The sequence below is a fragment of the Grampus griseus genome (assembly GCF_964374135.1).
Source record: "Grampus griseus genome assembly, chromosome: 16".
Classification (NCBI taxonomy): Eukaryota; Metazoa; Chordata; class Mammalia; order Artiodactyla; family Delphinidae; genus Grampus; species Grampus griseus.
In genome coordinates, this window is record NC_139010.1 from 85269019 (window position 1) to 85338735 (window position 69717).

The window sequence follows — 69717 nt, forward strand, 5'->3', positions numbered from 1 at the left end:
GTCTTCAGGAAGGAGGACAAAGGAGGCTGCTTTGGTCCATCATTCTGTCTGTCTGTCTGCTCACTCACTCACTCTATCTATCCGTCTCTCATCTATCTATCCTTCCCATCTATCTATCTATCTATCTATCACTTATTTAGATTAGCTGTTTTCCATTCATCTCAGCCACGCATGTGAGCAGAAACGACCCTGTATGTCAGCAGTCCCCAGGGCTGTGTCTATGAGTGAGGCTCTGCCCTGCCTGGGTCATTCCAGTCCTGGTCTCAAGCCGGGACGCAGGCTCAGAGGCCGGGTCCCATCCTCAGCCCAGGCTTCCTGGGGGGTCCCGAGCTGAGCGGCAGCCCCAGACCCAGCCACTCCTCTCAACTGGGCCCAGGCATTAGCACGCTTGCGGAAACACACCCCAGATACCACACTTTGAACCCTGCGTCTCGGTTCAGTGGCTGGCAGGTTTCAGAGCCAAAGAAGCTGTACGTGAGTACAAAGATGGAAAGAATGAAAGGGTTTCATTTAAACCCTTTCTGTATTTGAGGCAATGAGTGCAGTGAGACAGTGCGGTGAGAACCAGATGGCACTGTGCCAGCGGGAGGTGATGTCCCCCGGCCCGAGTTTCCGGGTGAGCCGGACTTGGGGGGGAATGCGAGGTTCAGGCCGCGAGGTGCAGCGAGAGTCTCTGGGGTGCCTTCTGTCTCGCCGGCTGCCCCCCAGGCCCACCAGGCCCTCCAGGAGTGGACATCATTCACCAGTGTGCCCCTGCCCTCTCCAAGGCCAGTTCTCCCATCCGTCATGTGCACTCCTGGTGCCAGGAGGGATTCTGCAGAGGCTTCCCGAGAACCTCCTTTGCTTCCTTGCAGCCCTGACACCCCTTGCGGGGACCTGGCCTTCCCCTCGTGTGCAGCCCGTCCTGGGCTTTCAGAAACTCCTGGGACCTTTTCTGGGACTGTCCAGGATCAGCCCCCAGGGCGGTGTGAGAACGTGAGGCACCAGGCAGGCCCCGAGCGCCTGGATCCTGGGCCTTTTGTGCAGCACCTGGGATGCACAAAGGCCCGTTGGTTTGGTTGTGCGGTGGTGGGGACAGTGGTCTTCAAGCAGCAAGACGCGCACCCACTGTGCACACTTAGAGGGCTTTCCGAGGGGGAGTGTGGGCTGCCCGCAGCTCCCTCTTCATCTCCCCCCGCCCCCCACCGGCTCTACAAAGCCAGGCAGACCCTCCCCTCCCCAGGTGGACAGCTCTTGGGCACCAAACACAGGGAGAAAGGAAAGCTTTAACTAAAGTACTGAGACCACCAGCCCCCTCCAGCTTACTCAGAGATGTGTTTCTAATACAATTTTACTTCTTACATTTAATAATTTATCAGAATTTGTAATTGTGCTATTTGAACCAGTTATACAGCCGTAATAATTGCAATGATAACTCAACCTGAAAGATAAGTTTGTATAACCTCAGTGCTAAAGGTCACAGTAAAGAATCTAAATTTCCATTTATATGCATTTTCTTGTGCTGTAAAGATGTGATAGGGTGATCAATGAAAGTCCTTCAATCAAAAAAAGGTATCCCATTGGGGGCCATATATAACCTTACTCTGTGTGGTTGGTAGAATTTCAAAAAGAAGAGGAATAATGTAAAGATTCTACTAAAGAAGAGGTTGTTGACATTTTTTAAATCGATGACAGTAGGTTTCCAATCACTGTTCTGGTTTAGACAACTTTCATTGCTCTCTTTCAAGTTCACGAGCCCTTTCTTCTGCGATGTATAATTCTGATGTTAACACCATCCAGCGTATTTCTCGTCTCAGACGGTGTTTTATCTCCGTGTTATTGAGTTGGATCCTTCAGCATTTACTCCATGTGTCTTCTTCACCTGCTGCTGTTTCCTCTACCTTCTGGAGCTGTGGTTTTATCAGTACTGGCTGTTTTAACATCCTGGTCTACTAATGCTCACATCTGCCTCACATCTGCATTTCTTTCTATTAGTTGTTTTTTTCTCCCCCTCTCATTAGGTCCTATTTCCCTCCTTCTTTGCATGCCTGGTCATTTTTGATTGAATGCCGGACATTGTGATTTTATATTGTCGGGGCTGAATTCTTTGTGTTCCTTTAAATGTCTGAGCATTGTTCTGGGCGCAGGTGAGCCACTTGGGAAGAGTGTGTTGCTTTTGAGGCTTTTCCTTTCAGCTTTTCTGAGTCAGAAGCGGAGCAGCCTTCAGCCTCGGCTAATGTGGCTCACTCTTGAGGTCACCCTGCTGGGCTCTGTCTCCGCTGCCTCAGGACCACAAGCCTTGAGGGGAATCCACCAGGCCACGCTGTGCCATGTGTTGTGGGGACAGCAGGCCTGGACCAGGCGCTCCTTGGGGGACGTGCTCCCTCTGAACCCCAGTTTCCTCATCTGAAGAACCAGGTTTTGGCTGGTGATCCTGAGAGTCTTTCCTGGACATCTGGTGGTTACACGTCTCCATTTTTATTTTATTTTTTTAATTTAATTTTATTTTTAAAATTTATTTTATTTATTTATTATTTTTGGCTGTGTTGGGTCCTCGTTGCTGCGCACAGGCTTTCTCTAGTTGCGGCGAGCGGGGGCTACTCTTTGTTGCGGTGCGCAGGCTTCTCATTGTGGTGGTTTCTCTTGTTGCGGAGCACGGGCTCTAGGCGCGCGGGCTCAGTAGTTGTGGCTCGCAGGCTCTAGAGCACAAGCTCAGTAGTTGCAGCACACTGGCTCAGTAGTTGTGGCTCGTGGGCTCTAGAGCGCAGGCCCAGTAGTTGTGGCGCACGGGCTTAGTTGCTCTGCAGCATGTGGGATCTTCCCGGACCAGGGCTCAAACCCGTGTCCCCTGCACTGGCCGGAGGATTCTTAACCACTGCGCCACCAGGGAAGCCCACACGCCTCCATTTTTAAACGTGATTGGGCAGGTGATGGGTAGAAGCAAAGCTGTGTATAAACCCGGTTCTGTTGTTTTCAAAACTCTTGCGCTGCCACCTGGAAGACGTTTACAGCGCTCAGTGGTTCACTTTATAAAGTCATAGCTGCTGCCAGTTCTTGTGTCTCAGGAGGGACATCCAGGGGTTAATGTCAGGTAAGCCTTCCTCCCTGGACCAAATTAAAGCGCCTTATACAGCACGTGTTTTCCCCCAAGAGCCGTTCACTCAAGTGCGGGGGTGATGACCCTTTCCTCAAACAGGTGGGTGGTTTCTACAATCATTTAATATCATGTCTGTCTTCGATCCTGAGACTTGAGCTGGAAAATTTCAAATCGTGCTTGTGATTTAAATTATAACTGAAATAGTCGTAAATACAAGTCCAAGATTTCCTTCTTTGCTCACAAAGTTGTGGCAGGCCTTCTGCCTCCAGAAAGACGGAGCAGACATGCTTCTCCTGTTCCTCCTGTCAAGACAAGAAAAACTCTGCACATTGGGTCTAAAGCAAACATAAGGAGACTCTGAAAGGGGGCATGAAGGAGGCATCCGGCTAGGGTCCTCGAGACCCGAGAAGATACAGCGCAGAGAGCTCCCTGGGTTTCCCTGGCCTCGTACATTCCGGCGTTGGGAGTTGAAGAAGCCAAGTCAGACATACCAACAGGCACAAACAGAAACAGCCCCAAGAAAAGCCTGCTCTCTCTGGCCAAAGGGCCAGCAGCAGAACAGCCGAGAACAGCCTAGCAACAGACGTCTTACTGAAGAGGATGTACAGATGGCAGATGAGAACATGAAAAGACGTTACCAATCGTGGTTAGGGAAATGCCAGTGAAAACCACCGTAAGACATAAATCGTACCAATGTTTTCTTAGGTCAATCTCCCAAGGCAGTAGAAATAAAAACAAAAATAAGCAAATGGGACCTGATCAAACTTACAGACTTGTGCACAGGAAGGGAAACCATAAGCAAAAGGAAAAGACAACCTATGGAATGGGAGAAAATGTTTGCAAATGACGTGAGCGACAGGGGCTTAGTTTCCAGAATATACAAACGGCACGTACAACTCAATAGCAAAAAAACAAACAACCCAATTGGAAAATGGGCAAAACGCATCTCCCCATACCTGGCAAACACATGCAGTATTGCCTCACGAACTGATTGCTTCTCTGAGGTACCTACCAGTGTATTTGGGGAGAAGCTTCGAGAACAAGTTGAGGAGCGGCCGTCCTTCTATGAGACTGGAGAGATTCCACGAAATAATCTGGATGTCATGAAGAAGGCAATGGTTCAGGCAGAGGAAGCAGCTGCTGAGATTACTAGGAAGCTGGAGGAACAGGAGAAGAAACGCTTGAAGAAGGAAAATAAAAGGCTGGCTGCGGTTGCCCCGGCGTCTTCAGAAAACAGCAGTAGGACCCCGGAGGAATGTAAGGGGACAATGAAAGACCCAAAAGGAAGCAAAAGCAAAAGCCCCAGGAAGCGCCTCAGGAGAATGGAATGGAAGCTTCCCAGAATGGAATGGAATGGAAGACCCTCTGTCTCCTCCAAACCCAGAAAAGAGAAATCTTTTCCCAAGGAGAAGTTGGTTAGTAGTGATCCTGAAGAGACAGCTGGAGTGGAAGTCTCACCAACAGGAAGAAATCTTTCCCCAAAGAGGAACCAGAGAGGGACCCTGAAGAGTCAGGACACCAGAGGGTCCCCGAGAAAAGAGGGAATTCCCTTCCGAGGGGAAGCCCCGCAGCAGTGACCCCGAGGAGGCTGCTGCCAGCAAGAGCCGCAGCTCCAGGACAAAGAGAAAAGCTCTGAAGCTCCTCCAGGGAGAGGAGATGGACGCTCCCCAGTGGGGCACAGCTGGCAGGGGCATTTCCCGACCGTCCCCTGTAGCCCAATGAAAACAAAAACAACAACAGCAACAAACGGGCAGAAGACCTGAATAGACATTCCTCCAAAGAAGACACACAGGTGGCCGACAGGCACATGAAAAGATGCTCAACGTCGCTAATTATTAGAGAAATGCAGATCAAAACTACAGTGAGGCATCACCTCACACGGGTCAGAATGGCCGTAATTAAAAAGTCTACAGATGACAAATGCTGGAGAGGGTGTGGAGAGAAAAGGAACCCTCCCACACTGTTGGTGGGAATGTAAATTAGTGTAGCCACTATGGAAGACAGTACGGAGGTTCCTCAGAAAACTAAAAACAGAACTACCATATGATCCAGCAATCCCACTCCTGGGCATATATCCGGACAAAACTATAATTCAAAAAGATACCTGCACCTCTGTGTTCATAGCAGCACTATTCACAATAGCCAAGACATGGAAACAACCTAAATGTCCATCAACAGATAATGGATAAAGAAGATGGGGTACATATATACAGTGGAATCCTACTCAGCCATAAAAAAGAATGAAATAATGCCATTTGCAGCAACATGGATGCAACTAGAGATTATCATACTAAGTGAAGTAAGTCAGAAAGAGAAAGACAAATACCATATGATATTACTTATATGTGGAATCTAAAATATGACACAAGTGAACCTATCTACAAAACAGAAACAGACTCACTGACATAGAAAACAGACTTGTGGTTGCCAAGGGGGAAGTGGGTGGGGGAGGGATGGATTGGGAGTTAGGGATTAGCAGATGCAAACTCTTATATATAGAATGGATAAACAGAAAAGTCCTACTATATAGCACAGGGAACTATATTCAATATCTTTAGATAAACCATAATGAAAAAGAATATAAAAAAAGAATGTATATATATATATATATGTATAACTGATTCACTTTGCTGTACAGCAGAAACTCATTGTAAATCAACTATACCTCATTAAAAAAATAAAACCACAATGAGATGCCACCTATCGGGATGGCTAAAATCAAAAATAGCAACCCCAAATGCTGACGAGGATGCAGACAGACCAGATCCCTCACGTGCTGGGGGCAGGGGTGTCAGGTGGTGCGGCCCCTCTGGAAAGCAGTTTGCAGTTTCTTAAGTGACTAAACATTCAACTGTGTACGATCCAGCAGTTGTACGTCTAGGCATTTGTATCAGAGAAATGAAGACTTATGTTCACACAACAGTCTGCCCATGAATGTTTATGGCATCCTTGTCCGTAATAACCTAAAACTGGAAGCAGCCCAGGTGTCCTTCAGTGGGTGAGTGGATAACGTGACCACACTACGAGTGCTACGTACACAGCAGTAAACACGAACGAACATGAACTCTACACACACAACTTGGATGGATCTCCAGAATTACGCTGAGTGAAAAAAGGTGATTCCAAAAGGTCACATACTATACGATTTCGTTTCTATAACCTTCTTGAAATGACAAAATTATAGAAATGGAGAGCAGATTTGTGGTTGCCAGGGGCTAAGGAGGGGATAAAGGTTGGGTTTAAAAGGCAGCAGGAGGGATCCTCGTGGAGAGAGGGTGTTCCGTAACCTGACATTTCCAAAATCAGTGTCCTGGTCATGATTCTTAGTTTCTCAAGATGCTTCCGTGGTGGGAACTGCACCGAGGGTACGTGGGATCTCTCTGTATTCGTTCACGTGGCTGCACCTGAATCTACAATCATCTCCAAGTTTATTTAAGAATAAGCCGTGGTACCTCTAGGGAAGTTCAGTGTTCTAACTCATTCACGGTGAGTCAAAACTGCAGCCTCGAATCACACACATCTCCTTCCAACAAAGAGGGAAATGCATTGGATTCAGTCCTGTAAACCAGAAATGATGACTCACCATCAAATTTATAGATAAAAATACGAGTGTGTTGAGGTCACGGCAAAGATCTTGCGGCTGAACCACGGGCCTTGTGAGAAGAACCGGCATCTTCTCCACTGGAGGATCTTATCGTCTGTTGTGATGGGCACCGTGGTGGGAGCACAGATGTCCCCCAGGCCCTGTAGAAGCACCCCCCCCCCACCGATGCATCCAGTAGGGTGCATGTCAGGTGGGTCGGCCATCTCACCAGGCACGGGTGGCTGCCCGCCTGGAGCCCCGTCTGGCTCTTCCTCTCCTATGGCCTGTCTTCACAGTAACCTCCTGCCAGGTGAGGGGCGCTTGGGCTGAGGAGGGGACTCCTTACCCAGACGCTTCTCTCCCGGAGCTGGATTTCCTACACCTGATGATGACCAAGAACAGGGTCTCTGCCTACCACATGGACTCCTGGGCACTTCCTCCTCCTGGAGAGCCTGGACCATATTGAATAGGCTTTCTTGGGAGAGTCTCGTGCTTTTGGGGGCTTGAGAATCATTTTCTAAAATATCTCTGGGAGGTCGCGTGCCTGGTAGCAGGACAGAGTGGGCAGGGAAAGGGGACCACCCTGGTCCGTTCAGCCGTAACTTCCCGGCCAGGTGGGCCATGCCTGGTTCCTAGCGTTCTTCACAGCAGTTCCCACCAGAACCCGGAGGGAGGGTATGGGAAAGTCTCCTTTCCTTCCCTTCTTCCTTTTATCAAACACCACCACCCTATTTTCTGCAAACTCCATTTCCAGTCAGGGTTTATGCAAGATCAACACACATTTGACTTCTTGGAGAATGTTGCAGTTAGAAATAACAGTTATAACCCAAACCCCCAGTAATTCTAATCTCTCTTAGGAGATACATTAAAAACACCGTGCGTGTTCCTAAGGGTCGCTGTCGGTTTAGCACGAGACGAGCCCTTTCTTCACACGTCTGATTTGATTAGCAACAAAAGTCTTGCTGTTACATGTGAAGGGCATTGCGGCAGAAGTCCACCAATACCTGACGATTTCCGGGCCGTGTCCAGTAGGATGCATGTCATTCCTGGGAGGAAATGAAGCCAGTCAGATGCTCCTTCCTGTGAATTCGCAGAAAGCCGTCCCCAAACTGGGATGTGTCTGAAGTCGGTGCAGGAAGGGGAGTTGTTTCTGAGCGCAGCGCTGGGCGCACGCCGTGTGGGGTGTGACACCCAGCCTTCCAGGTCAGAGAAGCACACCCGGCGCACCCCTCAGCTGCCCCCGGGCCTGCCGCCGGGCTCGGCCGTTTTTCTCCTCCTTGTACCCTCGGACGGGACGCCTCTGCCTAGGGGACCCAGTGGCCTGACTTGAAGTTTTGCCAGAAAAGTCCCTTTGATGGGGTGCTGTGCGCGGCCGCCTCTCTGGGCCTTTTGCTGAGCCGAGAAAACCCTGTGCTGGGCAGCCGTGTCCTCCTTGGGGTCAGAGCAGGATGGCAGAGGCCTCCTTGCTGGGCGGGGGAGGAGAGGGGCTGCTGCCCCGTTTGCTCAGAGCTGTTCCGACCTCAGGACGAGAGAGAGCGCGTGGGTAGGGGCTCAGGGTGCAGGAACTCGGGCGCTCGACCGAAGGCTGACGTGACTCGGCTCCCCGGGTCGTGTCCTGCAGGCACAGGCGCTATGGCTGGCGTGGCTGCACCGGGGCTGCTCCGGTCCCTGGTCCCCATGAGGCTTCACGCTGTAGTCTCGTGCGCGCCCCTCGGACTCCTGAGCTCTGCCTCTGGCCCCTAGAAAAGTCGATTCAGCCTCAGCCTCTTTGCCCCGCTAGCCCTTCGGAGGACCGTCTCCCGCCCTTCATCTGCGGGAGGCCCCAGGACGCTCAGGGGCCCGCTGTTCCCAGGGTCGGCGATGGGGGGGCCAGGGGTGGAGGCCCTCCGGGCTTCTTGTCTGGGCAGCCCTCTGCCGCCGCCTGCGCCCCTGCGCCACGCCGCAGCCCCCGGAGCCCGTGCTACTCCCCAGCCCCACCTCCTGGAGGCCGGGCCCTGCTGGGGGCTTCCCCGCCTGCCCCATGCTCTCCCTGTTCCGCCCAAGCAAAACTCCTCTTTCTGGAGGTCTCCAGGCGTGGGCCAGAGTCTTCGATCAACACTTGCATCCAGCCTTGCATGACCAGTTGATTTCCCTCTCTGGGGGATGTTGATGTTTTCCAAGAAAAATGAATTTTAATGGGAAAGGGGTCTCTTCAGGGCTCCTCCGGGACCCATGGCTGGCCTGTTCCAGGGAGTAAAATGTGTCCGCTCTGAGCCACAGACCCTCGCCAGCCCCGCTGCCAGGCTCGCGGTGAGGTGAGGGTCCTGCCTGGGGAGGAAGGCGCCTGGAACCCGCACCCCAGCCCGGTCTGAGGGCCCCACAGCCTACGCCCTGTGTGTCCGCCCCGCTGCCACCGGGACCTGGACCTGTGCCCCCTCCTCCGGCCATTGGTCCCGTGGCCTGTACTTTGGAGGTCGCTGTGGGATATGACAGGTGCCTCTGACCCTCCCGCACCTTGGATTTCCATGGAATTGACAAGATCAGAAGCATCAGGTCATCCTTTCTTCTCCGTAGATAAACCGCTTAACCCAGAAAGAGTCCATGTAAATACGACCAGCTTTGCAAGGTCAAAACCCCGTTATGACCCTGGCCGCTCACCCGTCGCTGGGGCGTCACCCCGGCTGCGGTCTGCCTGTTGGCGGTTTCCTTCTTCCCGCACGTCGGGGGCGGCGCACCAGCCCGGAGTCTCCACGTGGAGAAACGCTGCATGGAGGCCGGCAGGACAGGTGGGGGCCAAGCATACGGACCGGCTTCCCGTGGCGACTGTTGCATGGTACAGACATGCTCGTGGACCGCGAGCTTTGTCTCCTCTCTCAACCCTCCCAACACAAAATGACTTCTTCAGAGAGATCAGAACAGACCTCTTCTGCTTGTTTTATTACCTCCTTGGAGACCCCAAGACAGAGGCGGACAGACTGCGCTGTGGATCCGATAATTTAACAACTTCTGACCAAAGCGCGGCAAACGCGGTTGGTCTGGGTCTCAAGTGGGAGCTGGGTTGGTGCAGGGAGCACGAGAGGACTTGGTGAAATCCCCCACCCCCTCTCCTGCACCCCTGGGTCTCCCATGTAGGCACACGACACTCGTATTTGGGAGGATCTGATTCAACGGCAAAGATTTAAGGTGCCCGGCACCGCGACGCAGACTCCAATTACGGGAGCAGAGTGACTTGAGGGTGCTTAAGTGAGTATCAGGCGGGCTGCAGCCTGGTCACCACCCCACGCATGGCCGGTCGGACATCGCCCCTCCCCTTCCCACCAGCACCGCAGCTCCCAACCATGAACTGAGCGGGCGGGAGGCCCAAGGCCTGACCCTGAGTCTGGGGGCGGTTCCACATCTGAGGCTCAGACAGCGTGGTCTGTGGCTCCACGTGGAGGGGCGGCTCCGGCCCACCCGAGACCTGGTGGTAGGGCTGGCACAGCACTGCTCCGACCCCTCCAGAGGGCAGTGACGCTTCCTGGCAGGAGTGCCCACCCGGCGGCCAGAGCATACAGGAGAGCCCGAGGCCTTCCATGCGCTGGGCCCCGAGGCCACAGAGGGCTCCGTGGACGTTCGTGAGTGGCCATGCGGAGCTGTCAGAGCTGGGGCGGCGTGTGCAGGGCTGCCTGCGGCTCAGGGGTGGGGCTGCCTGGCGGGAAAGGAGAGCAGGTGCTGGGAGGGTGGGTCCTAGCGTGGGCGCCCCATCATGGGAGGTGGCCGAGAGAAAGGGGGGCAGGCAGTGGAGCCCCCGCGGATGTGTCTGCGTTTAGCGAGCTGCTCCAGTTTCCCCGAGGGAGGGACAGGCACGCCCCCCCATCCCCACCCTGACCACCCAGCATCCAGTCTCCGTGCAGGCGGCCCCGCCTGCTGCGACCTGTGACCGCCATCCCTGCAGGATCCGTGCTCGGCCCTTGGCCCGTCAGCTGCCGTGAGGGCCCCACCCTGGGTGGGCAGCTTGGGCTTCACGGGCCCGAGGGTCTCAGCCAGGGAGGGAGAGCCCTTGACGGAGAGCGGTGGGGCTGAGCCCTGGTGAATGCAGCCCCCGTGCGGATCCAGGCCCACGCTGGGCAGACAGGGTGGCCACAAGGGCCCTGTCCAGTGGGTGCCCGTGGTGTCCTTCTCAGACGGCCCCACCGCAGCCCCTCAGGCCTGTGCTCCCACTGGCTAATCACGGGCCTCCTCGGACGAGAGCACAGCCCTGGCACGAGCCAGCTGAAGCCCCCGGCATCCCCGAGGTGGAGGGCTTCGCAGCGCTGGCCGAGACCTCACCACTCCCAAAGCCTCTGTCTCCCCTCCGTCCGCCCTTTCTTTCTCCCGGGGTGGCAGGAAGGACATGGAAGTATGTGTTACGTACGTAGCATCCGTGAGACTATGTGCTTTGTGGGTGTGGGTGTGTGTGCGGCGAAGCCACAGGGTGCAGAGAAGCACGTAACAGGGACCAGGGGACCCTGAAGCTGCCCAGGCACACGTGGCCTCCATGTCACGGGAGCCCCGTTTCCCTCTGACGTGGGCAGCGGTGCCCGTGGGGAAGTGTGGTGACCCCGTCTACCGAAGCGCCGACTCCCCAAAGGCCCAAAGCGGATGCGCTCAGTACAGATAGGATGCGGGGCAGAGGGGGCGACCCCCGTGCTGCTCCCCGGGAGTCGCCCTGAAGAGTGCCCCCGGAGGACGAGCGTGGCCCGGGCAGAAGGAGAGGCCCTGGATGCCCTGCCTCGGGTGTGGGCGAGTGGGACCCCCACGTGCTCCCAGCGGGCTCTGGGGAGATTTACTTTGTCCACACTCATTTCCATAAATAACGAGGTCAAGACACTTACCGTATTTGTGCCTAAATGGATGTTGGAGAAAACTGTGAACTTGCCTTTAGGGAGACGCCAGGCTGGGGCTGAAGATCCGTTACTGCGTCGAAAGCTCTCGGTGCTGGGAGGCCGGGGCCAGGGTGGAGGCCGCTCAGCCCCTGGGGGTCTGAGCCAGCCAGAGCTGACGCCGTCTGCATCGAGCCCTCCGGAGGAAATAAAGGTGGACTGTGTTCTGGACCAGCCCCAGGCCGGGTGGGCGGGGCCTGGCTGGGGGCGGGGCGCGGAGGGCCCCTCTGCTGCCGTCCAGTGGGGCGCCCCACCTCCGGCGTCTCCTTCAATATTACCCTACCCTTGGTTACCTGTTAGACGGCTGGTGATGCTGCTCTCTATCCAGGAACGGCCTGCAGAGTTTCATTTAAAAATAAGTAAAGAATAACAAGACCATTTTCAGAAAACTAGCAGTTGGGGAGGAGCTCAGCCAGTGAATTGCACAAGCGCTGGGAATTCACTGCGATGGCAGGACACGGGGAGGCGGGAGGGTAGGGCCGGGGGGCTGGGTCCTGGCACAGTTGCTCGTGAGACGGCGTGGAGAACAGGCTGGAGAGGGTGACGGGGGCGAGGGGGGGGGGAAGTAGGGAGGGTGGGGCTTGGTCCAGGGGAGTCGCTGTGAGACCGGGCCTGGGGACACTGCAGGGCAGCCATGGGGCCAGGTCCCTACTCACAGAAGGCTGAGTGCTGGCTGACGGCACGGCCCCCCACCCAGAACTCCTGGCCAGTGGGTCCCAGTGGTCCCCCAGGACCTCCCAGACCAGGCCTTGAAGAGCCTCACCAGGTGGACGGGACCCGCTGTGCACCTCAGCACGGGTGTCCAAAGCACAGGATGGAGGCCTTGGGGGACACTGGGGGCACTCTCGTATCTCTCTGTGCGGGTGAGGAAACTGAGGCACGGGGTGTCGCGGGGAATGAGTGCAGAGCAGGGCTCAGCCTGCCTCTGCTTTCTCATCCAGGCGAAGTTGGTGTATGCACCCAGTTCCCACACTTGCGCCGGAGCGAGGACACAGGAGGGGGGAGGGGCAGCCCCAGGCCTGGGGGCAGCAGGTTCGGGCACGGGGCTGGGTGCTGGATGAGCCGGCCTGGGGCGGGGCGCTGGCACCCAGGGGGGCCCAGGGCACGTGCTCACCCGCTGAGCTGGCTGGGCACCTGGGCTGAGGGTGTGACCCCTTCCGAGGTGAAGTTTGTAGGCCCCGTGGAGGGGCCCAGGGGTCCCAGCCGCCACTCCCTTTGGTGTTTCTAACCCACTGTTCCCATCAGGCTGCCACACACCCTTGTATGAAAGGCGGGCCTTAACTTTGGGTCCCCCGGTGTCTTATTCCAAAGGGGCAAAGAGCAAACATTCATTAAGCGCTGGTCACATGTGCGGCAGGGGACTTGCTCTAGCTTTGAGGGGGGGTCCCCGTCAGGGGTGCTGTGCAGAGCGCAGAAGGCCCCTGCGGGCCCGGGGCTGTGACCTGGCAGGCAGTCAGGAGCCAGCGTGGCCCCGCCCACCCTGCGGCGCCGAGCTCAGGCCTGCTCACCAGGTGTGCTTCCCCTCCAGGTGACTGAGAAAATGTAGCGGAGCCCAGCTCGGCGCGCACAGCCCAGCCCGGACGAGCGGCCCGCCCCGAGCGCCCCTCGGGCCACCCTCACCATGTCCAAGAAGGGCGCGGGCGGCCGAAGCAAGGGCGACAAGGCAGAGGTCCTCGCGGCGCTGCAGGCCGCCAACGAGGAGCTGCGGGCCAAGCTCACCGAGATCCAGATCGAGCTGCAGCAGGAGAAGAGCAAGGTGGGCCCCGCGCCCCTCCGCGCCCCCACCACCTCACCACGCCTTCCTGGGCCCCCCGCCTCGCCACGCCTTCCTGGGCCCCCCGCGCCCCCCCTGCCTCGCCACGCCTTCCTGGGCCCCCCGCGCCCCCCCACCTCGCCACGCCTTCCTTGGCCCCCGCGCCCCCTGCCTCGCCACGCCTTCCTTGGCCCCCCGCGCCCCCTGCCTCGCCACGCCTTCCTTGGCCCCCCGCGCCCCCCCCACCTCGCCACGCCTTCCTGGGCCCACCGCGCCGCCCCCCGCGCCCCCCCCCCCCGCCTCGCCACGCCTTCCTGGGCCCACCGCGCCCCCCCGCCTCGCCACGCCTTCCTGGGCCCCCCGCGCCCCCCCCCCGCCTCGCCACGCCTTCCTGGGCCCCCCGCGCTCCCCCACCTCGCCACGCCTTCCTGGGCCCCCCGCACCCCCCCCCGCCTCGCCACGCATTCCTGGGCCCCCCGCGCCCCCCCCCCGCCTCGCCACGCCTTCCTGGGCCCCCCGCGCTCCCCCACCTCGCCACGCCTTCCTGGGCCCCCCGCACCCCCCCCCGCCTCGCCACGCATTCCTGGGCCCCCCGCGCCCCCCACTGCCTCGCCACGCCTTCCTGGGCCCCCCGCGCCCCCCCCCCCCCGCCTCGCCACGCATTCCTGGGCCCCCCGCGCCCCCCACTGCCTCGCCACGCCTTCCTGGGCCCCCCGCGCCCCCCACTGCCTCGCCACGCCTTCCTGGGCCCGCAGGGTCTGCCCGGAGCGGGGTGGAGCCAGGTCTCTGCAGATGTGCCAGCCCAGGTGGTCCCTGGGTCCCAGCGGCTCTCAAGGCAGCTCGGGAGCATAGACAGCGCCAGGGAGGGGGCTCCAGACCCACAGGGGGGTGTGCGGACACGGGCCTGACCCGCGGGAGCAGCCCTGGTCCTCAGCGTGTGGGCCGAGGGGCCTTGTCCAACCACACCGTCCCTGGAACTGTGCGGCTTCCCCCTGAACTGTTCACAGTGGAATTTCACCCAAATATAACAGCCCCAAAGCAAACAGCCAGGCCCTGGACTCAAGGCCTCCAGGTGTTGGGAGGCAGCTCTCCTAACCGACCCACTTGGAAGCGTCGGTCCCAGACCCCAGTGGGCAGCCCTGTGATGACCCCCTGCCCCGACACCCAGCCCTCGGGGGTCCTTGCAGCCTGCAGAGAAGGCTGGGCTTGTGCTGCGGCTGAGGGGGTCCTGGTCAGAGGATGCCCTCCCCTCTCAGTGCCAGGCCAGGCCCGGGGGGCCGTCTCCCCCTCCCACGCTTCCCTGCCTCTCTGTCACCTCCATCCTCTCCTCGCTTCCCACCCAGGAGCCACTAGGAAGTACATGGGCTCTTGGGAAGGAGATGCAAAGAAGAGAAAATCTGGGGAGAGGGAGGCGTGGGGAGGGGAGAACACCAGGGCGGGCTTCTCTCCCGGAGGGTTTGAAAGGTCCCTGGCTGTGGTCTGGCCGGCATAACGGCCCCGCAGCCTTGCCCTCCCAGGAGGCCCGGTCAGGGAGGGAGTCACAGGAGGCGGGGGCCAGCTGCTTCGCAACCTCCTGGTTAAATCACAAGAGGGATGGTATTTTGTGACGTGTGATGACTATATGGAATTCAGAGTTCATTGTTAGTAGATAAGTCGTTAGGACCCAGCCCCGCCCGTTCGTTTACACATCGTCTGCAGCTTAGTAACAGCAGCGCCATCTGAGCCATAGGCCTGAAATACTGCGTGCATGGCCCGTTACAGAAAAAGCGTGCGGGCCGGTCCTGGTCACCTCCCTCCCTCCTAGGTCCCTTGCTCTGTGAAAGGGGACAGACAGCTCCGGGCGCAGGGCCTCCAGCATGGACACTAGAAGGCGGCTGTCACAGTGACCACGTGGCCGTTCCCATGGCCAGGCCACCTCGCTGGGCCTGCAGGACAGTCAGAGCCTGCTGAGTGCCCGTGGTGAGGACCCAGGGAGTTGGAGAGCATCGGTGTCAGCACCTGCTCTGGGCCAGGTGGTCGCAGAGCCAGCAAGGACAGCCCAGGGGGCCCCGACACGCTGCCTGGCTGGAGCACGGGGCAAAGGCACCGACATGAGTGGCCTGGGATGGAGAGTTGTCGAGTTGTCCCCGGACGCAGAGAGCATCTGTTCTGCGCCCTAGAGGCACGTGGGCGCTCCGAGTATCTTGTCCTGACCAGACTGTAGGGGCTGCGAGGCCAAGCCTCGGACATCACTCTGGCCCTCCCCCTCCCCTGTTTGCAGATGAAAGAGAAGAGGGGCTGACTTGTTAGGAACCTAATGATAATGAAACTCTTTGTTTTATTGGGTAAAAATATAATAGCAATTGTCTTTTCAACGCAAAGAAACGCCGCGTGGTAGAAATCACTAAGTAATAGTACCTTTGCCCGAATCTCCAGATTCTGTCCACCATTTACAGCAGCATCGTGCGCGTCCCACGTGCAGCTTTATCAAAACCCATCCGTCCTGCGGCAGCCCAAGGGGCGTGTGCCGGCCCCTGGCTGGCCAACAGGCCGAGTCTGGCCGGGTCGGAGCTCGCAGCTCTCCCTGGTGGCAGACAAGAGTCCTGGGCCTGGCGTCAGAGGCCCTGTTATTTATAGAAGGTGTACTTACTGTCTTTTGAGAAGATGATACAACCTCTTGGTTCAAAACTCCAAAGGAAGAGAAGAAAAGGCCCAGCATCAGGGAGCCTCTGTTCTTCGGGTCCACACCCCAGGTCACCTCCCAGAGGGGTTCAAGTTACAGTTTCTTGAACGCACCTGTATGTCTCTTTTTAAAGCATAAATGACACACGGTTCTGAGTCCCTTTTTCTTCTTCCCTTCACCGTGTGTCTGGGAGGCTGGAGCTCCCGAGGGTTCCTTCATCCCACTCACATGGTCCAGCACATGCAGCAGCCCTGCGGAGAACACCCCTGTCTGCATGTCCTGGACCACACGTGCAAGAGCGTGTGTGACTGCAGTGTGACAGTGACCACAGCAGGGCCCATGAGAGTGCAGAGGGCCCTTCAGGGAGGTGGACGCAGTCGGAAGCTCCAGGACTCAGATCCACGTCGAATCCACGCTGGGCTGGGTTTGCTGCCCGAGTGCGGGCTGCTCTGGCCGCACCAGCCTGTCAGCGTTCCTTCGTACAGGCACCCTCGTTTCCCCGGCTAGAAAAGGACTCTGGTATCTTTTTTACCTCTGCCTGTGGTTCTTTCTAGTTAAGGCCCCTTAGGTTGTGGTTTCCAGACCTCACTGTGCATCACAGTTTCCTGTGACTCTTGTTGAAAACACAAGACCCTAAAAGACAACCTCCTAAACGGGAGAAAATATTTGCAAATGTTATGAGCAATAAGGGGTTAATACCCAAAATATATAAACAGCTCGTACAACTCAACATCAAAAAACCACACAACCTGATTTTAAAATGTGCAGAAGAACGGAACAGATGCTTTTCTAAAGAGGAAGTGCAGGTGGCCAACAAGCACACGAAGAGATGCTCAACATCACTAATCCTAAGGGAAATCAAATCGAAGCCACGGTGAGACGTCGCCTCACGCCTGTCAGAAAGGCCATCGTCAAAAAGGACACAAATGGCAAGTGTTGGTGAGGGTGTGGAGGAAAGGGAGCCCTCGCGCACTGTTGAGGGTGTGGAGGAAAGGGAGCCCTCGCGCACTGTTGGCACGAGAGCAAATTGCTGCAGCCACTGCGGAGAACAGTACTGATGTTTCTCAAAAAACTAGAAATAGAGCTACGATATGACCCAGCAATTCCACTCCGGGGTATATATCTGAAAAAAAAAAACCAACCAAAAACACTAATTTGAAAAGACACATGCACCCCAATGTTCACAGCAGCATTATTTACAATTGCCAAGATATGGAGGAAACCTAAGTGTCCGTCAACAGACGAATGAATAAAGAAGATGTGGTACATATATGCACAATGGAATATTACTCAGCCATAAAAAAGAATGAAATTTTTCCATTTGCAGCAACATGGATAGACTTGGAAGGCATTATGCTAAGCGAAATAAGCCAGACAGAGAAAGACAAATACCATTTGACATCACTTATATGTGAAGTCTAAAAAATACAACAAACTAGTGAATATAACGAAAAAGAAGCAGACTTGCAGATGTAGAGAACCAGCTAGTGGTTACCAGTAGGGAGAGGGCAAAGGGGAGGGTCAGGATAGGGGTAGGAGATTAAGAAGTACAAACTAGGGCTTCCCTGGTGGCGCAGTGGTTGAGAGTCCGCCTGCCGATGCAGGGGACACGGGTTCCTGCCCCGGTCCGGGAAGATCCCACGTGCCGCGGAGCAGCTGGGCCCGTGAGCCATGGCCACTGAGCCTGCGCGTCCAGAGCCTGTGCTCCGCGACGGGAGAGGCCCCAGCAGTGAGAGGCCCGCGTACCGCAAAAAAAAAAAAAAAAAAAAGAAGAGAGGGAAAACCCCACAGGCCCATGGCCTCACCTTCTGCAGAACTGAGCTCTCCGAGCCCTGGCTGCTCTGAAGCCTCCACTTTGGGCTTCGCTGCCGAGAGCTACCTCCCCACAGGGTAGCCGCCAGTCCCCCTGGTCCTGCTGCCACCCCTGTCTTCTCCCCCGCCTCCTGGCTGAGCTGGAGCTGGGCTGGAGGGAACAGTGCCCCGGGGCCGAGGCGGGACGTGCCATCCCAGGGAGCGCTGCCTTCCTGCAGAAAGACACACCCAGGTGGTGTAGTAGGTAACGACCCCTCATTTCTTTGCTCAGCCTCTGGGCCTGTGGCTGGCCCAGAGCAGGTGCGGGGGGCAGTGGAAAGGAGCAGCAGGGGTACAGGCAGACCAGGAATGCAGGCCCGGCCGCGAGACCTGAGGACATTCTCTGAGCCCCCGCGTCATTACCTGCCCCCGCCTGGCCTCCCGGCTCCCACTGGTGCGTCCCAGCCAGACCTGCATGGTCCCAGCCAAACATCATCTAAAACATTCTAGATTGTTTTTTAATTGTATTTATTTTTGGCCGTGTTGGCTCTTTGCTGCTGCACGCGGGCTTCTCACTGCAGTGGCTTCTCTTATTGCGGAGCACAGGCTCTAGGCGCGCGGGCTTCAGTAGTTGTGACTCACAGGCTTCAGTAGTTGTGGCACGTGGGCTCAGTAGTTGTGGCACACGGGCTTAGTTGTTGCACAGCATGTGGGATCTTCCTGGACCAGGGGTCGAACCCATGTGTCCCCTGCATTGGCAGGCATATTCTTAACCACTGTGCCACCAGGGGAGTCCCAACATTCTAGATTTTAAGAAGTGTGTGTGTGTGTGTGCGCGTGTGTGCGTGTGCGCACGCGTGTGTACAGGTCCCTGCCGCCCGGCATTAGCACGTGCTGTCATTTTGGATTTGAAGGTGGATGAGCCAGAAGCTGGCAGACCTGCTGCCCGCCCTTATTTCCCCCGCACGGTCCTGGGTCCGAGCCCGGCCTCGCCCCACACCCACCAGGAGGCCTGGGCCTCCCTGAGACCGAGAGCCATGGCGCTGGTCCCACAGGGCCGCTGTCATGGGGATATGGGCTCAGACGGGGCTCAGCTCACGGGAGGTGGTCTGTGGCCCTGACGCGGCACCCAGGGTGGGGGTCCTGGGTCTCCATCACTCCATCCCCGGTGGGCGGCAAGCTGGGAGCAGCGCCTGGTTTCCTTCCCAGCGCAGGGCGCACACGGCGTGGGAACTGCCTGCCGTGTTTCCTCTTCGGTTCTTGCCTGCGTTTCCCTCCTCTCCCTACCATCAGTCCAGTAAATAGAAGATGCGTCTGTGTTACCCTTGGAGTCTCTCCCGGGAGGGCGTCTCCTCCTGTAGCCGAGAGCAGGGCTGCAACAGGACCACAGGCAGCTCCCGGGGAATCTCCTCGGTTCTGTCTGCGCAGCCTAGAGACGGACGCTTTACCCCAAGCACGCGGTGGGTTGGTGGTGCCTACGCCCTGGCCAAGTGGGGAATAAGATGCGAATTCGATCTTCACGGCAAATGCTAACAACGTCCACCCTCGCCACCCTTCTGAAGTCTTCGCATGTGTTAACGTCATTGTTACAACCTCAGGACAAATTTGTGCGGCCAGCTCCGTGGACTTGGAGCCTTCCGTCCAGTTTCTAGCACATTCCAGATGCTCCTGCAGCACCCAAGGAGGAGGGCCTGGTTCTGGACCTCATGATGGAAGTGGGTGGACGGCCGGAGGGACCCTTCCCCGGCCCCCAAGGGGCTGGACAGAACAGGGGTGGAGGCTCTCATGCCCCAGGGGTGGGGAAGGCGGCCTCAGGACCAGGCGCCAGCTGCCTCCTCTTCCTTATTAGGGACTCAACACCTCATCTTGCAGGTTGCAGTTTCCAGGGTCAAGAAGGTCCCTGTGGAGCACAGAGAGACGCCAGTGTACGCGGCAGCCGCGGGCTAAGCGTTGCGGATTTCAGGCCCACGGTTAGTTCATCACCGAGGGGGACATGCAGGAATGGAGACTCGACAGCAAAGAATGAAATCATTTAAATGAAAACAGGCCTCTCCTGCTGCCAGGGCGCTGGAGATAAGTGGGACCACCTCGGATGGAGACCCTTCTGAACAGAGGGAGGAGCTTAGCAGGGAGAGGCTGCAAGGGAGAGGCCTCTCGGAAGCTCTGTCCAAGTTAACTCCACGTTGTACTAAAGGGGGGGAAGTACTGGGATCCTTGAAGTGGAAAGAAGAAAGAATCATAGCGACATGACGCCCCTGTGTCTCCGTCACAGGCTCAAGGAAGCTCCGGCTCTAGGCTGGGCACAGAGCAGCCCCTGCTGCCTGCACCCCGCGGTCCCTCCTACAAGCCGTGCCCCCAGCTTGGCCTGGAACCGTGTGTGAGGAACAGAGCAGACACACCCAAGCGTTACACCTGCTGTTACGAAACACACTAGTCCTAACTGGGAGGAGGGGACCCCGTGGGGGGAACCCTGTGCTGAAGTCCAGCCACCCCCCAGCTCCAGGCCATGGACGGCCACTCAGGAAGGACGTACTGAGCACCCTGCCCCCAGGACCACGTCCAGGTGGAGGGAGACATGCAAGAAACAGGAACTGGGCAGCCGGGCAGGGTTACAGCCTCCAAGCCGACACGCTGGGCGGTGGTGTGGTCGCTCTGTTCAGCAATCAGGGAGGGCCTCCCAGGAGAGGTGGCCTTAAGCCAGCCGGGACAGGGAAAACGAGGAAGTGAAGGTGGGAACTAGGGGGGTTCCCGTAATGCAACCGGCGGCCAGGAAGGGCGTCAGGAGAGGTGGCCTAGGGGTCAGGCCACGGAGGGCCATGCAGGTGGGAAGGGCCTAAAAATGTACCGTCTGGACCAGAACATTGGAGAGAGACTGAGACCCACAGGGGACCATGAACTTGGTTGACAGCTGCCTTCAGACTAGGTATGTCCTGGTCACCAGGTCAGCATATTTGTTACCATAAGTCATGCGAAAAAAGCGTGAAGGTCATTGTCTTTCCAAAGCTAGTGAGGTGGGTGGTGTAGATGCCAGCGTGTTGCCTGTTTCACAAAGAGGAGGGGGTACAGCGGGGAAGCCGAGGGGGAGACAGAGAGCAGCGGGAGGATTCCGCGCCAGCAGCAGGAGGCCATGTGCACGCGGGGCTGGGGCCGCCCTGGCCCTGGAGACGAGTGGGTGTGATAACACGGGAGTGATCTCCAAATCCGCGAATCCCAGTTATGCCCCAAACTCCTGTGGGGGACCCCTCCCCCCACCCCCCCACGGGAATGCTACATTCTCGCAGCAGCTCCAGGGGGCAGGCCGCAGACCTCGACTTCTCGCCTGTGTGGACAGAGCCACTTGGGACCCTGTAGACAAAAACACTGCAGAAGAGAACACACCGAAAAAAATAATGAGCCAGAGGAAGAGTGCCTCCCCCTCCCCTGATAACCTGGGAGACCAAGAAGCAGGACCAAGTGTTCAGGAACCTGGCCCGACATGCGGAGGACCACAGGCAACTCACAGCGCCAGGAAGCATGAGGCTCCTGGGGAGTCAGGGGTCGCCTCCATTTATTCAGAGGGAAGCTCTGTTACGCGTGAATCAGGAGTGGGACTGTGCCCTTGTCCCGTCTTAACCCGCACCTGGGCCAGGGCACCTGGCCAGGGAGGGGGAGGGGCAACACCAAGCAGACCATCCGACGTGGGCGGGGCTGCGGGTTCTGCTCGAGTGTCTGTTCCTGAAATGGACCCCGATTGTAGAGCAGTCGTTGGAGGTTGGCAGGAGATAATGTTTCTAGAAGTAAGACCACAGAGGAAAACATCCTTTTTTTTTTTTTGGATTTTTTATTTTTATTTATTTATTTTTTTATATAGCAGGTTCTTATTAGTCATCCATTTTATACTTATTAGTGTATACACGTCAATCCCTATCTCCCAATTCATCCCACCACCACCACCCCCTGCCACTTTCCCCCCTTGGCGTCCATACGTTTGTTCTCTACATCTGTGTCTCTATTTCTGCCCTGCAAACCGGTTCATCTGTACCATTTTTCTAGGTTCCACATATATGCGTTAGTGTACGGTATTTGTATTTCTCTTTCTGACTTACTGCAATCTGTATGACAGTCTCTAGATCCATCCACATCTCTACAAATGACCCAATTTCATTCCTTTTTATGGCTGAGTAATATTCCATTGTGTATATGTGCCACATCTTCCTTATTCATTCGTCTGTCGATGGGCATTTAGGTTGCTTCCATGTCCTGGCTATTGTAAATAGAGCTGCAATGAACCTTGGGGTGCATGTGTCTCTTTGAATTATGGTTTTCTCTGGGTATATGCCCAGTAGTGGGATTGCTGGGTCATATGGTAATTCTGTTTTTAGTTTTTTAAGGAGGGAAAACATCCTTGCTGGTAGAAAAGTGATGTGTCTAAAAATCGCTCGTGAGCAATGAATTAGGACCCCTCCCAGGGCACTGTTTTATCCATTCAGCTTAAACTTCTGTAGGCCCCTGAGCTGTCTGCAGGGCCCCGCACGTTTGTTAACTGGCCTTTGAGAGCTCCAAATGTTTGCGGCGTTACAAGTGGTGGCCGTTTCCACCCAGAGCGGGTGTTGCACGGACCGCACCAGAGCGCTGGGACCACGAGGCACGAAGCTCTAGGCCGCAGTGCCCGGCGCACCCTGCTGCCCGGCACTGAGCGTGGAGTGCGGGGCCCGCCCGTGGCCGGTCCGACGCTGCCATTAAAGAGATGCACCTTCTCTCTGCAACTTAAATCAGCAACAGCACGATCTCAGCTCTTAAACGCGATTTGATTCTGATTCCTTCTCTTCTCACGAATAATATCTGACACACTTGACAAACAGCATGTCCATTCTGTTCAGCAGTTTGCCGGTGGAGGACTGTGTCCCCAGGCTCTGTCTTTCCGGCATAACGACTGCCCGTCACTCTCAGGGACGTCCTGGTCAAGACTGTGCGTGTGGCCACCCTGTCCTGTGACGCCTGCTCTGTGTCAGGTCTGTGCTGGTCACGAGCCGGGCATGGTCCATCCTCGTGGGGCTGTGGTCTGGCCTGAGCATTGAAGCCGGTCTTGACCAAGGACGGTAGCACGGCGGTGTCCACCGCTGCTGAACCGGCCGACCTGTGAGCTGCCCGGGCCATTTCTGTCTAAGAGCAGGTCTGAGCCATTTGGCTAGTCGGCTGGGTGGGGTCCCGCCGTGCCGGCGCCCCACCCGCTGGGAAAAGGCTGCCTCGGCCCCATGTGGGACTCGCTAGTGTCCCCCCGTCTCCAGCCCCAAGGTTCTTGTTCTTGTCCAGTTTTCAGGTCTGCCCTGATGCTGTCTGGACCCCCCTCCTCTGCCCCTGAAGAGTCCCAGGCCCGCGGTGGCCTGCTGGGCCCTGGTCCAGCCCCCATCACGCCCACTTCACACGGTGCCGCAGCACCAGGGCCTCCACCACGGGCTGACCCTGGGCATCCATCAGAAGCACATCCGGACGCCCAGCCAGTCCGTACGGTCGGCTGCCGTCTGTTTTCACCTGGCAGAGGGGCTCGCTGGGCCTCACGGGACGGGGCCCGCTGGCGGGCAGACGTGAGTGGGAGGAGGGCATCCTCAACCCTTTTACTGGATGCTCGGAACAACTGGTCTTAACTGTCCTTCTCACATATTTCACAGCCCCAGAGAGCACACCGCAGTAGGGTTCCACAGCCCATGTGTGCATGTGAATGTACGTGCGTCTGCGTGTGTACACACATGTACATGTGTGAGGACAGGTGTACGTATGTGCATGTGCATGGTGTGTGTGTGTGTGTTGGGGCCTCTCTGGGGTGATCGGCGGGCCTAACAGGCCTGGTGCCGAGTTCCTGGGGTTCCCGCAGCCCCCCCCAGCTCTCCCCAGACTTCGTGTTAGACCCCAGGGGTGGAGCCACGACGACTCTCCTCCTTGGCTTCACCTCAGACTCACCTGGACAGGAAATGTAAAAGGAGTCCCAAGGCCCAGGCCACCCCTTGCCCCATGACAATATGTCATCATTTTGGGGTGTGAGATGCAGGCGCCCGTGTCTTTAAAGCTTTCCTGGTGCTGCCATGCGGTCAAGGAGAGACCCACTTGCCTGAAGGGTCTCTGCCCAGAAAAAGTCTTCTCTGCATCGGAGACTGTGGGTTAATTTCTAGGAGAGGTTCAGTGAGAACTTTGGAGTTTGGAGGAGAAGCTGTTTATTCACATGCAGGTTTGTGGAGCAGACAGGGTTCCACATGAAGGAGGAATCCTGATGACAAACCCACCCTCCCTCCATCGTCCCCCTCCCCCTCCCCCTCCCTCCCTCTTCCCTCCGACTCCCCTGCCCCCTCCCCTTACCAAAGTGAACTTCACTCTGAGAGGGAAAAAAGACAGGCCAGCCTGTGAACGAGGCAGCAAGGGGGAAATGTGCTGAAAGATAATGATAAAAACTGATGCTTATTTGCAGGAGTTTATGGTCTGCAAGCAGGTTCCTGTGCTTTTCTTACTTCCAGCCTCTGAGGAGGGTACAGTGAGGCCGAGGTTATTACAGAGCTGCTGGGAGCTCCTAAAAAGTTCTGTGTCATGGAGAGCCGTTTGGGCTCAGGGATCCGGGTCATGTTGGTCAATCTTCAATTTTCAGTGCTATTTGGGGCCATGAGCCCTTTCCCCCCTCCACCCGCTGGAGCTGCACACCTGTGCACACCCTGCGTGCCCGCCATCGGCTGGTCTCCGTGGCCAGGGGAGATTGTCGGTTCGGCCCAGACACTAAGGGAAGGAATTCACCGCCCCTTAGTGGACGGCGCCTCAGAGAGGAGAGGAACAGTGAGCGCGTGGCAGACAAGTACCAGTGCGCTCACGGGCGCCTCCTGGCGGTGCTCCCAGGAAGCCACCGGACTGGTCCTCATGGTCAGTGCCTTTGCTCAGAACTGCAAGTGAGCGAGCCCAGCTGAGCACCAGTTCCAGCCCCAGAGCGTCTCCCGGGACCCTCACTCGTGTTGCTTGTTCTCCTCTCCTTCAGCTGCCAGATCCCTTCCTCCAGCTTCCAGTAACCACGGTGGCCGTCGTGGAGGCAGGGGTTCCAAAGGGAGCCCAGCCGTGCTGTTGGCTCTGTCAGAGCCAATTGATCCAGCAGCATCGGGGCTGCTGCGGGGACGGGCAGGGAGGCAGGGAGGCTGGGAGGCCCAGAGGCCGGGAGGCCGGGAGGCCGGCCCCGTGTCGGCTCATTTTTAGCCAGGCCTCTCGTGCAAGTCTGATGTGGGCTGTGGCAGACACCTGTTCCACAGCAGAGTCACGGGCACTGGACCGAAGGGTAACCACAGGCGGGCGTAGTCTCCGTTTTCACTGCACACAGCTTAGCTCAGAGTCGGGGTTAAACCCCATCTAACCCTGAACTGTTCTGCTGATGTCTCTCTCTCTGCTCCAAACAAAACAAAACACAAAACACGCCTCTATGATACATGCGACGTCATTTTTCTTTTGTCTGCTGATTCCCATCCAAGAGGGTGTCCTGAAGGTGGGTGTTACGTCACCCATCGAGGGGAGAGGAGCTGGGCTCTGGATCTCAGACGCGGGTGGTGCTTCTGACTCCACCACGTCCAGCTTCAGGACCCACTCTGCCGACCCTCCGCACCCCACCCGCTGTAGGGACGGCAGCACCTCCCGGCCTGAGCAGGTTCTGAAATGGCACCAGTGGGCTCCCCTAGAGAGTCACCACGCCCACACGACTGAGAAATACCCCCCGTCCAAATCTTGCTTTTCTGGGTGTCTTGAACTCAATTTAAACTGGACAAAAGGGAGATTCACTTAAATGGAAGATGAATAAATATCTGCCTGCTCGAGGCTTTCAGCAATAGCCCAGTTCTCCAGGCAGAAACCCAAACAGCCGGGCCGGCGCTCACGTGTGCCGCTGGGGACTTGTCAGGGGCCCCGGTTATTAGAGTTTCTGCAAGCATTGCAGGGTCTGAGCCATCCTGACGGAAGGCTCGGGACCTAACCCCACTGGACAATAGGACTGCCCGTCGGGGTGCACCAGCTGAGGGAGTCAGCATCCCAGGTCTGCCCTAAAGGCGGAAATAACAGAGGACAAGGTGGCCACGGCCCCGGCAGGGAAGGCAGACGGCTCAGCCACAGAGAGAGAAATAAGGCACTTTCAGGAGTGACGACTGCTGTGGAGACAGTGACACAAAGTAACGGGGTTGCTGCAGTGGGCCCAGGAGCTCCTGACCCCACGAGGCTGCAGAGGCTGCCGCCCGAGACCGCGGGAGACCACTCGGGGCTGAAGCTGGGCCGGGCCGGGCAGAGCAAGCCAGGAGGGTGGCAGCAGGCGCACGTCCAGGGTCGTGGGGTCAGAGCCTACACGCCTCTGCGGGGAGAGAACAGAAAGCGCAGGGCGTGAGTCCCCACGGAGCGGGGCCGCGGCCCGTGCCTCGTTTTCCCGCAAGGATGTGCCCCGTGGGTGGCACGGGGTCTTGCAGGTAGCGCCCCCTTTCCTGGGGATGGTGCTGCTTTTATTCCAAATGCACGGGGAGACGGACCGAGAAGAGGGTCACATGGGGACCAGAGTGGCGAGCTTCGTGCTTCCTGAGCTCTCTCTGTGGAGAGTGGGTGGTGGGGAAGGGCGGTAGGAGGCAGCGGAGGCCTGGGGGCCGTGGGGGGGCCAGGGAGGTGACAGACACGCGGTGCACCCTGCAGGTGGTGGTGGCAGGACTCGCTGACGGGACTGGGGTGACGTGAGCCGAGGATGACAGCCCCGCTTGAGGTGCCTGGACTGAGAACACAGACCTCTGAGGCTGGTGGGGGGAAGGGAGGCGTCCCTCTGGACACACTGAGTGTGAGGGGTCTGTAGGGGGCTGCGTTGCGCAGGGTTCTGGCAGGAAGCGGAGGCACCCTTGGTGTGTCTGGGGACGGGCGGCAGGGCTGTGCACTCAGGTGTGCCACCAGCCGGGCTCCTCCTGACTGTCTGCCCCTCGCCGCCCACGTAGGCCCGGGGCAAATCCGGATCCCAGCCATTCTTTCATTCCCTAAATAGAGTTTGAGCGCCGGCTTCATGCCACATGGTGTGTGGTGGGGTCATTCAGCCAAGGTCAGAGCTTTCGGATGGAAATAAATCATTCAGTGAAAAAAACACTGAGTGTCCCCCAAAATCTAGACATCAGACATCATGTAGACAGACAGTACAGCTGCCTAGATCGGTTTCTCCATTTGCCAGGAGTGTCACAGAAGGTAAGCGAGACCTCCCTTTATTGGGCTGAAGGGGGAGGGGCCGAAGCCGTCTGGAGGGCAGGAGCCGCACCCACCCTGCTCCCCGCGGGCTGTGCCCATTCCTCGGCAGACTCGTTTGAGGTGAGGGTTTCACCCTCCGTGCACCGCAGGTTTCCGGGGCCCGTGTGTCTGCGGTCTTACTTTCCGGGCCGGGGGGCTTCCAGGCTTGACGCCTCTGGGTGCACATTCCCGCTGTCCACCGACAAGGGCTGACTCCGTTGTCCAGCCATGTTTTAATGAGCCACCCTCGAATAGACGGTCGCTCCCAAGTTTGCAAGAAAAACCGCCTTCCCAAAACTTGCACTTGGGTTTCAGCAAACGTGGAGTTTGGCTCACAGACAGTGGGCGTTGCACTGGTCTTGCAGGTCAGCCGGGTGGAAAGGGAGAAGAGCCAGGAGCTCAGGCAGCTGCGGGAGCACGAGCAACACAAGAGCGCCGTCCTGCTCACCGAGCTCAAGACGAAGCTGCACGAGGAAAAGATGAAGGAGCTGCAGGCCCTGCGGGAGACGCTGCTGCGGCAGCACGAGGCTGAGCTGCTGCGGGTCGCCAAGGTCAAGGACAGCGAGAACCAGCGGCTTCGGGCGCTGCTGCACGCCCTGCGTGACAGCGCCCCCGACAAGGTGCGCGCCGTGCTGCTGTCCGAGGCCAAGGAGGAGGCACGCAAGGGCTTCGAGGTGGAGAAGGTGAGGATGCAGCAGGAGATCTCCGAGCTCAAGGGGGCCAAGAAGCAGGTGGAGGAGGCGCTGACGATGGTCGCCCAGGCTGACAAGGTCAAGGCCGCGGAGATCAGGAGCGTGTACCACCTGCACCAGGAGGAGATCTCCCGCATCAAGAAGGAGTGCGAGCGGGAGATCCGCCGGCTGGTATGTGCGGGGCGCGGGGCGCGGGGCGCGGGCAGCAGGGGCAAGGGGCAGGCATGGCTTCGGCCTTGCTCTCGGGCAGGGTCCCCTGCACAGCGCACCTCACACCCCTACTGTTGGTTTGCACACTGCAGAGAGGCCAGGCTGCTAAAAACAGCCAGGTGCGTTTTTAGCACAGAACTCACCACAGTCAGCGCCCCCCAGGGCCGGGGAGGCCGCAGTCCTCTCCCCTCCACCCACCCAGCTTTCCTTCCCAGTTCCAGCGTGGCCAGAACAAGGCACCTGCAGAGGAACCCCCGTTTCCTGGAAGGGGTTTCTGCAAGGTTCCCCTTCTCACAGCCCCAGGTTAAGCTCAAGCCAGGCAGTGGTCGGTGTTTGATGGCGTGAGTCCCACACTCCATAACTGGCAGGTTCTGTGGTCTGTGAGCTCACTGGACCCAGAGAGGCGAGACCAGAGGCCCACGGCTGATGGTCAGGGGCCCCAGGCCCTCCTGACATTCCCAGGCTGTGCACTGTCTGGGTCAGGAACTTCATCGGGCGCATCCTCCTGGCTCCAGAGACCAGGTGCCCAATATATGCGTGTATATATACGTGTGTGTATATATGTCTCTGTGTGTATATTTCACACATATATACCTTTCATGTGTATATCATTGAAGACATACATGCCTGATAGCAAGAAGACCAATATTTCCCTTTTGAGACCCCCCCCCCGCCAAGAGTCCCACAGCTCCGCGCCTGTCTCACTTAGCCCAGTGGGGAGGGAATGGGCGGTGGGGTCACATTCCGCCCCCCGCATCTCCCGCCCCTTCCACCAGGTGTCGCTGTTGGAAGCCGGTCCACAAGGTGCTGCCCGCCGGCATCAGGACCCAGCGCCCCCCACCCACCTCAGCTACTATTCCCAGAGCCCAACCATGTTATAGAATATACAAAATAACTGTTTCTAGTTTTTATGGGATATAATTGACATACATCACTGTAGAGGTTTAAAAAGTGTACACGACGGTGGTCTGACTTACATATATGTGAAATGATTACCCCCATGAGCTTAGTTAGCTCCATCAGTTCATGGAGACACAATTAAAAGAGAAACCAAAAGAAAATTTAAAAAATGTTTTCCTTGTGATAAGACCTCTTGGGATCTGCTGTATTAACAGCTTTCCTGTATCTCAGTACATATCAGTGTTCTGTTTGTGTGCAATTTAAAGCAAATAATGAAAAGCACACGTGAAGTCCAGCCACGTGCCCAACACATAGGAGGTGCTCCCAGAGCGAGGGCCACAGTGAGCGCCGGCTCCCGCCACCTGCGAACCCAGCACCATGGCCCCAGCCTCTCTGCCAGGGCCCTTTCTCCGTTGCGGTGCTGCCCCCATGGTGACCCCTTGCTTAACTGAGGCCCAGCATCTCCTCGACCTTCTTGTTTAGGCTCTAGCTGGTGAGAGCATCCTGGCCCCTAGACCCGGCTGTGGATTCAGGGATAACACCCGGCCCAGCTGTGCAGACACGTCTGAAGTGACCATGACTGAGGCCAAGTGTGATGCCCCAGCCCAGAGGGACGGCGGCCTTGGCTGGGAATGGGGGCTCCGGGGCATTTTCAGAGAAGACAGGGTTGGAAAGAGAGGCAGTGGTAGCAGGGCTAGAGCAGAACTGGAGGGTGGAAGATGTGGTCCAGAGGAGGCCCCACCGCAAGGGCCTGGGGGCAGGTCTGAGGAAGGGACCTGGTTTGGAGGGGAGACGGGCTGGGGGCTGTCCAGAGGCAGGGCCTGGCCCCGAGCCACAGTGCAGGGCCAGCAGTGGTCAGGGCGCTGCGAGCCAGAGGAGGGACGTGGTCCCAGGTCCCAGGACAGCCACGGTGCAGCGAGGTTCACTGACGTGGCCCCAGGGATGACCGTGCTGATGGCCGTCAGGGGTTCCAGGGCTCCCGCACAGAGAGACCCCGTCTGCAATTACCTTGGAAGATATTTGGCAATCCCAGTTTCTTACAAACGTCAGGCAAAGAGTTGCTGTTTCCCCAGCCGTGGCACTGGCCCATCCCGGGACGTGGTGACGGTTTCCCTGGGTCTGGGAGGAAGGCGCGTGGTTCTGGAAGGTCAGAGGTCCACCAGTCTCAGGGGAGCGCTGGCCTGGGGGAGACGCGGCCTCCCCTTCCCCGTGTGCCACCCAACCTTGGACGCCGAACCAGGGCATGTGTGACCGCAGGAGCGGCCGTGCGGCAGCCGATGCCAGACAGGGTTGCAGCCGCGTGAAGGCCAGCCTGGGGGCCCTGCTGCGGCCCAGGCACAAGGCCGCGGCGCAGTGGCCGTGGGCAGCCTGACCGGGAAGCCCAGGAGCTTGCAGGGAGGTCCGCGCCTCTGTGTCCTCATGTGGCCAGCGCCCCGAGCAAAGGGCACCCTGCCGAGTGCTGCTTGTAGCAAACCTGGGGCCTGAATTCCCTGCACCCTGGGGGACGGGAGCTCTGCCTGTAGACGGGTCTCGCTGGCAGCCCGGCCCAGGGAGGAAGGGAGGGGACCTCAACAAAGGGCGGCCACTTTGCAAAGAACACGACAACTCCCAAGTGGCCAAAAGCAGGAGGCTCCCCTGCAGCATCTTGGTCAGTCTGGCTGGTGTTCGGGGCCTGGCCCCTGCCCGCTTGCCCCAGCTCTTCTGGCCCTTGTCCTGTGGCTCCAGCCACTTGGGGTCTTCTGGGTGCGGCTCACAGGGTCTGAAGGGGAGGCTGTAGCCATCTGTAGCCATGTCCTGGGGTGAGGCTGGCCCTGGTGAGGCGTGAGGCTGAGGGCCCCCGCAGGGCCAGGCGCGGGCACGAGAAGGATGGCTGGGCCGGCCAGCGGGGAAGGGCCGGGGAGGTGTGGAGAGTTAGGACCCTGGGTGCTGGCCGGGGCTGTGGCACGCCGTGAGGGCACAGAGCTCTCAAGGAGAAGCTTCCTGGAGGGTGGGGACGCGGCGGCTGGCAGGCACGCCCAGACAGAGCCAGGGAAGGAGGCCCGGAGCTGGGTGGGCTGCCCGGCAGCAGGAAGGGCTCGGGGCTCAGAGGTGCTTCTCACCACGGGTCTCGCCTCGGAGCGCCCGGGGGTTTCAGGAGGTGACTGCAGGATTGGGGCCTCCCTGCTGAGGCCCAGGCCGGTTGTTCTGAGGGGTCCCTGGATCTTACAGAAGGGAAGTCTGGAGCCCCAGGAGGCTCTGGAGCTGCCTCGTCAGCCGTGCCCAGCTGCACAGCGACCCCGGAGAGACTCGGTCCCGGGACGGGGGGGCTCCTGACTGAATTTTCACCCTGTCAGAGTGGAAGGGAAGGAGGTGGTTCTCTCTGACTTCCTGTGCGAGCTCAGGTGCGTCCCCGTCGTCCCAGCCGTGCCTGGCTGGTGACACACTCTAAGGACTGGGCTGCAGCAGGCGGGGAGGGGGTGGGACTCTGGGCCCCAAGAACAGCTTCAGGCACGTCCATGCTGTGCTGTTGTGGAATCCGGGGATGTCTGCCGATCATTAGCTAAAATACGAGCTCAGATGGTTATTAAACATTCTATGAAACCGAAGAAGTACAGGCAGCACCAATTTCCCCTTTCTCATAAAAACCTATGGTGTGCGGTGCTGCCTGCCCCCAGTTGTCTGGACAGCTCGTTAGAGCAGTTAAACCCGTGCAGAGGCTGCCGGGAGGGGGCGTGGATTCTTCACGGTGCTTCCTGCAGGTCAGGAGAGCAGCCCAGCTTCCCCGCGGCCGCCCGCCGAGGCTTCCCTGGCCATCCCATTACCCGGGCTTGAATGTGCTCCCTGAGCTGGAAGCAGCCCCCTGAGTGAGGTGGGGGCCCCATGCATCCGACAGAGCGTGTCTCCGCTCGGCTGGGCGTGCCCGTGGTGCACACGCGCCTCCTTCACGGACGGGCCTCTGTGTCTAAAGCAGCGGGACCGGGAGAGGCAGGAATGCGCCCTTGGCTAAGACCCTTGGCATGTCGGGCGCAACGAGGCGCTGAGTGCGAGGCCCCTGGGACCTTAGAGGAGTTTCCATCTTCAGAAATCAAATACCCCCCTCGGTGGGGTGGAAGCAGCCGCACGCATTTCCTTGGTGAGCAGATCTCGGAGCTCCACCTCGGGGTGGACCGGCTAACTTGGCCACGTTACGTGGCACGTACAGTGACTTCCCTGGGAGGTTGGCTTCCTGGTCCAAACCATCTGCTTAAGTAGCTGATTTAAGTGGGAGAGTGGAGACTTGTTTTCACCTCTCCTGATGAAGGAAAAATGATGTTTCTAAAGTGTCTGTGTGACTGTAACTGTGAGACCCGAGAACGTAGCTGCTTCTTAATGTGACTTTATTTTCACCGGCCTCTTAGTTTCCACTAACTGAACGGGTTGCCTCTTTCCACTCTGCTGTGTGCTCCAGGCAATGGGAGTTTAGCAATTAAGGATTTCTTTTCTTCTGTTCAGTGTGTCGCTGGCCTGTGAATTCTGTGATCTGGGCTAATTAGACATCTCTACTCTTTGTTCCAAGCTGACCTCAGCAGACGGCTGATTTATTAACTTACTCAAACCTTAAACAGCAAACAAAGCAGCAGGATAGCCTACGCTGCTCTGCTGTTTGAAATATGTTTTAAACCGCGTCTTCTTGTCAATCTGGTGCCATTTGTAATGACACCCCCGGCACCCGAGCCTGTCTGTCTAAAGAATGGGCCGCACGGGGCCCGTTACGCCTGGCCCTCCCCCAGGGCAGTGGCCTGAGCTTTGGTCAGGGCCGCCCCTGTGGCAGCTGGGAGGGGCCCAGAGGCCAGGAGCAGCTGTGTCTGGAAGGGCTGGCAGCTATCAGGAGGTTGACACTTTAGGGAGAGTGTGCAGGGCTGCAGACCCCTCACAGCCACCAGACTCCCTGGGCACCCTGTCCTCCCGTCTGGAGCCTGCTTGTCCAGGGGCCCCCCGCCCCAAGCCTTAGCTCAGAGGAAGCTGAATTAAAAATGTGACTTTGCCTGCGAGCAGTCAGGCAGCGCCCCTGCTTTCGGAGCCAAGGGAGGACACGCACGTTGGCCCTACACACCATCCAGCCTTCCCAAGCCAGGCGCCCGCAGAGCAGCGGGAAAGAGGCCGAAAGGGCTTTTGGGCCCACGGCCCCTACTTCTCTATGTTCACAGCCCGCCTGTTTTAACACAGACCTTGCTCATCCTACTGACGGGGTTCAGGAAACGGGGCGCCCTATTCTGCCTGACGTGCAACAGAAGGCAGAGGGTAGAGGTGGCGTCTCCAGACCCTGCCGGACGGACAGCGGGTCCCCGCAGGCCAGCCTGGGACGGGGGAGTCCCGCCAGGACCCCGGGGAGGCTGGGAGGGCTGTGTGGTGGAGACGTCCTCGGCTCCCCCGGCTCGATCTGAGCTGGGGAGTCACGTGAGGCCTGGGCGATGGAGACGTCCGGGGAGACGTCCTCGGCTCCCCCGGCTCGGTCTGGGCGCGGGGCGCGGCTGTCGGTCCAGGGCCACGTGCTTTGCCTCGGCTCTGCCGCTGCAGATGCCCCTCCTGACGCTTGTGCGAGAGTCACTCCACCTGTTTCTATGGTAACTGCAGATCTGTGCCCTGCCTGCGTGTGTGATTGTGTTCTGTTCTCCTTGTAGATGGAGGAGATAAAATTTAAAGACAGAGCAGTCTTCGTGCTGGAGAGAGAGTTAGGGGTCCAAGCCGGGCATGCCCAGAGACTTCAGCTCCAGAAAGAGGCTCTAGATGAGCAGCTGTCCCAGGTCAAAGAGACCGATCGGCACCCGGGCAGCCCCAGACGGGAGCTTCCTCACGCAAGCGGTGCAGGAGACGCCTCAGACCGCTCGGGAAGCCCTGTAAGCACCTCCCATGCTTGGCCCGGCGACCAGAGTCACACACAGGCCTGCCCGTGGCTCGTGGCCCCGCGGGCAGCTCCCTGGGGAGTCCAGAGCCCAAGCCCTCCTGCCCCGGCGACACCGTCTGTGTCTGCAGCCCGCAAGCCAGAGGGACCCTCAGCTTCGCTGCCGTGGCGGAGAGGGCCCAGAGACTTCCGTCTCTGCCCTTCCTTGTGACGTAGCACAGCACAAGCCCTCCTCTGTCCCCTCCCACGGGCCCTGCCCGAGGCGTCAGGCTGCGGGGCCCCAGGCCGCGAAGGGTCCCTGCCCTCGCTGGTGGGAGACACGGCTGGGCCGCTCCATCGCCACGTGCACGTGGGCTTTGCCTCGCGGCCCAGGGCGGCCCCCTGCTCGCCCCCCTCTGGCTGTGAGCCTCCCGCAGTGGCTTCTGCCGCTCCCGTCACCAGCCGCCCGCCGCTTTCCGCATGCCCACGCCGCTTTTGCTCATTGGGCTGCATGGCAGCGCAGGGGCCGGGACACCGTCCGTTTCCTCACGGCCGCTCCTGATTCAGAGCCCTCTGAGGGGTTCCGGGAATCCGGGAGGGAGTCTAAATTCCACGGACCCTCGATGTGGTCCTTCCAGGTCTGCCCCCTCGCCTCTCCTGCACCTGCTGAATGAGGAACCGTTCCTCGGTCCTTTCTGGACACGTGTCTGTTTGCTTGGAGGACAGAACCGCGTTTGAGCCGAGCCAGCCCTAGGACAGTGACGTTTCGAGAATAGAGCATGACATTTTATAATCTTATTATAAGTGGCTTAACTGGATCAAAACCAGCTCCTGCTCTGGCGTTCGCTAGCTTCCGTAAACTCCAGGGAAATTCCGAAGCCAGATCAAAATGTTTTCTTTGATTTTTCCATCAAGTTCTAGTGGTTCCCGAAGTGACCTTTTAGAAACTAAATTGGAGGGACCACTTTTCTTGGGAAACCCACTTCTGAAAGTCTAAGTGGAACACCTTTTCCTGGGCTCACGTTATAACACGAGGAAAATTATGCCCCGACTGCAGTGCAGGGCAGGCCCCCCTCCTGAAAGCTGCAGCCAGCAGTGGCCACATGAAGCGTGGTGCTGGTTTCCGGGGTTTTCTCGGCGTCACGCAAACCTGCGGCATCGGCATCGGCACGCCCTCGCCCCCATATCTGCACGCCCTCGCCCCCCACATCTGGATACTTCTGGACATTTCTGCTCCTGCATCCTGTCCCCAGCGTACGGTTTGCCGTGCCCACGGCGCTCGAAGCAGCGGTTGTCGGCCCCCAGGAGGGTCCACACCCACCCCCAGCCATTCGGAATCACGGGCGAGCATGACGCAGAAGTGCCTTGGTTTCCGTGGTGTGTTGAGATTTGCAATGGTTTTTGGGTCTGTGTCTAGGAACAGTTATTTGCAGTTGATTTTTGTTTTAGGAACAGCAGTTGGATGAAAAGGATGCTCGGCGTTTCCAACTTAAGATTGCGGAGCTGAGCGCGATCATCCGGAAGCTCGAGGACCGCAATGCCCTGCTGTCGGAGGAGAGGAACGAGCTGGTGCGTGGCAGCGGGGCTCTGGGTTCTGCGGGCTTGTGGCTGCTGTGCAGGGGGGGCTGAGGCATCCTCTTCCACAATTCCCTGTGGAAAGGAGGAATGAGGGTGATGGGCGGGCCTCGCATCCAGGCTCCTTGGCTGTTTCCAGTAAAACGTTATTAACAAAATCAGGTGGGGGGCCAGATGCAGGCCTCAGGAGCTGGCTGGCTGACCCCTGCCCTGCATCACCGAGGCACCAGTATCCTCAGTTCCGCGTGTGAGTGGGAACATGTGAGGACCTCGCCCTTCAGGGGCGCCCTCACCATTAGTCTTTATGGCCATGGAAATTCCCCAGTGACCTGTGCTGCCGGGGTGGGAGCTCCCCAAGGGGCCCCGAAGGGTCACGAGCCGGGCTGCTTCCCGCAGCTCTTATGGGCTGCATAGAGCGCGGGCCCGAGGCTGCTGCCCTTTGTGGAAGCTGAGGCTTGTTCTGCTCCCTTTACCGCCTGTGTTTGGAGACCGCTGGTTCTCGGCACACTTGTAAAAATCGCTCTGTGTCTTTATTTTGTCTTTCAGTTGAAGCGTCTAAGGGAAGCTGAAAGTCAGTACAAGCCGTTGCTCGACAGAAACAGACGCCTGACTCGGAAAAACGAAGACCTGTCCCACACTTTACGTCGGATGGAGAACAAGTTAAAGTCCGTCACCCAGGAGAACACAGAGATGGTAGGGGCCTCGCTCCCGTGTAACCAGCCTCTCCTACACGAGGTTTGGTAACGAGATCGAGCCTTTGGTCTCACGGGCGTTTGTGGGACCAGGAGCTCGCCGGCAAGGAGGCCGTCCACCCACAGCCCACGGGTGGCTGGTGACAGGGCTGCGGGGACGCAGCAGCCGCCCTTCACCAGTCGGGCCCCCTCAGCCCACATGTCGCGTCGTGTGGTCTGGTTGGTTTTTCAGAGACAGAGAGCTGGCATCCTAAGGAGACCCAGTTCCTTAAACGACCTGGACCAGAGCCAGGATGAAAGAGAGGTTGACTTCCTGAAGCTGCAGATCCTGGAGCAGCAACACCTCATAGACGAGCTCTCCAAGGTGACCGCTGGGCACCACCCCGCCCGCCCGCCCGCCAGCCGCGCTCTGTCCCCTCCCATCCCCGCTCTGCTGCCCACAGGGCACCCTGCGCCCGGGCTGGGAGGGGCCTGCTGGAGATGCGGGACACCCTCCCGCAGGGTCGGCTCTAGGCGCCCCCCCGCCCCCCCCACTGAAGCCCTCTGCTTCCCTCCCCGCTCGGGACTGCGACCTCAAGAGCAGCAACAGGGCCTGTGTTGGCCCCGGGGCTCTCACAGCACTGGGGGTGGGATCCAAAGTCAGGGCGCTGGCAGGGCCGCGCTCCCGCAGACGGTGTCGGGGAGGACGGGTCTTTGGCCACCGGCCACATCCCTCTGACCTCAGCTGTCTTCCTGGGGCCTTTCCCCTCTTCTCTGGACACCCACCCACCCTAATCCAGGATGGTCTCCTCTCAAGGTCCATGACATAATCACTCCGCAAAGACCCTGTTTCCAAATAAGGCAGCAGTCCCAGGCCTGGGGCTTGGGGTGTGGGGATATCTCTCCAGGGGGCCCCACCCTCCATCTACGTAGCCCTCCCCCTGTGGCCAGCCCCGGCACAGCTCTTCCAGTCCTTCCACGGACCCTCCTGCAGTTACCCTCATCAGGGCATCTTCTGCGTCTTTTTGGGACCCTGACTGACTGACTCCACGGTCAGATCAGTTCAGAGCAAGCTGCTTTGGTCATTCTGTGCCCTGGGTGGGGGCAGGGGGAGGAAAGCAGAGGGGACAGCGGTGCTCTGTGTCCTGTCGCAGGCATGGTGCAGGGCCAGGGAGCGCTGGTCTGTCTTGTTTCCATGACTGAAATCACCTCCGAAGTAACTGAGATGGGTCGGGGCATCTTCCCACCCCGTAGGCAAGATGGGGTCTCACCACCCAGCCTTCCCTGACAGGGCCTGAGGTCAGAGCTCTTGTCCCTTCAGTGACCAGTGACCATCCACCCCCACAATAAGAATGCACGAGGGGAGGAGGACAGAGACAGCATCCTGACCAGTCACAGACGCACACTCACCCTGAGCCCCTGCAGGGTCCCGGGTGCCCCTGGGGGCACCAGCTTAGGGAGGGAGGAAGGGCCAGGGCCAAGTAAGACTCTCCCTCTCAGGGCAGGGGGTGGGCGAGAGCAGGGGGCTTCTGGGGGCCTGCGGGGCTCGGGGGCTCCCACGTCTCCACGCGCCTTCTCTCTTCCAGACGCTGGAGACGGCCGGCTACGTGAAGAGCATGTTAGTAAGTACCACTCAGCGTCCTCTCCTGCATCTCGTCCCACTTCCTGGGGCCTTTGTCCCCAGAGCCCTCCTGTGCCAATGGCTCCTCCCCACCCAGAGAGGAGCATCCACCCCCTCCCTGGGTGGGTTTCATGATCACAGTGCCGCTTGCCCAGAGGCTTTGCCGTGGGACTGAGAACGCCCGCCCAGCAGGGTCACGCAGGGAAACGGCCAACACCCCAGTTGGCTTTTGGCAACGCCTGATCCAGAGCTGGCTCCCCCTCCAGCCCTGGGACAGTCACCCCGCCATGGGTTTCTCCACCCCCACATGGACCCCGGTCTGGGCCTGGCTGGCTTCCTCATGGCCCCATAAATGCGGCCTAGCTCCCTGGAGAGAACAGGGCCACCGGTCTCACGTGTTAGTGAGGTCTGCCTCCACCGTGTGAATGCCACCCTGTGGACATCTGCCCTGGGAGAGCGGAGAGGGGCTGGGCCCTCCGTCTTTCTCGAATTTCCATTTATGTGTGTGTCACTCTAACCCCTGCCCCGCAGGGCCCCAACCCCAGACAGCAGAGGAAGCTCCAGACGTGAGCTCAGAGACACCCAAACCTGCCGTTGCTATTCCAGCCCGAGCTGGAAACGTGGTCCATCCAAACCCTCAGAGCAAACTGCACTGAGCAGACCTCACTGCAGTGTCTTTGTGATAACGCAGGCGATAGACCAGCCTCAAGGTCACCCTCGGTCCATCCAGATGACGACTCGGAAATATTAACCTGTGTATTTAAAACTGACAGAGCTGTTCAACTACTCAAAAAAATCTTCTCAACTGGTTTTTTGCAGGAGCGTGATAAGCTTTTAAGATATCGGAAACAAAGAAAGAAGATGGCAAAACTCCCCAAGGTAAACGCGTACATGAAACGTGTATTTTAAAAAGCCACTTAACAGGAATGAGCCTCTTCCTTTAGATATGAAAAGAAAATGGTTTTCTTATTTCTAAAAACTGTTCTTATGAAATAACCAAAACAGGACCCAAAGTAAGTATTCCCCTTATATATATATTTTTTAAAAATTTATTTATTTATTCATTTATTTTCGGCTGTGTTGGGTCTTCGTTGCTGCGCGTGGGCTTCCTCTAGTTGCAGCGAGTGGGGGCTACTCTTCGTTGCGGTGCGTGGGCTTCTCATTACGGTGGTTTCTCTTGTTGGGGAGCACGGGCTCTAGGCGCACGGGTTTCAGTAGTTGTGGCACGCAGGCTTGGTAGTTATGGCTCACGGGGTCTAGAGTGCAGGCTCAGTAGTTGTGGCGCACGGACTTAGCTGCTCCGTGGCATGTGGGATCTTCCCGGACCAGGGCTTGAACCCGTGTCCCCTGCATTGGCAGGCGGATTCTTAACCACTGCGCCACCAGGGAAGCCCTCTCTTTATGTTTTAAATTTAAAAACCCAACCTTGTTTCCTTTAAATTTCCAAGAGAAGATGCGAATTCACCACAGTAATGAGGAGGAGAAGGTAGCTGCGACATGCTCCCCGCCTGGGCCAGGGCCGCGGGCGGCAGCGCCTGGGTCTCTCCCAGGCAGACCGGCGCCCCTGCGCCCCTAGGGAATTTGAAGACCTGGGATAGTTTCTTTGCTGCACAATCCTTTTTGATAAACCTGAGATTTTCATTAAAGGAGATTTGGGAGACATTCCCAAAGGACCTAACTTGTATCCTGCTTTTTACAAAATGTGTGGGGGTTTTTTTTGGTTTGGTTTTGGAACAACCAACGGTGATCCCCATACAGGCTGTTAGAGACTCCTTAGGCACAAACACGAGCTTGTCTGGCCCCTAGAAAGGCCGCTAGGAGGGCCGTGTCCCACTCTGCTGTCCGCCAGCCCGGATGGTGGCCCCCTTGGCCCGAGGTTGGGCGGCCCGAGCAGCGCGGGGCGCGGCTGGTCCAGGATGGAGGCCCGAGTGCGCTTGGGGGCGCCCAGGCAGCTGGTCTGGCTTTGGATTAAAACACCGTCCCTTTTGGTCAGAAGCCGGTTGTCGTGGAGACCTTCTTTGGATACGACGAAGAGGCTTCCCTGGAATCTGACGGTTCTTCCATCTCTTATCAAACGGACAGGACAGACCAGACCCCGTGCACCCCAGACGACGACCTGGAGGAGGTACCCTCCCGCGGCAGCTTCTGGACAGGCCCAGCGGGCGGCGCAGAGGCAGGCAGGGTCGGGGTCAGGAGGCTGCTCCCCGGAGGCGGCCCTCACCGGCTATAACCCTCAGTAACCCACGATTTTGTGCAGCGGGAAACAACTCCCGCTGCTGGCTGCCTAGCTGTCGCTGCCCCCCTTCCTTCACACGCGCACCCCGTCCGCTTCACCCCCGTCATTGCGCCAGGGCCCCCTCTGCAGAGCGGTGCGGAGAGCTCCTGCCTTCTCAGGGTGACGGGGGTGGGGGTTCTGGGCCGCCCCACCCGCCAGGGTGCAGCCCAGTCGTGCCTCAGGGTGGGGAGGTGAGAGGACAAAGCTCTGTCTCTGAATAAACACAGCCGAGGCGTCCCACCCTCCTCGCGCCTCCTTCCAGAACACTGGCCCAGCCCTGCGGGTGTGGCACGAGGGGGAGCCGGTGGTCCGTGGCCCCGACCAGGCACAGCGGGCGCTGAGGCCGCGGGTCGCACCTCCCCTGGTAGATCCTGGCGGATGGCCCCACGACCACGAGCCCACTTAGAGATCCAGGACAGGGTAGCACAGCTGCCACCAGTGAGGACGGGCCTGGGGGAGCTTGGGCCCGTTAGCATTCCCGTCTGGTCCCTCCTGGACGTGGCTTGTTCTCCTCTGAAGGCCAGCAGCCCCCCGCCTTCTTCCTGGGGCAGCAAGTGACATCCCAGCCAGGGGGAGGCAGCAGGGGTGACTGTGTGGGAAGGGAGCCTGGAAGGTGAGACCTCAGCTTTAAGCCTTCACAAGGCCCAGGTCCCTTCCCGACACGCGCCGGCAGAGCGGAGCCTCAGGGCAGCCTGGTCAGGAATGCAGGGTCCCCGGCTCAGGACAGCCTGGCTGGCAGGTGGGCCCCAGCCAAGCCCTGGCCTCGGATCAGCCGGCTCGGCCTTTCATCCCAGGGCTCAGGGCCTGCCTCTCGGGCCCCCGGTAGAGGCCCGGCTAACACTGTGTCTCCGTGCGCCCCTCCAGGGCCTGGCCAAGGAGGAGACGGAGCTGAGGTTCCGGCAGCTGACTATGGAGTACCAGGCCCTGCAGCGGGCCTATGCGCTGCTACAGGAGCAGGTCGGAGGGACGCTGGACGCAGAGCGAGAAGTTAAGGTCTAACTGACGTCCACGCCACCACGTTCCGGCTCCCACTGGGCTGCCCCGCTTGACCCCCGCCTTGGCAGGGACCCTCGCACCTTCCAGGCCCGGCCCTTCTCTCCCGCCGTCACGGTCGGGCCTGGTGACGCTCACCCAGGCGACCCCCACGCGGTTGTTTGGGAAGCAGCTCTGGCGGCCGCTCAGCGGCAGGTGGGCCCGGGCCAGGGCGGGGTCCGAGTGGAGTGGAGGCACCCTCACACCCTGTGTCCCGATGGCCCAAATGCTCTCATCGTTTGCCCTGGAAGCTGTTCCCAGGGCAGCCGGGGCACCCATCACGATAAAGTGCCCTGCGGCCTGGACCCTGTGAGAGCAGATTAACTCGAGGGAAGGGGGCTCAGACGCCCTAGAAGCCAGCTGGTGCTGGGTGGTGGGCTTTCACGCAGCAGGGCGCTGGGGGCTGCTCTTCTAAAGGAGATCGGTCTCTGGGGAAGAAAGTGAAAGCGAAGTGTGGAAAAGGAGGCGAGCCCAGGGCGGGCGGAGCGCGGGGAGGCGAGGGAAGGTGCCCGGGGGCTGTGCCTGGTACATCGCTCAGCAGCCCCTCTGCGTGTGTCCTGGTCATTATTGTCCAACGACTAAAGCAGACCCTTCCAGCCCGCACCCAGCAGCTCAATCCTCCTTCATCCTGTAAACGAGGATTCTCCCTAATAATCCCTTCAAGTGAATCTAGATCATCCGCCGTCATCTCAGCGAGGTCGCGTGCTTCAGCTAAGCCTCCACGTCTCCCCTTTACTCCAGAGCGGTCCTTGCCAAGGGGCTGCTCTCCACTGGTTGAACCAAAAGGCAGACAGTCCCCTTAAAGTCCCGTCCAAGTGGGCGCGTCTGGCTTTTAGAGAAAATTTGATGTATGTCTCCTCCCATCCTACAGACCCGTGAGCAGCTACAGGCGGACGTGCAGAGGGCGCAGACGCAGATCGAAGACCTGGAGAAGGCCCTGGCAGAGCAGGGGCAGGTGAGCACAGGGGCCTGGGTCCCCGGGAGGCTGGGGTGGTGGCCTGGTCCCCGGGCTGCAGTGCCCCGGCGACGAGGGTGGCGGTCTGTGGGTGTGTCTGTCAGCGAGAACTGTTCACCTGCACGCTGAAGATTGGCGCCACAGCTCCCTTCACTGCGTAAGCATCACACCTCAGTAAAAGATTTAAAAGCGGAAAGAACGCGTACATAAAGGGATTCCACAGCAAGCCTCAGGCAAGGCAGGGGTCATCCTGGCTGTCCGTACACGCCTCTCTGGGCTTCATCAGAGATCCTGTCCGTCTCTTAGCTCAAGGCCTGCATTTCAGGTCCCAGGGCTTTGTCGGTCACTCCCCTCAGCCCCCCTCAGCACTGGGCTCTTCAAATCCCAGGGGAGGGCCTCCGTCCCACGGGGCCTGAGCCTCCCCCTGACCTGCTGCAGCCCCGGGTGGACCTCCAGGACGGGCTGGCGGACGTCCAGTGGGGCTGGGAGGGGCTGGGTGGGAGAGGCCAAGCGCCGTGCAGACCCACGGAGGGCCTGATGTGCTAACTGCTGGGGAGACGGCCGGACAGACGGACAGGGCAAGGACGTGAGCCGCTGCCCGGCCAAATTGCCACATCCTCGCCTGAGCGCGTGAGGCCCCGAGTCCAGTGCTGAAGCACCTGAGTCACACAGGACCGGCCCACATCCCCACTCCTCGGGCCCTGAGCCCCCGGGCTGCGCTCGGCCTGAGCGAGCCGCACTCCGGAGCTGCGCGCACAGCGCCACGACCCAGACCCGGAGGCGTCATTCCTGGACCCCGTCTGATGCCGCCGCCGAGCGTCTTGCGCCCGAGAAGCACAGTAGCCGAGGGGCTGGGAAGCGAGAAGATGAGGAGGAAGCCGGTCCTTTCGCTGCGGAAACGAGTCCTTCAAACTTGAAAAGAACTTCACAGAGGACTCTGCTGAGAAGAAATTTGGGCCCGAGTTCAGTGTCTGGACACCTCACTTTGTGACCAAATGCCGGTGGTGGAGGTTCCTCCAGGGCATGGAGCTGGAACCGGGGGTCGAGGACACCAGGCCTCCCCCGAGGCCTGACCCAGGGCAGCCCAGAGGGCGTCCACACGGGCCCCACCAGAGCTCAGAGCCTGCCTCGGGCCCCGAGTCCCCAGGTGTGAAGTGGGAGGGACCCCCACCCTGGCACCTGCCCCTCTCCCCACCGGCCCGAGCCCCCTGGCTCCCGCTGGCTGTGTGTCTGGGTCCCCCAGACGTGCGACGTCCACATGGGCGCCTGGCCTGGGCTTGCACGAGCCTGGGTGCCGTCCACTTCTATCCGGGACCCTCCAAGGAAACGGGTGAAACCCTGGGTTTTCATCAGCTGTGGGGCAGAAGCTACCACTCCCTGGTTACTTCGACAGCTGGGTGTTGAGTCTTTTCGTCACATCCCCTGTCTGCTGAATTGTGATTTCAATCGTGGTTCCACCGTGCGGTGTATTTATTTCTCCACTTTGATTCCAAGGACACGAAGTGGATTGAAGAGAAGCAAATGCTGTATCGGAGAAATCAAGAGCTCGTGGAAAAGGTGCGCCCCTGCCAGGCCGCGTCTGGGAGTCTGACTGCTTCCCGAAAAGAGCAGGAATTCCCTTGCGCTCAGGGGTTTGCGGGGTCCCCGCGGTGCTGGGCGGTGGGGAGACGGCAGAGGTTCCCCAGCGGAGCCCCAGCCGGGCCTTCTGTGCTTCTCACTCCCGTGGGGCTGCCCCCCCGACCCACCCCTCCTGGGACAGGCGGCCTGGAAGGAGGCACCTGGGGTCCCGCCAGCCCCGTGTCTATAGCGGCTTCTCGATTCTTGCTTTCTTGCCTGATGGGTTCTGTGGTTGGTGACGGTTAGAAAAGCTTTGTGGGCAGTTCATGGCCGTCCCCAGAGGAATGGGCCCAGGACGGCTGGAGCCAGTCACGTGGAACGAGGTGGGAGGGGGCGGTGGCTGCACGTCCAGAGGCAGGAGGGCCAGTGGGGCCTCACAGCTCGCTCTGGCGGCCCCCTCGTCACCCTGTCCTGGTGAGGGTGCTCTTGGTGACCCGTCCCCACCAGCAGCTGGCCTTGTCCACAGGCAGAGGGCGGGCGGGGGCAGCACCTTCTACGGCACGCACAGCCCTTCTAGAAAAGAGCCAGGCCGGCCACAGCTCGCGAGCCTGAGGGCACCGAACCAGGCCCATGGGCAGAGGCCGGTCCTGCCCCACCCGAAGCCATCAGGCCCACACGGGGCAGTGCTTTGGGTGCCATTCATACCTTAAATGCTGAGCGACACCTACCTGCTTGTCGTGGACCCCCTGCACACAGTTGTTTCCGTGATGCTCTCAGGCTCACATAAACACCCTTGTGCACCTAAATGCTTGTGTGTACACAGAACGGCCGCATACTTAAGTGCGCACGCACACATGTGAGCGCTCATGCGCACATATAAATGTTCACGTGCTCGCGTAATAGCTCATGTGCACGCAGACACACATGTGCACCTTTAAACACTCGTGTGCACGTCAACACCTGCATGCACACTTGAACACAGGCACTCAAATGTTCACGAGCGCACACGCTTAGACACTCATGTGCGCTTAATTGTCACCTGTACACGTAACACCCACGTGCACACATAACCCCTCATTTGCACACTCGAACACTCACATGTGCACTTAAAACCTGTGCGTTCGTCTGGCACGGTGGCCACGGGGTCACACTCCTGCCCGTGGGTGCATCCCAGCTGCCCCAGCCGTGCAGAGTGACACACAGGGCAGTGCAAAGCCCCGGCCGCCGAGGGCACTGGTGCTCCTGGGTCCACCTGGACCCCTTCCGAGCCGCAGAGCAGGCCCCTCAGCCCCCAAGTTCAACGCGGGGGGACGGACCGAGTTGACGGTGCCCATGGTGGACACGAGACCACGGAGGACATGTGCCACGGGCTGCACTGTGCTACCCCTTGGGAGGCGTGGGCCTCACACACGTCAGTTCTGGAGGGGGGCCAGGCGGCCACGGCACACAGCCCCGCCTTCGGACAGCAGTGTTCCTGAGGCTCTGGGCCAGCCTGGGCTCCAAGGGCCGCTGTCCTGGGCCGCGGTGAGGGGCGGGCAGCATGGCGACAGCCCGCAGTGGCCCTTCTCTTCCCATCTCTGCTCAGATGGCCCCCCGCCCAGTGCACCTGCCCTGTGTCCCCCGCCCACCCGCTGCCGGTTCAGCCCAGCAGGGGACTCACCTGGTCTCCCCAGGGCGGCCCCCCGCGGACTGAGGCCGGAGTGAGGGCTCTGGGCCGAGGACCTGGGCCAGGCGGCCATCCCCGTGACGCCAGCAGCCGTCGGGGGAGGCTGAGAGCTGGCCTCACGTGAGACTCCAGGGCCTCACGCATCCTTTGTTTTACAGATTAAACACATGGAGACAGAAGAGGCTCGGTTAAAGCATGAGGTCCAGGACGCGAAGGACCAGAACGAGCTGCTGGAGTTCCGGATCCTGGAGCTAGAGGTGCGGGGGCGGGGTGGGGTCAGAGCGCGGTCGCCCGAGCTGGTGCCATCGAGGGCTGCGAGCCCAGCCCTGTCGCTCAGGAGACGGATGCCAAACGAAACAGAAGTGTCCGCACGCAGCTCTGGAGCCTCCCTCGCTCCTGGCCCCTCGCGGCCCTGGCTGGCGGGCATGGCCACCCTCTCCTACGATGCCACCACCCAGCTTTGCTGGGTGCGTCTGTGCACCGGCATTTCCGCCCGTCTGGTTTCCCGGCGTCCACGCACGCCTGCAGTGTGGGGAGGGGGCCCCCACGAGTCCAGAGGGAGCTGCCCCTCAGGGTCCTCCCGTCCGCCTCCCGGGGGCAGGAGGGCTGTGTGGCCACTCCGTGTGTGTCGCCCCGTGGCCCCAGGGTTCGTGCCTGTGGTCCTGCGTGAGGACGGTGGCGGCCTCTCCAGCCACTGTCCTCTGTCCTCAGGGTCACTGAGGTCAGGCCCGTGCGGGACACTGCTCCCGGTCCCCTGGGACTCAGATCAGCTCGTCGGCCCCTCAGCAGGCGGGGGCCGCTCCCAAGGGCCTCCCCGTGGGTGGCTGGGAGGTCCCTGCCCCCATCAGTGTCCACACAGGGCCGTGTCCTGGGCAGGAGGAGGGATTGGCCTCTGCTGTGGCAGCCGGGGCTTCGTCTTCACAGAGACCATGCTGACCGTGTTGGGTGGACTTGGTGTCTTCACCGTGTCCCCGGGCGGCCCAGCACTGCCCTCCAGGAGGGAGGGGATGCCCGTGCCCAGACTTCCGCTCTCTGTCTAGGAGAGGGAGAGGAAGTCGCCGGCCATCAACTTCCACCACACCCACTTCGTGGACGGGAAGAGCCCCCTGCAGGCGTACTGCGAGGCCGAAGGCGTGATGGTAACGCCCCGCCCCTGCCCGCACACCCCTCAGCCCCGCGGCTGCCTGGCCAGTGCTCCCTCCCAGCAGCCTGTCCCCCTCCTCTAGGACATCCTGGTCTCGGAGCTGATGAAGAAGCTGGACCTCCTGGGGGACAACGCCGTAAGTGTAGGTCGCTCTCCTGACTTGTGCATGCCTCCCCGTGCCCAGCGCCCTGCACGGTCCAGGGGCCCCTGTGAGTCCCGCTGTGGCCCTACCGCAGCCCACACCCTCCCACTGCCAGAGCTGCCTTGGGACGGGCCCTCTGGCGTTTAGGAGAAATGTCGTTCTTTCTGACACTGTTCCCACACGGGAGTTCGGGGCCTCTGCTCTCACACTTGACTCTTCCAGCAGAGGTGCTTCTGGCCCCGTGTTCTCAGTTTCTGGAATCCCTCTCAGTCTCTAAGCTCTTCCATATTCTTGGTGGGGATGGGGGCTGTGGGTCCTTAGCATGCCTTAGACACCTCAGACTCAGGGCTTCCCGTTTACTTAGTTTGGGAGGAGGGGCAGAGCCTATATAAATAATCCCCGAATCTCACTTAGGGCAGAGTTCCAATTTCTACAGCAAACTCCTCAAAAGAATACTAATTGCTGAATGGGCAGAGTGACTGCATCCCTTCACGCCACCCTCCATCCTCCATCCTCTGTCCATCCATTCTCCATTCACCCTCCATCCATCATCCTGTACTTGTTGAGCCCCTGCCCAATGCAGGGGGGATCAACTGTGCTGGAAGAGGGCCCCAATCCACACCCCAGAACGTTTCCGCCACAAGGTATCCTGACAAGTGTACAGTCTACAGCTGGTCCTAAAGCACCTTGGGCTTCACATCCTGGTAACTGCTCTCAAGAAAGATCAAGGTGCTAAGTCAGATTGGTGCACTCCGTGCCGTAGGTGGAGGAGAAAAACACATGCAAACACACACACACACACACACACACGCGCGCTTCTCACAACGTATACCAAAACCCGGGCGCTCATGCACATCCTTGGGGCCAGTCCTTCCCAGCAGCTTCAAGGTGTTCAGGGCCCTGTATTGACAGGAATCCCTCCTCTCCCCACCTGCCCTTGACTTGGGAAGCAGTGAGGGCGGGGAGCAGGGGGAAGCAGCTCCCAGCAGGGAGGCTCTCCTGGCTGCATTGCCCACCCCCGACCCTGCCACTAGTCAGACCCCTGGCTCCACCTCGGCCGCAGGTAGCAGAGGTGCTGGTCCGCAGCAGGGATGGCGTTGTCACAATGTGCTCCGGGGTTCAGCCTGAGTATCAGCCCCCATCATGGGCTCTGGGAACCTTTCAGTTCACAGCTGGAGAGACCGAAGCCCCAGAGGGCACCCACCCAGGTCACGGAGCTGCGGTACTGGCCAGCTAGGACGAGCCCAGGTCTGCCTAGATCTGTTCGGGGCCCCTCCCAGCCCCAGAGCACCAGTGCACGTGACGGCCCTGGAGCCGTCACATGGCCTCGGAGGCGGGGGCAGAGGACACACTGCCGGTCTTACGTGCAGGTGACCTCTAGAGACCCTTGACAGCTTCTGAAGGACCATGGGGGCGACCCTTAGGTCTGTCGTGTGACATGGACACACTTCAGGCAGATGACAGGGATAGCCTGGCCCCTCCCCTTCTCAGCCAGGGCACGCTGGAGCTGTGGCCACTGTCTCCAGGCTGCTTCCCAGAAGGCTGCAGCCTCCCAGCTGGCCACGGGGCACCTGAGCCCCGGGCCTTGGTTTCCCCAGGAGTCAGGGTCCTTGGAGTGGAGCAGAGGGGCCGGCAGGGGGCAGAATGGACCCCTGTCCTCCCTGGTGGGCCATCTGCTCACTGCTGCTGCACCTGGGCCGCAGCGGGGACAGGTCACCCAGGGAAGGCTGCGAGGGTGGAGGAGACGGCACATTGCCAAGGCCATGGTCACCTCCAGGAGGGAGTAGCTGGAGCCCAGCCAGGCTGCCCACCAAGCGGGACATCGCGGGCCCTTCAGCCTGGCCTGACCACAGCGAGGCAGCTTCCCTCAGTTACCCGGAGGCCCCCCGCAGCCCCCGACACGCCCCATCCCGCCCATCAGGCCCAGCCCTGCCTCGGGAGGAGGGCGGGGACAGCCTGGCAGTGTCCCCGGAAGCCAGAGGGATGAGGGGCGCCTGGCCCCGGCATCACACCGAGTCGGGCTGCAGCGTGCCTGAGGACGGAGCCTGCCGCTGTCCCAGCAGCTGGCCGCCGACCCCCACCTGTGCCTACTGCTGCCGGGGTGGGGGGTGGTGAGAGACCTCTGCCCCTGGGGAGCTCACGCTGCGGAGGGAGCAGGCGGGAGGGCTTTCGGAGCGGGTGGCCCTGAATCAGGGAGGTTCTGGGGTGGGGGGGCCGCCCTCAGCTCAGCGACCCTAGGGGGCTCCTCCCTGCCTGTCTCTGCTCCCCTGACCCCTGTTGGCTGTCCCACGGTGGGCCCAGCAGTGGGGACACAGCCCAGCTGCCTCCACCCTGGTGCTGATGCAGGCAGCACATCCTCTGAGGATGCCCCCTGGCCCCAAAGCCAGAGCCACCCTGCCCAGAAGGACCACCCAGGCGGGCCCTTTGGGGCGAGGCATGAATAAAACATGCAGAAAAAAGGCAAAACGGCAGGGATGGGGACCATTTCATAGCCATGAGTGTTTGATCTTTGCTTCACATTCGTAAGTGGCGCTGTCATAATTCAGGCCGCCTGTGCGGAGAGCTGGCTTTAAATAAAAACCCAACAGACCCGGGAAGCCTGGCTGCTCGTCCCGTCACCCACTGTCCCATGCTGCCTCGCTGGCCACCTTAGACGTGGTCTCCAGCAGTGAGAGGACCAGAGGGGGCAAGACGGAGAGTCACCCCAGAGCTGGCAGGACCAAGAGGAAAGAGGATCAAAGACTCCCGGGAGGGCCTTTTAGTGAAAGCGACATTTAGCTGTGACCCCAGCTCCCCTGCGCCCGTCCCATCAGCGCCACCGAGCGCCCGGCCACCCAGAAGGCACTTCCCCTGACCATGCGTGAATTCTGCTTTTGGGTGCAGAATCTGACCAATGAGGAACAAGTGGTCGTCATACAAGCCAGGACAGTCCTGACCTTGGCCGAAAAGGTAACAGTGACTGTGGACGCTGTCGGGACGGGGCCGGGCTTCCCGAAGCCTCCCTTTCTGGCTCAGCGCACAGAAGACGCTCACCCTGGGAGGAGGGCTACCGGGAGGTGGGGTTGGGGTCCACGGATCCCGTTTGCCTTGGAGGTCTGGCACACGCACAGGTCAGCCAGCACCGCCACGCGTGTCTGCAAGTGATAGGTTCAGCCAGACCTCTCCCCAAGGCCACTCTGCCTCCGCCTCCCCCCAGAGGCCGGGAGGTATGGTGGGTCTGTAAATCGGCAGCATCTGTCTCACCTGCCGGGACCCTCCTCCGGGGTCGCCCAGCCCTCCCGGGCTCCCCACCCTCCAGTCTCTCTGCTCCCACGGGCCGCCAGCCTGCGCCCGGTCCCACCCCCGCAGCCAGAACCCGCGGGCCTGCTGGCAGCGCCCCCTCCCAGCGGCCCCCAGCAGGGCGGGCAGGGGTGTCCAGCAAATGGGAGCTCAGGGGCCAGCACCCCGGGAGAATGGGCCGCCTAACGTCCCTCCTCTCCCAGCACTGGGAGGCAGACTCCCTGGACACGAGGCGGGGCTGCACGGGGGCAGGGCCTGCACGGGGGCCTGGCCCGCACGCCGCGCACACGGAGCCCATGACGCCAGCCCAGCCCTGACTCCCACGAGGGCTGAGCTCCCCTCCTGGAGGAAGGCTGGGAAGGGCAGGGAGGGCCAGGGCCCCAGGCTGTCTCCCCAGGGCTCGGCGAGGTGGGCTTCGATGCCTGAGTGCCTTCCGTTTGTGTCCAGTGGCTCCAGCAGATCGAAGAGACGGAGTCGGCCCTGCAGCGGAAGATGGTGGACCTGGAGAGCGAGAAGGTTGGTGTGCACCTGGCCACGTGGGCCCGCGGCCCGCGCTCCAGGCCGGCTGCGCCAGGCCCAGACACGGGTCCTCTTGCGTTTCAGGAGCTGTTCAGTAAACAGAAGGGCTACCTGGACGAGGAGCTGGACTACAGAAAGCAGTGCTTGGACCAAGCTCACAAGGTAAGAGAAGTACAGCTGCCAGAACCCCCAGGGGCGGCGGATTTGGGGTAGAAACGGGGAAGGTTGTTCCCACGGCCAGCATGGTGTCTCGGGGGCCACGTGGCCTCGGACCTGCCTGGGAAGATCCTGCGCCCAGTGTGACCAGCGTGGGGTCACTCTTCGCCTTTCTCCTGCCGGACACCCCTCGCCCAGCGAGCTCCGAGGACGCCTTACTGCTCCGTCAGCACCCCTTGGCCCCAGGAGTGCAGGCACACGAGCAGAAATCAAGTGGGTATTTGAAATGAGCTGAGAAATAGAATTCATTGAAACAATGCATTTACAAATGAGGTGAACACAGCTGAATGTCAGTCAGTCGATCATCCCGCCCGGGACCCCCGCTTCTGTCCATCTGCACCAACCAGTGCACACGTGCCCTTTGTGCGTGCCTGCCCCATGGGAAACCATTTCCCCCCTGAGAAGCCTGAAGGGACATCCCCGTGTGCGGTTAACCCCGACATCAGTACTGAAAAGATGGGTCCTGGAGATGACATCAGGGAGATGGCTTTGTGACACACGGACGCACGAACACACACGCACCCGCGCGCCGCAGGAAACGTCGCCCCGGGACTGTGGAGGGGGCTCCTGCACACAGGGCCGAGGGATGCTGTCAGGGCCCCCAGTGATGCTGGGTCCGCTCCTGGTCTGATGACTGTCAGGGCTGCTCCCCGCGTGATACTGTTTGGGGGCCCCCTTCCTCCAATTCCGGCAGGAAGGCCGCACGTTTTGCTCTCCCTCCCTGGTTTTCTTGACTCCGTAGTTAGGCCTGCACTTCCTGCTGTATAATTAGCCATTTTATCTGCCATTCACAAAGCCCTGTGCAGGAGGGAGGCACCTACCGCCTTGGGATGACCTGGCGGGGGGGGACACAGGCCTGTGGGAACCTGCTGGGTTTCACACCCTCCCTGCTCTGTGAGCACAGGAGCCACAGCTGGGTTTCGAAGGGGAAGGGTGGTCCCCGCGTGGCTGAGGGCCGTCTAGGGCAGCTGGGAGCAGAGGCCTGGCCATTCACAGATGAGGACGCGCGCTGGGGCGAGGCTGTGCACACAGAGCCGGCATCCGGTGGCCTGTCGCTCAAGGTCATGCATGCAGGGAAGGTCAGAACATCTCCATCTCCTGCCAGTCTTGGGGTGAAGCCATCGTGATGCTAATTCTAAGCCCCACACTCAGCTGCCTTTATTTTTTTAATTTTTTTTGTGTGTGTGGTACGCGGGCCTCTCACTGTTGTGGCCTCTCCCGTTGCGGAGCACAGGCTCGGGACGTGCAGGCTCAGCGGCCATGGTTCACGGGCCCAGCCGCTCCGCGGCATGTGGGATCTTCCCAGACCGGGGCACAAACCCGCGTCCCCTGCATCAGCAGGCGGACTCTCAACCACTGCGCCACCAGGGAAGCCCTCGGCTGCCTTTATTTTAAAGCTGGAGCGTATCTTAAACACACTAAGTTCTTTTGCTCTAGGAAGTGGCAGCCGATGTGCTGTGTGAGCTGGCAGTGACAGCTGGGGACAGTTTATTTTGTAGCCGTCAGGAACAATAACACATAAGCGAGGAACAAAGGTCCCCCCCATTTCCTAAAATGTCTACTCGGCCAAAAGGACTTTCCAGAGTCATTTTGCCTGAAGAAGGAGAAACATTCATTTCTGAAGAGGTTACATCTTTGATGGGAAGATGGGAAGAATATAGCTTTTTCAAAGATTGTATCTGTGAAATTTCCTGAGGAGCAAGCTTTAAAAGTGCTCCAGATCGAAGTGCTAAGTCACTAGGAATTTATAACAAGGTCTGTGTTTTGGCGGCTGGGTGGCAGCAAAGGGGTGACACAGCATGTGTGTCTGGGGACCAGCGGAATGGCCGGCTCTCCACGTCGGAGCCCTGGCGGGGCAACGCGAGGGCCCTGGGCTGGAGCCCCCCTGGAGTCTGAACCCCGCTCCCCACCAGCAGGGCCCTGTGCAGGTCGTCCAGCCTGGCAGTCATCAGCCTGCCTCAGTGCCCTGACCCGTGAGCCAGGCCTAACGAGCACCTGCTTTCTGGAAGGGGCGGGACTGAAGGGCTTCATGGAGGTGAAGCCCTAAGCCGGTACAGGCACCCACGGGCGTGGGCACCCTTAGGGCTATCATTTGGGACAGAGGAGGGGAGGGGCTGGGAGGCGGGCAGAGGCCGGACACGTGGGGCCTCATGTGCAGGCAGCAGGGAGGGAGGCAGACAGACAGACAGACAGGGAGAGAGAAGGGGAGGAGAGGTGGGGCAGGTGTATGTCTCACAGTCTGGAGGCCAGAAGCCTGACACCAAGGTGCTGGCGGGGCCACATCCGTCTGAAGCTCCAGGGGAGGCCCTCCTGCCTCTTCCAGCTCCTGGGGGCCCAGGTGTTCCCGGGCTTGTGGCTGAGTCACCCCAATCTCTGCCCTGTGGTCACATGGCTTCCCCGCATCTTCCGTGACTGTCTCCAAGTTGCCCTCTTCTTCCAAGGCCACGAGTCAGTGGACTGAGGCCCCCGATCCAGTCTGAGCTCACCTGCACTGGGTGGCATCTGCTGTTTCCACATGATCCACATTCACAGGTGCTGGGGGTCAGGGCTTGATGTTTCTTTGCGGACACGAGTCACCCCACAGGCAGCACTGGGGACCGCAGAGCTGATGGCCTGGCCCCTCGGCACTACTGCAGACAAGCCCTGTGAGCACCGCCCTCCTTCCTCCTTAGTGACTCGGAAGCCCAGGGTTTGGCGAAGGTTGTGAGCAAAGGAAGAAGCCTTTGTTGTTCTTTCCTCAAGGGACACCCGCCCGGCCCACTGCCCCTCTGGCCCTCATCCGACTCTGGCCTCAAACTCTGCTGACCTCGATGTCCCTAATGTTTCACTGCACGTTAAACATCGCGTGGAAGGGAATGCTCTTGAAATAATCACTCCCGGACTGCTTCCAGCCTCCAGAACATCATTTAACTGGTCCAGGCGGAAGCAGTCCCCTCTGTGGGCTGGCCTGGCGGCGGCATGACCCCAGAACGGGGTGCCCCAGTCCCCCAGGCCGTCCCCGGGGGAGGAGGCAAGGACTGACGTGTCCCCTCCCGCCCCCAGCACATCCTGGAGCTGGAAGCCATGCTGTACGACGTCCTGCAGCAGGAAGCTGGGGCCAAAGTGGCAGAAATGCTGCCGGAGGAGGAGCACGAGAAGCTCAGGGTGGCCGTGGAGCAGTGGAAGCGCCAGGTCATGAGCGAGCTGCGCGAGCGGGACGCCCAGATCCTGCGGGAGCGCATGGAGCTGCTGCAGCTGGCGCAGCAGGTGCGCAGCAGGGGCGCCGCGGGCGCAGGACCTCCGGGGCGGAGCGGGGCTTCCCATGCCTGGCCCTCTGATGGCCACACCTCCTCCGATGACAGTACCCTCCCGTGGCTGCGCCCCCCAAAGGTCATGCCCCCAGTGGCCACGCCCCAAAGGTCATACCCTCCTGTGGCCACGCCCAAAGGTCATGCCCTCCCCGTGGCCACGCCCCCATATCCCTGCCCTCCAATGATCGTGCCCCCAAGGCCAGGGCCTTCCACTGGCCGTGCCCCCCGATGGCCATGCTCTCCAGTGGCCGTGCCCATGGGGGACCCTCCTGCCGGACTGCCTGTCCCTCCAGACCAGCCTCCTGGGCCATCCCACCCAGGCCTCTGGGTGGCACAGCCCCCCTCCTGGGTCCCCCCCACTCTGGGTCTCTTCCGTGGTTCCTCCCTCAGTGGCAAGATCCCAGTGAAGGTGTCATCTGGGGAGCAGCGGCTCATGGGCTAGGGACTGGGGGACCTTCTCTTGGCCTACAGGCACTTGGGGCCCTCAGGCCAATCTGGCCAGTTCATTTCTAACTGGGGGTGAGCGATCCTGGCAGACTAGACAGGCTTGGTGTGTAAGACATGCCTCAGCTCCACTGTGTGTGCTGGCGTGGCCTTTGTGGCTGTGTTCCGTGTTCAGATACGCTAGTGAATCCAGGTTTACTGTGAACGTCAGAGGGCTAAGGTCTGACCAGAGCCTTGGTCAGCTCCCAGGACTCTCGCTGCCAGATCTGGGGTGGTCAGTGTGAGGACTGCCGCCTGCAGCCCCTCACTCCCATCAGACAGGCTCTGATCAGAGCTCAGCTGCGTCCAGGCTCCAGGCCAGGCATCCAGGTCCGGCGTGGGCACACACATGTCCATCTGCCCGGCAGCGTGCACCAAAGTGAAGACTAGAGTTTCCAAACTTGAGGTCGACCTTGCCAGGAGAGTCCTCCCCGTGACTGACTTTGTGACCCTTCTGGCTGCTCCTCTCACTGCCGCAACGGCGCTTTGGAAGGACTGTGAATTGGGCCCTTACCATTTCCTTGGGCTTCTAGCATCATGGTTTATGACCTGGAGATGTAGGAGGTGGGAGGGTGTCATTCCCATCACAGGGAGCGTGGCCGAGGGAAAGCTGTCCTCCTGTCTCTTGCTGTTGCAAAGAGCAGACCGAGGGAGGCTGTGTCCGTAACGGAACCTGAGGCAGGCACACTGGCTCTCCTCCCAAAGCTGGGGCTCCTAAAAGTCGGCGGGGGGAGGGGGCAGCCCGAGGCCCCCTCGCCGTGGCCAGCATGGCAGCTGCCCTGTGGCGACTGGCCCACCAAGAACATGCGTGAAAATCCTGGAAGGCTTTTGCCCACTTGGTGTCCCAAATGTTCTGATTATTGAGGATTTTCCTGCTTTTAACATTGCAGAGAATTAAAGAACTAGAAGAAAGAATAGAAGCTCAGAAGAGACAAATAAAGGAACTGGAGGAAAAGGTAAGGCAAATACGAATCTGGGGGCTTGCTCTGTTGTCGGAGCTCACACACCAAGACAGAACAGGTATCTCAGGATGCCGTGTCGCGCTAGGTCTGAGGTTGGAGTATTTTTGGACAGAAAGAGGCTTCAGGGACGTGTCTGCTCGGGACAAGGAGCCAGAGCCCAGGGTCTGGGAATAACCCCGTCCATGCCAACCCAGCCGTGCCACCCCGAGGGCCGTGCCTCTCACGGCCTCAGTTTCCCCGGCCGTCGGGGTGCCTGCAGACCGGCGACCAGCGGTCCCTTTAGTGGTCCCTTTAGTGTGATTCCTTGACTGTGGCTCCCAAGTTTGGAAACGGCAGGTGCTGGGGTGCAGTGGGTTGGGGGCCGTGTGGCTTGGGGTCGGGGAGGACTGTCCAGCTCTTCTCCCGACGGCTGGCTCTGCAACTTCCAAATCAGGGTACACAGAGCACCCTCAGAGAGAAGCCTGCAGCGTGTGCTTAATTCTAGGACAGCTGAGCTCTTTTGGTCTGTGATTTAGGACGTTTCGATGGCTTCTAGCAGGCAGGCTGCTTGTTCGCGTCTTGTGACTGGTCTTGCCTGTGGGGTGGATCTCACCAAAGGCCGGCTCCCCTCTGAGCCTCTCTGGCTTGTCCCTGCCGGAGAGAACGGGAGGCTGGGGTCTGGACAGGACCCGCCACCTGCAATAGGCCACACATCCTCAGCCCTGCCTGGCCAGAGCCAGCAGAGGCTCTGTGCTCGCGGGGCACAGGGACCCCTCCCCACGGCAGCCCCTGCAGCTGGACCTCCCCCTGCCCCGCCCACCTCTCCTCCAGATGAACCCGGCCCCTTCCCTGGGCACTTTACTGCCATCTGCCGAGCGGTCTTGGTGGTAACTTGCAAATCCAGAGCTGGTGACAGGCCCCTAGAACCGTGCGGGGCACGACCTGCAAAGCAGAGAGGCAGCCGGGGAGCAATTATGTGCCTGCCCATGGGCGCCAGACCGTGGGCGACACACACCTGGCTCGCCTGGGGAGGCCGGCGGGACGCGCAACCTCGAAGCGATGCAGTCTCTCCCCCAAAATGAACCCCTCTTTCCTTTTGCATCTTAAAGTGAGAGCATTTGTTTGTATTAAATACTAGAATTTTAAAAATTGGGTGTTTATTCTTTTAATCTAGCTGAAGCAGCTCTGCTTTTCCAAGCAGCTGTACCACCATCAGATTTTCTCTTGTGTCTAAATTGGCTGGACACCTCCCCCGACCCAAAACGAGGCTCCAAGTGTGAAATCTATTCAGCAAGTTGGCTGTACTTCATCATTTATAATGGGAGCGTGGTGTTTGCCTGTTGGCACTTGGATTGTCTTTCCGTAAGACTCCCGTCACCATTATAGCCACTTAGCGCCCTCGCCGTCAGCCCTGGTGACAGGTCCAGATGGCCAGTCCCCGCCGCTCCCCCAGAGGCGAAGTGACCAGCAGAGCCTCCCTCCTGACTGTCACCCGCAGCCTGGCCTGTGGACGGTGCAAGTTCCCTGGGGAGGGGACAGCACCGTCACTTCAGGCCCCTGGCAGCGCAACCCTTAAACCACTGGACACCAGTGCGCCAGGATCTGCTCCTGAGCCCCAGCTGGCATCTCCACGTCGCTGTGTCTGTGATCACGTTATTTCTTGCCAAAAGCCCTACAAACTCTTTTTTCTCTTTCTTTCCTTCCATGTCTCCACCCTCCCCTTTCCTTTTTAGTTCCTATTTTTGTTCTTGTTTTTCTCCTTAGCTTTCATTCTGTGGTCATAGCTCTCCTGGGCACCCTGGCGTGGTGAGTATTTCGTCTGCATCATAAGGACCAGCACGGCCCCTGCTGTTCCGTAAGCAGGAGGTGCTTCCGGAAGGGGACAGCCAGGGGTCCCCCAGGTCCTAGAGGGGAGGGGCCTGCCATCGTCAGAGGGGAAGGGGCGCTTGCCTTCCTCGAGAAGGAAGGAACGCAAAGGACCCCGTCCCACGGAACCTCCCCGGGGAGAGATGCGCACACAAAACCACTCCCTGTTCTCTGCTCCGGGCAACTCGGCAGGGAGCAGTGCCGGTGGTTTTGTGTCTTTTCGTCTTTTCCGTTTATCAAGTACAAGCTTGGGTGACACTGGAGATTCAGCCAGAGATGCCCACTTTCCCCGACAAGCTGGGCTCATGCACGACGTCACAGTCGTGCTGAGCTGTGGCATCGTGCCCGCGGCTTTCAGGCTGAGGCCGCATGTGAAAGCTTGACCACCGCTTCCTTCCCAAACAAGATGAGAGGACAAGTAGGGCGTGGCCTCACCATCCCGGCTCCGTCTGTGGCCCCCGCCCTCAGAGGACCTCCCCTCGGGAGCAGGGCCACCCCTCCTCATAGCCCCATCCCTCCAGCCCTTCCCTCTCGCCCTGCAGCCTCCCTGACCTGTGTCCTGCGTCTCTTTTCTTCCAGCCCTCTGAGGAGCCAGACCCCTTTCCTGCAGTTGGACCAGAGAGCAGCAGGTGCCCCGGTGGCAGAGGGAGACGCCGCATCTCATTCCTGAAGACTCAAGGGGACCTGGGCTCTGCACACCCCCTCCCGTCGAGGAAGAGGGAGAAAGGGGGTCTTTGAGCACCTCTGCGGGGGACTGTCCATTTTGATGAGGCAGAATCAGAACTAGTTCTCTGACTGGGGCTCCTCTGAAGAGACCTTGTCTTGGCTGTGGACCCGGGGGTCCTTCCTCGGGACGCGGCCTCCCCATCCTAGTTACAGGGACGCGCGAGTCCCCTGCTGCACAGGTGTGAAGAGCTGCTTCTGTGCAGGAGCCCCAAACTCCCACCTCCCTTTGTTCCCTTGATGACCAAAAGGTGTCTCAAAGGAAGATTCCCAGAAACAACGCAGACACCCCACAAAATGACGCAATGAAGCTGCCACCACGGTGGTGACCTTCGTTCAGGGAAATGGGGACGGTTCATGGAGCATCTCAAGGACCGTTGCCCCGTGTCTTCCAGGACGGACGGGCTGTGAAGACGCCGTGACTCACTGGCTGGGGTCCTGAGCACTTACTGAGCGACACATCCTGCCACCCTGCCTTGTTGATGACGCGGGTCCCCGGCCCAGTTCCACTCGCGGGAACAGAACTGTGGCTGCCATGGTGCCGCCAGCTTCCCGCCCTGAGCTGCGCCGAGGGACTGACCAAAGGGATGACTGGGGAGCCTGGTAGTGGGAGCTGGGACCAGAGCAATGGACCGACTGGGAAGGGGCGTGAGCTTGTCGGAGACGCAGGGGCCAGAGGACACCTCGGGCTGTGCAGCACCGTGGAGCCCCTCAGGCTGCAGGCGAGGCCAGAGCTGCCCCGTGCAGAGCTCCAGCCTGCACGCTCACCGGGCAGTGCCCAGCGAGGATGACAGTGCCCCGGGGTTCTGCGGACGTGAGAAGGGGGCCCGATGCCCAGGTGGCCAGCAGGTGAGGCTCAGCCGTCATCCCTGGGGCGTGGCGTCTTCCTTCCCGCCCTTTGTGGGCCCTGTGGGCGCCAGCACACCTCCTTCTGGTCTGTGGGATCCCACCTCCTCTGTGGCGAGGTTGGCCCCGTTTGAGACGTAGGTTCAGTTTGCTGGGACGTGGGCCCTGCAGCAGGAGCCTTGGTGTCTGTACAGGTGGGCGGGGGCAGGGTGAGGGCGGCTCACCTCCTACCATGGCCTCTGGATCGGAGTCTGCTCCCTGGGGGCATCTGGCGTGGGCTTCTCCCTGGTCTGAGGTGCTGAACCCATTACAGGTCTTCTCCGCCCAGACCCAGGACACCCCCTGCCAAGGCTAGCCGAGGCCTCCGGAGGTGCCCAGTGGTGGGTCCCAGGGCACATCCCTGAGCTACGAGGGCATCCTCTCTCAGCTCCTGGCAGAGAAGAGCTCCTCAAGGGCACCCGACCACTTCTGCAGACTCGGGCCCTGGCCCTGCACCCCCAGCTCTTCTGGCCTGCCCCGCCCACCCCGTCTTGCTGCTCCCACAAACTCCAAAACGAGAGAGCGTCCCCCCTTGTCTTGTGGGGCCATCCCTCCCACTGACCCTGACCCCCAGCTCAGTGGGCCTCCCTGTGTCCCCAGGTTGTCACCTCCTCTCCCTGCCCCAGGGCTCGGAGGCATCCCTGGGGCGGCCGGGTGGGTCATCCCCACGGCAGGGACGGAGGATCTGGACGGGGCTTCATGCTCCGCTAGGGAGCCTTCCTCTCCAGGCAGAATCTCCTCGGCAAGTGTGTTTCTGTGGGACGTGGTGAGGCTCTGGTGGGGATGCAGTTCTGTATCCGAGTCTGCAGGGTGTGATGTGGGGTGCCGTGTCCCCCCATCACAGAGCCACCTGAACCTCTAAGAGTGGGGCTGCAGGGGCCCCAGGAGATGCACCACTGGGCAGAGAAGGGAGTGAGGCAGAGCAGATGCAGAGCCAGAGGCCAGAGTGAGACCACCGCCCGCTCGCTCAAAGGGGCCTCGGGACACTTGGCTCTTTCACGTGGCACGTCTGGGCACGTGTTCCTCTAAAGGGGCTCATCTCTGGAAACCGCGTGCGGTTAGCCTGGTGCAGGGCCCAGGCACGGCAGTATCTGCTCCCGCGTCCCCAGGGGTGCAGGGCATAGCCTCACTCTGGAGGCTGGTTCTGGAGTGGAGGCCGGTCCCCGCCTGGTCCCCGGCCCGGTTCCACACGTGGGCCCTCAAATCCGAACATGCCTGGTCCCCAGGGTTCGGGGTCCCTGGAGTTTGGGGTCTCCTCTCAGATCTTGCGCTGAGGTCCTTGGGCTGCGCTGTATCGTGTGGAGGAAAGTACCAAACGCCCCAGTACTGCGTGTCCGATTGCTTGGTAAGGACGATCCACTGTCACGGCCTGACCTCAAAGGTCACTTGTAGCCGGTGAAGGACAATGAACGACGCGCATGGGCACGGCAATGCCTGAATCAAAACGCACTGCCCACAGTCCCCGAAGGCCCGCACGGGACGCGGGGTCACCTCTGCCCCATCGGCGTCATCCCCGCAGCCTTCCCCCTGCTGAGCCAGCCTGGCTCTGGGGTCTGCCTTGCCATGTGCCCAGCACCGGGGACCGTGCCCCAGAGCTGTGAGCAGGTCTCACCTGTGGAGGAGCCAGAGCCAGATAAGGATGGCTGAGAGCGTGAGAACAGGTCCAGAGGCGGGGGCGCCGGGCAGGCACGGCCTCCCTGGGGGCCCGGAGACCTCCAGGACCTGGACGCTGATGGGGGCCCCCTTGGATAGAGCCATTTTGTGGGTCTGGAGACCCAGATGTGGCTCAGACCAACTCCCGGGTGCTCGTGTTGGGGTAGCCTGGGTGGGGGGCAGTGGGTGTCACAGTTCGGGGACGGAACTGCTGCACGTCTCAGCTCGGGACACTGCACAGCAGCCTTGGAGCCAGGGTCAGGCGTACCTTTGGTGCAGTACGTGCAACACGAGAAGTTAACAGCTTCCTGAGCAAGCACCTCCTTTCTCCCATCAGCTTTTTTTTCCTAAGATTATTTTAGACGTGGACCATGTTTAAAGTCTTTATTGAATTTGTCACAATATTGCTTCTGTTTTATGTTTTGGTGTTTTGGCCGAGAGGCATGTGGGATCTTAGCTCCCCGAACAGGGGTCGAACCCGCACCCCCTGCACTGGAAGGCAAAGTCTTAACCACTGGACCACCAGGAAGACCCCATCAGCTTTTTAAGAACCTTTTATTATAAAATAGTTACAGATTTAAAGGAAAGTTGCAAAAATATTAGAGTATAAAGTTCCTGTACACCCTTCACCCAGCTTCCCCAGGTGTTCATATCTCATGGAATCACAACGCACTTTCCAATTTAGCTGGCCACCCACTCAGTTCAGACAAGCGTTTCTGCTCCAGGACCCCATACTCTGTTGAGTCGTTCTCCTGGTCCCTCCCAGTGGGCGACAGCTTTCTTAGCTTCCGCGTCATCCTTGACCTTGACCTTGACACCCTACTAGGAGCTGGTGGGTTACTTCGTGGGTCGTCCTCCAGTTTGATTTGTCTGATGTGTTTGAATGACTGGACTGAGGTTATGCATTCTTGGCGAGACGGAGCCCAGGTGACGCCCTCTGAGTGTGTTCGATCAGGGCGGCACGACGTCCATACACTATCCCTCTGATGTGAACCTCGATCAAGGTTCTGCCAGGTTATCCACTGAAAAGGTATCATTTATAACTAGAAATAGGTGGGAGAGACACTGTGAGACTCAGCAAGGACCCTGGTCCTCTTTAAACTTGTGCCCAGTAACTTTAGCAGACGTGAGTGGGTCTTTCCTGCCACAGTGATTACTGCCTGTGCTCGTGGCTTTCTATCCCTACGTTCCTTCTATTTCATAAGAATTTTTCTCTGGAGAAGACCTGTCCCCCTTCTCTCATTTTTTCTTTATCCAATTATTCATAGCAGTGTCGGCTCGTGGGTATTAATTTATTCTGTGGGTGATAATCCAACACCACCTGTAACTATTTTCTTGCTCAGATTGTTCCAGCTTAAGCCACTGAGCTTTCCAACAGGTTGATGCCTCTGTCCTTTGAGTTCCCGTCTGTGTCTTGAGCCCTTTCTCACTCTGTCTCCTCCGGATGCTCAGGCTCATCTGTATTTTCCCTGCCCCAAGCCTGAAAGCAGCGACTCCTCCAAGGAGCTCCGGTTCCTTCTGTTGGAGGGTGGCGTTTAGGAACCGACATCTCCGGGCGGGTGTGTTTGCTACTCCCGGGGTGATAGTATTTCTAGGCCCTGTCAGGGGCAGAGCTTGGAAACAGACATCTGTGTGCTAATACATGCATGCCCCCACTTCTTTGTTTATTTCTGCTTCTATCTATCATCTATTATCTACCATCTGTCATCTATCTATCATCTATCTACCATCTATCTATGTATTTATATAGCTATTATCTATCACCTAGCTATTATTTATCTGTCATCTATTTATGTATCATCTATGTATATATCATCTATCATTTATCATCTATCATTTATCTATCATCTATCTATCATTTATCTATCATCTATCTGTCATCCATCATCTCTCTGTCTATCCATCCATCATCTGTGGGTCTGTTATAAAGCCACCAGTTCATACTGACACTTGGAATTCAAGGCCAACCATTCAAGACTCATTCCTGCCCCCCCTTTCCTCATCTGTAACTAGTTTCTTTGGAGATGTGGCTCTCTCCATATAAACTGTGTTACTTATTTGCCCCACCCTAGTATCCACACAAGGACATTTCAGAATTGCTAACCCACATCCCCCGTGAGGAGCAAGTTCAGCAGCGAGAAGACATGTGAGTGCAGAGTCCCTTTTATCTTTAGCCTTATAGTCTCCAGACAAAATATTGTTTTCCAGAATGACATAGTCTGGTTCTTTTCCTCTAGTACATTGTCCATTTGTGACCGTTTAGGTTCGTTTGTTATATCTTGGGTTCCATTGGAGTTTCCTTCACAGAGTGATTTCTTAAAAATGTACACAGCACAGTTCCTGTTTGTACTGTATAGTCTCTGGGTCTTGACACAGGTGGGCACAGAGTCACCACACAGGACAGCACCATCGCCCCAGCTCCCTCTGCTTCCTGCCACAGTCACCCCATCCATCCCCAGCTCCACCCTTGGCAACAGTGGGCTATGTTCCCTCTTCCGGTTTTGCCATTTACAGGTCTTATAAGTGGAAAATGTGATACGTGCATCCAGCGTGAAGCTTTGGGGTCTGGCTTTGCTCACGCAGCAGCACGCCTGGAGGATTCCCCCACGTTTCTGTAGTTCCTTCCTTTTTATGCTGAGTCATCTCTGTTGCACGGATGTGCCACATTTGTCCGCATGTATCTGCTTGTTTCCTGTTTAGGGCAACTGTGAATCAAACTGTTACAAACATTCATGCACAAGTTTTTGTGTAAATACAGGTGTTCGTTTCTCAGGTAAATACCTAGGGCTGATAAATGTGTGCTCAACTTTATAAGAAACTATGTCCAAGGTGGCTGTACGTGTTGCATTCCCACCAGCGAAGTGTGTGGGAAGGCTGTTCTCCACGTCTTTTGCAACACTGGATATGGTCCGTCTTTTTGGGGGGAGGAGGTCCATTCTAATAAGGGCACAGGGGTATGTTATTTCGTTTTAATTTGCGTTTATCTAATGACTAGTGACGTTGGGCATCGTTTTACGTGTTGATTTTCCATATCCGTGTATCTTCTTTGGTAAAGTGGCTATTGAAATCGTTTGCCCATTTTTTTAATTTGATTTTTGCTTTCTTATCATTGAGTTTTAAGACTCCTTTATACATTCCAGACATACACCTTTGTTGGTGCAAAAGTATTTTCTCTTTTATCTTTTTGTTCTCTTAAGGGTATCTTTTGAAGATAAGTTCTTAAATTTTGATAAAATCTAACTTACCAACTTAAAAAAAAAATAGGTTGTATGGTATTGGACCTAAGAAAACTGCCTGGTTCAAAGTCACAAATATTCTCTCCCATGTTTCCCTCTGGAACTGTGCGACTTCATGTTTTCCATTTATACTCACGATCCATTTTTAGTTCATTTTTGCATTCGGTGCAGTTTTGGTTGAAGCACACTTTTTTTGCACGTGGCTGTCCAGCCCTTGTCTCCTCCCTCCCCCATCGTAAAGAAGTCTTCCTCTTTTTGATTAAAATGCCTCCTGCTTGGCTGGATCGAGTCCTGCTCTGTGGTCAGGCCTATCCTGACTGGAGCGTCCTCCTGGACTGAGTCACCGCATACCAGGAGGCAGGGGGACAGAGCTGCTGTTTGCTGGCGTCCCCCACGCACGGCACGCCTGGTCCCCACTGCGTCCTGGGGGTGGGGCTGGGTCTCCAAGGACCTCGCCTGCCCAGCTCGGGGCCTGGAAGCCCAAGACGTGTGAGATTAACTGTCAGCAGCTGAGATTTACAGCTCTGGGCGGAGCAGGCACTGAATACCGACGAGCCGCCTCTCCTCTGAGCCTGGTCTCAGATGGCGCGCGCTGCGCTGAGGCCAGGCGGCCAGAGATGGCGCTGTTGCCGTTCGGAAATTCAGGGATGAGCTGCTCTTGCCCAGAACACGTCCACAGTTTAACGAGCATCGTGCACACGTGGAAGGGGAACCTGCATTCAAGAAATATCCGTAATATTTTCCATCATAACCTAATGAAATTGTCTTTTTAATTTGTGTATACTGTTTTATGTTTAAGCAGAGGAATAAAAGGTAAGGTGTTTTTGGTCCTCGTAGAAGGTTCACCCAGGTGTGAACAGCAGCTCGCGGGGCCGGTCGTGCTGGCAGGTGGGGGGTGTGGGGGATGAGCGCTGCCTCTCCATCTTGGGAGGAGGGACGGGTGGTGGAGCCCCCAGACCCAGGCACTGAGGGGCCCTGTCAGGGCGGCTTCATCAGCCTGGGCTCCAGCCCCAAGCGGGATGAGGGGGGCTCGGGGCTGAGGTCAGACACGTGCTTGTCTGATGGCAGGTGACAAGCCAGTGCATGGAGCGTGTTGGCCATGCTGCCTGAAGGGCCACTGCTGCCCCTTGCAGCCCCTCATCACAGGGCTTTCTTCCTCTTTGCTTCTTGGTGCACAGAATTGCATTCATCCTGACACTGGCTCATTCCTGCCACTGGTCTGGGAATGGCCCACGTGCTCATCTTGTTTCTTGACTACGCTGACTTCTAACCCTATGACCCCGCACCATCACCCGCCCCTCCTCCAGGAAGTAACTGTCTTCTGGGCCCCGGGGCAACCGCCCTGTGCAGAGCTTTGTGGCAGATGCGTATGTTTCTAAAAGGTACAATTGTTACTGTGTTTTAAGTCCTTGGAAGGTGTCATGCTGTCCGTGTCTTTTGGACACACTGTGCACTTAGTAGCACTGTGCTTAGACTCGCCCGTCCCGTGACCTGTGTGTCGGCTCACCCCTGTCTGGGGCTCTGTCACGGAACTCCACCACCCCTAACGGACGTTTGCGTTTTGCTGTTGTGGACGATGCTTCATGAACGTTCTCGTAAAGTCTGTGGATGTGCTGGTGCAGGAGTTTCTTCTGGGTGTCCGCCTAGGGGTCATCAGGGGTCATCCAAACACAAGCCCTCGACCTCAGGAGATGCTGACAAACTCCTCCAGCTCTCCTTGGCTTTGGAGTGTTGCTTTTTTTTTTTTTTTGCTCTTTGGTTAAGTATTTACTTATTTGGCTGCATCAGGTCTCAGTTGCGGCACACGGGATCTTTGTTGTGGCACGTGGGATCTCTCGTCGTGGCGCACGTGCTTCTTCCTAGTTGCGGCGTGCCAGTTTTCTCTTCTCTAGTTGTGGTACATGGACCCCACGGGCTCTGTAGTTTGCGGCACACACGCTCTCTAGGTGTGGCGCACAGACTTAGTTCCCGTGGTACGTGGGATCTTAGTTCCCTGACCAGGGATCGAGCCCGCATCTCCTGAATTAGAAGGTGGATTCTTTACCACTGGACCACCAGGGAAGACCCCAAGACCATCTATTTCTTGATATTTCCCCCAAGTCAGAACTCTGGGGAAAGAAGACCTTGGCCCCAAACGAGTTTGTTGTCGCCATCTGTTTCTGTTGGGTTTGAAAATGTTTGTCTACGACTTCCCAGAATAGTAGTTCTCACGTGGAGAGGTTCTGGTTTTAGCCCACCCTCCACTGTCCCATAAGCTGATCATACGTGGATTTGTGTGGGTTACTTCCGAGGGGCTGGGGCCTGGAGTGGGGGTGTGTTTGGGGGCAGAGAGCAAAGATCTGGGCTGCAGGGCCCTACCCCTGCCAAGTGCCTGTGGAGTTGGGCTCTTGCCCGCCTGGACCTCTGGGTTCAGTGTGCAGACCCGGGTTCACTTGTCTTGTGTGTGTTTCTGGAAACCCCAAGAGGCCCCATGGGCTTTCCCACGGTGCCCAGTGTAGTTGGTTCTGACCCCAGGAAGGCGCTGGTCATCCCTACCAACAGCTTTATGTTTCCTAACAGCTGAGGTCCCAGTGGGACTCCCCAGCACAAACACAGGTGGCGGAGCCGGTTACTTGGACTCTATTTTGACATAAATCAGAATGTTGTTTCCTAATCCATATGTACGAATGCATTTGCATCTGTTACCGATGGGTGTTACTGATGAGAATTCTGCTTCTGCAGCTCTGAGCGAGGTTCTGACATCTCTGTTCCTATTGGGCTGGGCACCAATGTAAAAATAGCCCTGCTGCCAGCTGGGCCGTGGTCTGGCCAGATGCCTTCCTGTCCTCTTGTCCCTCGTCCGTCCATGTTGGTAACTATGAAATGAACCCACTTAGTGACGTTGTTTATCAACGTCCTCCTGTCCTTTATACCTCATCTCCCACCCTCAGCGCAGCCCGATATAAAATCACGTAACCTCTCCCTCCAGAAGGAAGGTAAGGGTCCGGTCCGCGGTGCCCACCGTTATCGAGACATCACCCCTCACCAGGCAGTAGTCCAGCAGACTCCGCCCCCCTGGGCTGGGAGCACCACCACGTGCCATGATTCCCTCCACGCCCTGCGTCCCTCCTCCCACACAACGCGCATCCTCGTCTCCATCAGTGCACTGTCCTCCCGCCTCTCTGTGAAGCGCTGCACACGCAGGGACGTGCCCAGCTCGCTCACTGTGGAATCCTGTGTGGACCCCAGTACACACTCAGGTCGTGCCTGGCCACTAATTCACAGTCAGATAAATGACGACCCAGGAAGTGGACCGACGTGCTCACGAAGGCCAAAGGCCATGTCTTCTCCATGCTGCAGTCTCACGGCCTCCTGAGGTTCCAGAAAACTGTGGAAGTGGGGTGCTCCCAGGTCCCCAAGGCCACCTGCAGGCTCAGTGGCCCACCAGGATTCTCAGGACTCAGTACAGAGTGGTACCACGGCTCGGACCTATTGCAGTGACGTCATCAAGGTAGGCAGCTGGCTCTGTAAGGGCAGAAGACGCAGAAGGAGGCCGGAGGGACCCAGGAGCAGATGCCCTACACTTCCTCCCGCCTGTGGAGGCCACACAGAGCACACCCTCCCCAGCCTGAAAACGCAGCTGTGTGTGTGCGCTGTCTCTGCTGGGGAGCCGGGGTGTCCATTGGAGACTCGGAGCTCGGGGTTGGTACTGGGGCTACTCATGTGGGCACCGCCTGCCCGTTAGAATGCCGGCCCTCAGAAGGAGGCAGGTGTTTGCCGTAAATCACATCATTTGTACAAACAGTCTAGGCCAGACCACAAGCACAGCCTCTTCTCTCCGGGAGAGTTTCCAAGGCCGGGTTTCCAGATGCCAATCAAGGGCCAACCTGGCAGGCAGGCCCCTGTGCAGACTGCAGCTCAGCTTCTGCCCAAAGGGCCACTCTTGAATGACGAGCCCCCCAGGGCCAGGGGACCAAGGGCAGACCCTCCAGATGACCCCACACTCGCCTGTCCCGCGTCTCGCATGGCTTCAACGTGGTGAGATCTTGGACTGACTGGGGGGATGGTCAGGAAGTTGGGCCAGCGGCCGAAAAGGGAGGGGTGGAGGACACCATATCAGAGGACATGGGACTGAGGGGCCTGTAGGGACTTGAGAGGTCTGGAAGCCTGGAAGCAGAAGCATGCCTCGGTGCGTGTGTGCGTGTGTGCGTGCGTGTAAGTGTGCATGTGTAGTGCTGCAGTCCCGGAGAAAGCAGAAGGCCACCCGTCCTGGGCACAGTGGTGGAGGACATTAGCGAAGTAGGGTAGGACTGGCTCAGGAGGGGGTCAAGTGACCTCAGGCGGCCAAACGTTGTCACCTTGTCCCTTCAAACTGGGGAGTGACTGTTTCGAATTCTGCACCTTATTTTCGCCAGGATTCTTGTTCTGTGTTTGCGTGTGTGCAGCTCACAGCCCAGACAGTTATCATCTTAGCTCAGGAAGGCAGTGGCATGCGTGGAGGACGGTGAGCGGGTGGTCAGGGCCCTGGCTCTGGCCAGCCTAGAACTGCGAGCTCGGGAAACCCCTTGTAATCTCCAGCCTTCAGCTTTTCCATCTGCAGAACGAGAGGGTCCTTTCTAACACACTAGAAGTGGATGATTGACTAGGACTTATTTAGAGATGGATGAGATCGCAGGCACAAGGAACAACGTAAGTTTAACGCAGCAGATTTCAACCAGGATGTGTGCGATGCTTGGTAGAGTAAGCACACGTGCGATTCTAATGCGTTCAGCGTTCATTCTACTTGGAGTGTCCTCTGACTGAGAAGTTGGTTTTAAAGTTAAAAACCAAAAAAACTCTGTGGAGTTTCTAATGTCTGTGACCCCAGGTGGTGCGCTCCACCACCCCGCCCCTCCCCCGCCCCTCCCCTCCCCTCCCCCTCGCCTCTCACCCACCGATGCTGCTGCTCCAGGGTCCGCCCTGCATGTTAGAAAGAACCTGGGAAGCTCCTTCTTAACTTCTAAATATTAAAGATGTAAAAGGTAAAAAGGAAGAATTAGTACCTAACAGAGGCCCACTTTCTAAGTACTAAGAAGAAATGAAAATTGGGCGGAAACGTGAGCACTCTCCCACAGGTGGGAGGGGGCACTGAGGTCGCTTCTGCACATGGTCTCATGGGGCACGGGGACTCGTCTTTGTGGCCTCGCATCTCCTGGGAAGAGCCGTTTGCATCTCGCAGAGGCTCAAGTGTGGCGCCGTGTCTGGGCCAGAGCTACCACAACCGGATGTCCACCTACAGAGCCAGCGCCTGGTCATTTCTCCAGACCTTCCCCGCCGGGAGTCCCCGCCAGTGGCTCAGATGTCTCACACTAACAGAAAGCATTTGTTTTCACTCTTTTTCAGAGAAGAAGCAGCACGTCACTGAAGCCTATTTGAAGCGTGATTTCCATTCCCGCCGAGCATCCTGGTCCACGGCCCGGGGGAGTCTGCCCGCATTCGGACACAGCCCGACTCACTGCTTGGAGGTGGTGCATCTGTTGACCTCGCACCCTTGGGGGCCTAAGGTTGTGCTGTCAGTGCTGAATTTGCAGGGGGTACGTGTGCATGTGTGTGTGCACGCATGAGTCTGTGTGTTTGCACACACATGTGCTCTATCAGAAGACAGTGCACAGGACTGGGCTCTCTGAGGCACCTAGAAGTTGACCTGCTGCGTAATGAGAGTGCAGCCAGATGAGAATGTAATGGACAACATTGTATAAAAGAAACATAAACTGCATTGCCCAACGGCTGGAGGGAGGTACGCCTATGTTGTCTGGAAGTGTTAGGTTCACTTTATATTTGTGTCGGAAGAAACGTTCAACTACGGTGCAGATGACAGTGGCAGCCAGACCAGGATGAACTGGGAGAAAGCTTATAGAATCAGACAGACGTGCTTTTTTCTCTAGAGGGTGCAGGTTTTCTGCTGGGCAATGCATTGTTAATCAACACTTGTCCAAGAAGGACACATCCTTTCTATTGTCATTAAAGCCACAGTCACTTAGTCACTTGAACAGAAAACGAGGCCAGTTCACTGCTTCTCCAGCTGAGCTTGGAGTCAGGGTTTGTATCTCAAGTCCGAAATCTGGCTGAGTCCTTCCTGCATACTTTAGTCTTGGTCTAATGACGGCCTCGTCTTGGCACATTTGTCGTACTCAGAACCAAACAGCAGACAATAGTCTTGTGTTAACAAAAGCCGCCGTGGAGCTATGGATGAGCTCCCAGATTGAAGCCTGATGGACTGTAGGATGGAAGCATGCAGAAGCACCCCGCAGCTCCAAGCACTCCCTGTGGGCCTGCCCGCCCCATGTGTACCTGTGCGGGGACAGCAGCTGTGCAGGTTGGCCATTTCGGATCCCAGAATGTGCGTGTG

The 69717-nt window shown here is 58.6% G+C and overlaps 1 protein-coding gene across 18 annotated transcripts; it reads left to right on the forward strand.

Annotated features, from left to right (window-relative positions):
- Window positions 1-13160: 13160 nt before the first annotated feature.
- JAKMIP3 (Janus kinase and microtubule interacting protein 3) lies at window positions 13161-57591 on the forward strand (the record flags this gene model as incomplete). Of its 18 annotated transcripts, XM_082673662.1 has the most annotated exons (22): window positions 13161-13295; window positions 27345-27842; window positions 33422-33637; window positions 35071-35190; window positions 35743-35889; window positions 36121-36252; window positions 37454-37489; window positions 38308-38367; window positions 39485-39613; window positions 40628-40756; window positions 41667-41750; window positions 43245-43307; window positions 45132-45230; window positions 46014-46112; window positions 46200-46259; window positions 49143-49208; window positions 49986-50054; window positions 50142-50219; window positions 53316-53519; window positions 54937-55002; window positions 56752-56793; window positions 57433-57591. In XM_082673662.1, 22 exons carry the CDS (start codon window positions 13161-13163, stop codon window positions 57589-57591), a joined length of 2691 nt encoding a protein of 896 aa, XP_082529788.1. The 18 variants fall into 18 exon arrangements, with proteins under 18 accessions (XP_082529788.1, XP_082529799.1, XP_082529805.1 ...); XM_082673673.1 differs by lacking the exon at window positions 57433-57591 and having other exon boundaries at window positions 56721-56771; XM_082673679.1 differs by lacking the exon at window positions 57433-57591 and having other exon boundaries at window positions 53361-53519; window positions 56721-56771.
- Window positions 57592-69717: the final 12126 nt, after the last annotated feature.